Source organism: Rattus norvegicus, chromosome 2 (genome assembly GCF_036323735.1).
Source record: "Rattus norvegicus strain BN/NHsdMcwi chromosome 2, GRCr8, whole genome shotgun sequence".
Classification (NCBI taxonomy): domain Eukaryota; kingdom Metazoa; phylum Chordata; class Mammalia; order Rodentia; family Muridae; genus Rattus; species Rattus norvegicus.
The window spans coordinates 195,195,959-195,267,605 of record NC_086020.1 but is presented as its reverse complement, the minus strand read 5'-3'; the positions used below and the strand labels follow the sequence as shown (position 1 = coordinate 195,267,605).

Here is a 71,647-nt window from a genome sequence, read left to right as displayed (position 1 = left end):
CAATGTCTGACCCATCAAAATCGATTGATAAATTCCAGTAATTAGCTTGAGAGTTCCCTCCAGGGCAGAGTTTAAGTCTTAGAGGTGGTTTTTAAGGTTTCTACTTCTCTGGGGGTGGGGGGGACATGAAGTGTTTGGCCCTTGGTTTGGCCTCCAAAAGAGCTGGATGGATAAATGAGTCAGTAAATTTTGCTCCTAACATCCGCCATTTTGTTCCTCACATCTGAGTTGCTTTATTGCTAGTGTGGTAGGCCATTTCACCCTGGCGTGCCTGATAAGCTGGCACCACTAATATGGCCCTCCTTCTCACCACGACCAAGCTACCTCTGTAATCAGTTTGCAGTTATGGAAGTTCGTCATGCAATGATTAAGAGCAGACAGGCCGGAATACTTGATGGAGCCACACCCTTACCTCTGTTCTGCATCTTGACATCACAATACAGAGACAAGGGCTAGTGTCTGGAAAAAGTGTCCGAGGGAGACGCAGACAGACCTCAAGATTCAGGAAGCCCCAGCTGGAATCGATCCTCAACCTAACGTTTAAAATGATCCTGCAAAAATCTCAACTAGGTCATGTCACTTCTCTGCACAGATCCCGCCTCCACTGACTTCTCCTCTTGCTTGTAGCAAATCCCAAGATCCCACAGTAGCCCAGTAGGTCATGTCCTCCCTATCCCAATTCACCCATTACCTCAGGTCTTCTTGCATTGGCTATTCCAATCATCCTGTTAGAACTGGCCTTACACAACTCAAACGTTCCCGACGGGCTCCTGCTTGGAGTCTTTTCACTTAAGCTTCCCTCTGCCTGCTATGCTTTCCCCCCGAAATTCATCAATTCTCTCTTCAAAGATCTCATCAAAGATGCCTTTTCTGTCCTTTTGTCTAAAATCCCCTAAGAGTGAGGACTTGATTCTGCGTGTTCCTCCACCCCAGCAACTAGCCCAATGTGTGGCCAGCAGATTTAGTGAGTTCTTTTTTTTTTTTTTTTTTTTTGGTTCTTTTTTTTCCAGAGCTGGGGACCGAACCCAGGGCCTTGCGCTTCCTAGGTAAGCGCTCTACCACTGAGCTAAATCCCCAGCCCCGATTTAGTGAGTTCTTATTGACTGTCTAAGTGAATCAAACCCCACGGTTCATTTGTCTCCTGTTTGTTTCCCTTCCAAGGCAGTCCTTCCTAAGGGGAGACTTCTCCTGTAGTGAATTATGCCCAAAGATGGCCCCTTGTCCCGAAGCAGAATGAGGAACAAAGAAGCAAACCACTGGAGCTGAGAAGCATCTGACTAGAATTCTCTGCTGGAAAAATTGAGGTTCCCTGGCTTAGCACCGTGAATTGTGTTTGTGTTTCCAAGGCAAAGTATAATGTGTCAGTGTCCAAGAAGCCTAAATACCGGACACATGGCTTTGTTAAACAGGTATAAGGAAAGGGGACACAGAATTACAAAAAGAAAAGGAAGACGAAAGGAAAACCATGCTGTAGAGGGGTTTCCAACCTTTTGACATTAAAATATGACACTGTCACCATCAAACGTGTTGGGCCACATTCTTTTCTGTTTCAGATTTATTTATTTTATTACTTTATGTGCGTGAGTGTTTTGCTATGCACATGCCTGGTGTGCTCTCTCAGTTCAGAAGACAGCATGAGACCCCCTGAGACTGGAGTTACAGACTGCCGTAGGTCACCATGTGGATGCTGGAAATCAAACCCAGGTCCTCGGCAAGAGCAGTAAGTACTCTTCACCGCTGAGCCTTCTCTCCAGCATCAGTATTAATTCAGCGCACATTCCTGCTTAACAATTTATTTTTTCTGAAACAGGGTCTCACTATATAACTAACCCTGGCTTGCTATGTAGGTCAGGATGGCCTTGAACTCACTGAGATCCACCTACCTCTGTCTTCCACACACTAAGACTAAAAACATGTGTCACCATACCTGGCCACATTCTTGAGACTCACAAGGCCCAATGGCTAAAAGTTGGACATGCCTGAATCATTGATGAGGTTGTTCTTAGAATATACATTTTAAACAAGTTCCTCAGGCAATTAGTGTTGTTGTTTTGTTTTGTTTTAGTTTTGTTTTTTTTTGTTTTGTTTTCTTTTCTTTTCTTTTTTTCGGAGCTGGGGACCAAACCCAGGGCCTTGCGCTTGCTAGGCAAGCGCTCTACCACTGAGCCAAATCCCCAACCCTAGTTTTGTTTTAAAACATGGTTTTATTATGCAGCCCAGGTTGCCCTTGAACTCATAATTTCTCCAGTCTCTGCCTCCTGAGGGCTCAATTTACAGGCGTGCACTACACCCAATTTCAGGAATCTCTTACTGTGAACTAAAGAAAAGTCTTGAAAAGGATCTTAGAGTTTCAGTGAGCTGTAAGGCTACACATTAAAATGGAAAGACATGAGCTATCACAGCCTAACAGGCATGGGTTCAAATCCTGCTGTCACTATTTCTTATATGCATAGCATCTGCTGTTACTTATTCCAGAGAGCCTAGGATCCATTTCTAGCTAAAGCACAAAGCTACGCAGAGGCTGGATGAGTATCAACTGTACCCGGAACACAGTAAGTGCTTTATAATGGCAATTTGCTGTGATTATTGGTCTCCATGTGGAGTCCCTTCTCTCCTTCCAACTTTATGTGGGTTCTGGAGATCAAACTCAGGTTGCTTGTGTAGCAAATATCTTTACCTGCTGAGCCGTCTTGCCAGCTCACTGTTACTACTTTTTATAGCCTCTATATTTTCTGAGTGCTTAAAAATCTCTATAAAATGTTTTCTCCCTCCCCCCCACCTCTCTCTCTCTCTCTCTCTCTCTCTCTCTCTCTCTCTCTCACACACACACACACACACACACACACATTGGCATCACAGAAGTAAAAGCATATAGTCCAAAGAGCTTATTCTGTAAATAGAAAATCCACTCACTTCCCTCCCTAGAGTAGACCAGGGGACAGATTTTGCTCTTAACTACCATTGATTATTAATAATAAATCCATATATTTTTAAAGGCTTCCCTCTACCAGAGTTCTCACATACATTATTTGAGGACTAAAGCTTGAGAAGGTGCCAACGCAGACTCCTTGACCACTCACAGTGAGTGGTCTGTCTGTGAGAATATTATTGTGCCTGGATTCGGAGACAAAAGTGCACACACTCCATTAGGAAATGGTCCCATCATCAGGACCTTAGGACTGCAAGCTTGAGGACAGAGGAGAGAGAAGCAGAGGCCACAGGACCCTTTTGCTTCCTCCCCTTCCCTGAACCACCAGGGCTCTGAAATAACAGATGAAGAGCATGGAGGGGTGGCTAGAGTTGGTCTCACTCTACATTATAGCACAGTGTCCCAGCAACCCGGTCTGCTCATTGCCAGCCTTCCGCAACTCCACACTCCCACCTGCTGGAAGCTGCCTTGCACAGCTGGGCCATTCAGCACCTGCTCTGTTTGCTGCTTCCCAAGAGTCAACCGCTGCTTTGGGAGCCATAGCCCTGGCTGGAATTGAAGAAAGCGCTCGGTTACTTTCTTGGTCTTACTTGAATCTCAATCTATGCTGTTTTGTGAGTGCTGCACACTTGGAATTTTAGATTCTTCCAGCTTGTAATCAGGGGGCACAGCCCTGCCTTGCCTGGGTGAAATGGGACAGAAAAACAAACTGCCCACTCAGCCAGATGGAAAGAATTGAGACACCGCCCAGGGAACTGCTGCAAGCGTCATAACTAAGGGGATTTATCCCTTACTCTGCTTTGAGGCAGAGGCAGCCCCAGTAAACAGATGGAGAAGGGAAGGTCAGAAAAATCAAAGCCTTAGGAAAGAGACTTGATTCCTTCCATTCTTCGCAGACATGTTGACCTAGCTTCCGCTGCACACATATGTGGACAACCACAGACAAGAGCTCAACCTGTATACTTCTAGACCTTTGTGGAGTCACCCACTAGCATTCTCTTGTCCATCTTTTTATCCATTTGTCTTCTGGATATGTTATTCTATGCCCTTGCCAACCTCATTCCAGCAGGAAAGAAGATTTCTTCAGTCACAGTACCCTCCTTCCAGGTCCTCCCACTGAACTGAGTCCCGACCTCCCCACCCAAGGACGCCAGGTCCTCAAAGTGCTCTTCCGGAAGCTGTTCCTTCTCCCACGTGAATTCTGTTTTTCTTCCAGAGAGGGAATACCCAGGGTCAGCATCCTCCCACTCACCTCCCACCTCTACCAGATCCACATCGTCTCTCTTCTATGTCACTCAAAGCTGTCTGTGTGCTTAATGGTGCAAGATTCTCCTCTTCTGGTCAGTGCAACTGACCATAGTCCACATCAGCTGACAGCCTCCTCACTGACCACTGAGTGTCAACTGTCACAATTCTCCAGAGACAAAATGCGGAAGCCCACCCACCTGACACCCAGTCTTCTCTCAATATCACCTTTTCTTCCACTCCCCTCCACCTCCTAAAGGCCATCAATGGCTCACAGGTCTCACGTGTTAAGCACTAACATCTCAATTTAGGCAACAACTGGACCCATGCTCCTCTTCCTCCCACTTTCCCACCCCTGACCTCCCAGAGTTCCAACATTTTAATCTTTTCCCTGTCTCCCAGTTTATCCTCTCTTCTCAACTCCAAAGTCTATCTTCTTTTTTTTTAATTTATTTTATTTATTTGAGTACACTGTCACTGTCTTCAGACACATCAGATCCCATTGCAGATGGTTGTAAGTCACCATGTGGTTGCTGGGATTAGAACTCAGGACCTCTGGAAGAGCAGTCAGTGCTCTTAACTGCTAAGCCATCTCTCCAGTCCCCCAAGGTCTATCTTTCAAGCCCCATTGTAAAATCCAGTCATGGTACCCATGCCTTCAATCTCATTCTCAGGTGGCAGAGTCAGGCAGATTTCTGTAAGATCAAGGCCAGGCCTCACTACATAGTGAGACCCAGTCTCAAACAAGAAAATCTAAGCCTCTGAGCAGTATCTTGAATGATCCCTCATTTCCCCCAACCCCTCAGTTCCCTTCCCTTTGTCTTCCACTCACAAGCTCTAGAAAACCCAGTCCCCAGAGTCAGTGAGTTCTCCCACCATTTGCCCCGCACTGAAACCTGGACTTTAGATTCCTGGTAGGAAAAAACCTATATTCTTGTACTAATTGGTCCATGGTACATTTCCTAAAAGATCATTACAAACCCATCTGATTCTCCTGTCTCTCACCGGGCTGTCTGGCTCTTCATGAGCAAAATTAAAGTCAAGAGTAGCTAGAGAGATGGCTCAGTAGTTAAGAGCACTTGTTGTTACAGAAGACCCACATTCAATTCCCAACACACTCATGGCAGTTCACAACCATCCATAACTCCAGTTCCAGGATACACACAACACACGGACATGGATGCAAGCAAAGTACTAGGACAAGTGAGCCTCGAACTCAAGATTCCCCTGCCTCAGCATCAGTCCTTGAAGAGATGTCACCATGCTAAGATTGCTACCACAAAAATATTGCCTTGGGCATTGGGAATCAGTGTTCTGGGGTGTGGCAGAAACAGCCTTCAGGGAAGGACTAGATGCTCCTAGTCTCCATGTGTTGCTAGCCAGGGCATGCTGTGTCAGCTACAGGAATCTGACAAGAAGAGCACTGAAAAGCTTTTCCTGCCTGGGTTCCTTCAGTGCCCTCCACTGACAAAGCTTAACACTGAACCAGACAGCAAGGAAGATATCATTTCAGGATCCAGCTCTACCACGTGCATGCCCGTGGGGACACACACTGGGGGTTCTTCTTTATTGCCCACCACCTTTTGCTTTTCCCTTTTGATTCAAGATCTCTCACATAGCCTGGAGTTCACTGATTCAGCCAAGCCGGCTGGGCAACAAGCTTCAACAATCAGCCTGGTCAGGCTCTCCCCATCCCAGTCCACCTGCTACACACACACCCAGCACTTATACTCGTGTGCCATTATGGTTGAGTTTTTATGTGGGTTCTGGGGATCTGAACTCAGAACCTCATGCTTGTGCAGCACTTCACTGTCTGAACCGTCTTCTCAGCCCCTTTTCATCCTAAGCCAAGCTGCTAGGAAATGCCTGTCACTGTTTCCTCTCTTCCATTCCTGCCTTCCCGGTTAATGCTCCAGCACAGCGGACCACTGCTATCCACAGAAATCTCTAGAGTCAAGTCCTTCAGTGAAAAGCATAGCATATTATTTAACTTTGTAGTTTTTAGTTATTTCATGTGTATGGATGTTTTTCCTGCATGCATATCTGTGTGCCACATGTGTGCCTGGTAACAGAGGCCAGAAGAGGGTTTTAGACTCCCTAGAATTGAAGTTACAGATGGTTGTGAGCCATCTTGCAGGCCCCAGTACTAGGTACTCTAGAAGAGCAGGAAAGGGGATCTTCAAATATCGCTCCATCCACAATATACAGGCCAAGCCAGAATTCAGAGCTGGAAATAAAGAGATATCCAGGAACCTGGGGAAGCGCTCCATCAACGCTGGCCACATTCGCATGAAGGTGTGGCAGAGGGCTAGCTGGGCGTTCTTTCACCAAATCCAGACAGATATCAATGATAGCCAAGGAGCAGCTCCCTAGATGTTGAAGGGCCTGAGTTCTAGAGTCTCACGGCTAAGCTTCCAAATCCAGAGGCTTAAAGCCCTAAGCCTCAAGGAGGAGAGGTTTACAGCTCCCTGCTTTCTAAGCTGGTGGCTTACTGCTTCGGGTGCTCAAGGCGCAGGCTTATGGCTTAGAGTACCAACAGCAATCAGGAGAGCCCTGGGCTTTAGGTATGGGGACTCCCAGCTCTTTAGCGCTCGGCAGCTCTCTCAAACTCTCCTGGCATCTGGGGATGGCTCATAAGCCTAGACTCCTTCCCTCATCGGCTTCTCCATCATCTTTTACCTTCGCAGTATTTCCAAGGTCCTTCATAGTTTCGTGGTGTTCAGAGTCTGCGGCAGCTCAGGGTGTTAGGCATCCCAGCACTTCGCTCTCACCAGCTCTCTGGGACTCTTAGAGTCCTCTTTTGAGCTTTCGGTATCAAGCCCCCTTTAGCCCCTGGTAACTAGAGCTCTTTGGAGGCCTCCACTGCTGTAGCTAGGAAAGTCTGGCTTTTTTGTCTGCTCTTCATGCTCAGCCTGTTTTACCCATAGGTAGGCAAAAGACCATTCAGAAAAAGCCTTTTCTAAGACCTAATAATTCAGCATGATGCCAGGGGACAGGGGAGTCACTGAGGATGTCCCTGGCGTCAGAGGATGGTTAATGTCCAGGAGAGAAGCCTCCTAGACGAAGATAGAACGTGTAGAAGCTGCATGGGGGAGAGCATGGCACGCTTGTTCGCAGACTGTAATTTTGTCACTCACTGCCCAGCTTCTAATTCCACCAATCACAATCCTTACGAGTGGAGCAGTCATGAGCCTTGAGTGAGAACCAATCAGAAGCCTTACATTTCACCAATCCACGACTTTTGCTGAGACACTGAGGACTCCCCTCCTGTCCTGAGTTGAGAAGAGTTGCCAGGTGAATAGGGTCACCGGATTGTCCGGTTTGGAATGAGGTCTACTGATGTTGGTGTAAATTATCTGTAAGTGGTCCTGACTGGAGCAGGGTTCCCAAAGCAGAAGTTACCACTGCGGTGATCCTTTGCAACTAGAGTAGTATATTCAAAATAGCCAACTGGTTGCTACTCCTCGCTCATGGCAGGCAGGCTTAAGGGAAGAGTCTGTCGGTTGCCAAACAAAGGGTCAAAACAACTGCCCTCCATCAGGGGAAGGGGAAGCCCTTGGTCCTGCCAAGACTGAACCCCAGTGAACCAGATTGTTGGGGGGAGGGCGGCAACGGGAGGAGGATGGGGAGGGGAACACCTATAGAGAAGGGGAGGGGGAGGGGTTAGGGGGATGTTGGCCTGGAAACAGGGAAAGGTAATAACAATTGAAATGTAAATAAGAAATGCCCAATTTAATAAAGATGGAGGGGGGAAAAACTGCCCTCAAACAGTATTTCTCATTTTGAAGAAAAAAATAAAGATTAAAAAGTGCTTACTGTCCAAGACTGGAGAGACAGCTCAGCCATTAAGAGATCTTCTTGCAGAAGATTGGGTTCAATTCCCAGCACTCATATGCTGATTCACAGTCATCCCTAACTCCAGCTCCAGGGGATCAGGTGACTTCTGTGAATGCTAAGCACATACATACCTGGTACATGCTTGCATGCAGAAATAATACTTTCACAGAAAAATGGTAGATCTAATTTTTAAAAGTTTAAGTGCTTATTACACACACACACACACACACACACACACACACACACACACACACACACCATCTCTGTAAGTGTTGGAACTCTAAAGGAAAAAGCTTCTCCAACAGAAGGTTACAGCTCTGTTCCAGCGAAAGGGTTACAGATCCACAAAGTCACTCTATGCAGCAAATCTCACATGGGAGATTTATTGGGAGGGAAGAATCCAGGAGTGGCTGCCTCTGTTCCCAGTAGAGGGAGCAGGGAATGAACAGTAGGCGGGACTTAGATAGGATTTCTTAGAGGGTGGAGTTTTTCAGGGCAGAGATTTTCAGGGTGAGGAATGATAGGATTTCAAATCCTGAGCTTGGGGAGCTCAGAAATTGGTGGGTTTCTGTGGGAAGCTCAGGAATTGGCAGGTTTTTTCACCCCCTTTTTCCTGCATCAGGTCCATGGGTTGGGAAGCTGGAGAGGAAGTTCTGTCATTGCGGCAACTCCTGAGGGTACCTCAGTACCACGGGCTGAGGCTGAGGAGGTGCTGCCACTTTGACAGCTCCTAGGCAGTACCTCACAGCCTTCCCTGCAGCAAGCTACTCAGGGACAACCTCTAGGTCAACAGGTCTAATTACCTCCAGACTCATAGACCAGCGTCTCCTAGTAAGTGTATCTCTCACCTCTCAGCGAAGAGGCTTCTCTTTGCAACAGATGGAGACCATTATTTAGAAACACAACTGGTCAAAACACAGAGGATGACTGATCGTGGGGTGCCAAACCCCAGAGGCTACAGCTAATCACACCGTCCACACCAAAGGGCCAAGGAACACTAAGGAAAAAGAGGGCAAGATCGCAAGAGCTGGGGGAACTGTGAAATCTGCTGTGAAGTTGGGTCTCCTAGAAGTGATAGAGAGTCATCAACAATATAGCTACCTAAAAAAGGACAGTATCAACAGACAGAGAAGGGGAAATCTCACAAAGCCCCCTACCCAGAAGGAGAACCACTGGAAACTAAAGAATGCTGTGAGCAGGAAATGAGTTTCCCCAGATATGAGCTTCTTAATTGGCTATCCAATACCAAGTGGTCAATTTGCATACATATAAGCAATAAAAAATGGATGCATCAGAATATAGATATAGATGTATATGTTCATGAGATGCACATATATACATATATGTGTGTTTACATATATATATATATATAATCTGTGTGTGCGTGTAGCAATAGCAATTTAAGAAAAAGAGGCTGTAAATTTGAGAAGGGTTGAGGAAGAGTAGGAGGAAAGACATGGGAGGGGTGGAGGGAGAAAAGGGAAGAGGAAAGTGATATAATAATATTTTAATTGAAACAAAATTAAAGTGCTTACAATAAAGATCTATCATGACACTTTTAACGTGTATAGCTCCTAGCCAAATTCCTAAGGGAGGGTCTTTTGATTTGTCTCAAAAGGTCTCAAAGTTAGAATAAAATTATATTCGAAAGAAATAGAGGAAGAAGTCCTCAGGGTTAGCCTAGCAACCTACTGACCTCAGTGGAAAACCTCATAATCCACGAGTTATCGTTTTTCCTTAGCTGGACATCACCTTAGTGGTGGAGCAATAGTAGCCAAAGACCAGAAATTACTCCAGTTAAACTTAAACAAAGAAAACTCAAAAGATCAAGTAGTTTCCAGAAGCCTAATTATATCCCAGCTCAAAGACCATTTATAGAGCATTTATAGGAATACAAAATATCTGACACAAGACAAAAATACACAGTATTTGGATTTCAACCAAGATGTGTTTCCAAGGAGGATGGCCCCCTGGTAGGCTCATATCTTTGAATGTCTGTTTCCCAGTTGTTAGACTTGTCTGTTTCCCAGTTGTTAGACTCTTTAGAAAGGATTCAGAGGCTTGGAGTCGTTGGAGAAGGTGGGTCCCTGGAGATGGGTTCTAAAAGCCACAAAAGACCCAGTGTCTCTCTTTCTGCCCCCTGACTGAAGACCTGGATATAAGCTATCAGCTACTGCTCAGAGCTGTGCCTGCCTTGGTGCCACTGTGCCCCCTGCCGTAAAGATAACGGACTAGTTCCCTGAAACTACGAGGAAGCCCCTGGTTAAGTACTCTCTTTTATAAGCTGCCTTGGCCATGGTGTCTTTTCACAGCAATGGAACAGTAACTAAGACACAAGAATTCTAGTGCCCACAAATAAACAGGAAATATAAAATTAATTCATAATTAATGAGAGCTGGTCTAAAATGGATGTAAGGGGTACAAATATTAGACAAAGATTAAAATAGATACATAAACTACATCCCGTGTATTCAAGGAAACAGCAGAAACAACTGAACTTGCTAACAAAAATCAGAGAAAGTTGTTTTGTCTTTATGTGCCTCTATGTATGTATGTGTACCACATGCAAGTCTGGAGCCCACAGAGGTAAGAAGAGGGCATCAGGAGGTCCCCTAGAGCTGGAGTGACAATGTGAGCTGCCATGTGGGTACTGAGAGCCAAGCCTGGGTCCTCTGGAAAAACAGCTATTGTGTTTAACCACTGAATCTTCTCCTCTGACTCAATGATACATTTATTTTTAAGTGTCATGGAGGCTTCCATTGCACGGCACATAATGTTACCAAACTGCACTCCGGTTAGATGCTAGAGCACCCGCTCAGCACATCCAAGACTCTGGCTTCAATCCTGAGTTGAACTAACTTCTCTTTTCATCTTGTTCTCTTGTTTCTTTCTCCTCCCCACTACCACAATAACTTGTTTCCTGGAGAAAGGGTAAGAACGAAGTTGATACACATCTCTGAATGGCACATAAGTGGCTTTCTCCTTCCTCTCTCCCTCTGGCAACATGGCTACCACCATACCAGTTGGTATTTCAGGCAGATGTGTCCATCCGCAGCTGCGCTGTTAGCTGATGGTGCATCTCTCTGGGAAGCCAGGAAAAGGAAAACTGTGTTTAGAAGGTATATTTTCTCCCTCTCCAGGTAAACTGGAGAAATAATGGAATTCAGATTGGAATGACCATGTGATAAAACTTCTGCCCACCGGGTGCTTGTCCTGGCTCATAAAAACAACTATTTGAAAGTAATGAAAAACCACTCCCTGTTGGGGAAGCAAATGGAACCACATGGCTCTCAACAGTTTGAGGGAAAGCAACAAAGCCAGGAAGCCGACAGCAACTGCATAGCAAACAGGATCAGCACAGAATCCCTCCCGAATACTTTCCAGATGAGGCCCTGGGGAGGCCTGAACCTCTAGAAATTCAGCCATGCAACAGCACACCATATGCCTTCCATTGTCAAACGCACAGGCCAACTCTGCTTCTGTGGGATGTGGTAGGACTTCCTGGTTTCCCTCCTCCTCAGGCACTTAAGCACCTGTCTTCATTTCTGTTCCTGTTTTGCCCCGGTACTCCAATCCACTGGACTTCCCTGCCCAGTTCTTTCTTTCCTCCTCTGTTATCCCTAACGATAAATACACAGGCTTTTATGGTTGGAAGACTTTACTGCTCACCGCTCAAGGAAAATAGGGACTAAGGCCAACAAACATGAAGACTTATTTACCTAATGATCCTTTATATGTGTGTGACCGAATGTCCCTCTGTTCCAAGGGCAGCCCAGCCCACACCTGTTCTCTTGCCATGTTGTTAGCAGCGTGCTTTCATCCTCAGAAGTGTTCATGTCGGTCACAGGGTAGAAGAAGCCATTTTATTCATACAGCACTTACTTTATTCCAAGATTATAAGCACAACCCCACTTAATCCCCAAAGGTAATCCCCATGAGGTAAGAAATGTTTTTAAAATAACAAAACCAAGGGCTGGGGATGTCTTTGGTAGCTTGCCCAAGGCCACCCAGACAGTGAGTGTCTGAACCAGGATTTGAACCAAAGCGATGAACGTAGGGATATAGGAAAAGTACAGTGAGGATCTTGGTTTCTTTAAAACCACAGAAACATAAGAACAGCACAACTCGTGGCTTAAAACAGTAAGGGGGAAATGCAGTGAGAATTTTGGTTTCTTTAAAAACACAGAAATAGTGTAAGACTGTGTTTTCATTTTAATCCCAGGTGTGGGACATGGGGCTGCTTCAGGTTGTCCCTAGTGGCTGATTTACCTCGTGCTCTAGCAGGGATGTGGTTTTGCCAGCTGCAGAGAGTTTCTACAGCTGTGTGATGTTTGGAACTTTGGGGACTTTTCAGAGGACATATAAATGCTTGAACCCCTATAGAAGAGGCTGCTGATTGGTGGTTGGTGGTTCGATGGTGTTGGTTGCTATTTGTCAAGTAGTCAATGTGCAAAGAGACAAAAAGAAGAAATTAGCTATCTGAGGGCAAAAATCAAACTTGCCCCAAGGAATTCGACACCCTTAATCAGCAGGAAATAGTCTAAAACTATATCATCACTTCCTTCCCCCTCTATCCTTTTCTCTCTTCTATCTAATGTTAGGGGGTTTCAAGGGAAGAAGTAAAAGGTGGAAAAGGGTGGAAGAAAAAAGAGCCCACACAGTAGCCAAAAGTCTGGTTACAAAACAGTGTACAGTTTGTGGGCTGGAAAGACGGCTCCATGATTAAGAGAACTGGCAGATCTTCTAAAGGACCCAGGTTCCATTCCCAGCACCCAAGTGGCAGCTCACAACTATCGGTAACTCCAGTCTTGGGAATCTGGTGCCCTCTCGTGGCTGCCAGTGGTATCAGACCCACATATAGGGCACAGACATACATGCAGACTAAACACCCATATGCATAAAAATAAACACATAAAACTTAAAAATGAAAAAATGTACAGTTTGGTGAGGAGAAACATGTGAGCAAGTTTATAGTTACAGACAAAGCTTTTGTGTGGGAAAGTTTAGAGGACTCTCCATCTGTTCATCAGAACAAGAAAGGAAAGCCCCAACCCTTGTTTAAAAAAAAAAAATACAATTCACGCCAAAGGAGGAGCCCGGCATGACATTGCCAACGGAGGGATTCCCCACTTCAAAACCGACCACCTAAGGAAGTGTTTGCTCAGGGTTAGACACCGAAGCACTTACAAAGCACTATAACCATGGCACTATAGACTATCATAAGCTGGCAGCCAATCTCACTAGCGTTGTCCATGTGGTTTTGCGGGTGTGCAAAGTGCAATGTTTAGGGCATTGTGACAGCTTAAACCAGAATCTTGGAAAGTTGCTGAAGCCAGGCAGTGTGTGGCTGATCAGATTATCTGCAAGGATGCCCTGACAGACCTTTGCAGGGTGCTGTGACGGTGAAACAGAAGTTGCAGTGGAGACCCCAGAAGAGTGCAGATGCTCGGACCATGACCTGACTGCAAGGAAGCTTCAGACATGGAGTAACACAGGCCTAAGAGAGAGGTTTCAAGTACTATAGGTGGCAAAGCTGGAAGGATAAGATAATCAAGACCATGAGAGCCCAAATGATTCTGTCATGAGACCCAGACGCCAAATACAGAGCTGTAAGATTTAGTGTTTGCACTGTCTGATTTTGGTCTTGCTTTGGCCTGATAAATTCCTTACAGTGTCTCTGTTCTTTCCTTTTGGAATGAGAATATTTATTTCTGTGCTATCATTGGAGGTATGCAATTTGTTTTGGTTTGACTTGATTTAATGGGATCTTACTGTAGAGAGATTGCCTTAAATCCCTGAGTTGGAGGCTTTTTTGAAGTGGAAACTTCTAGTTCTTTTGGAAAGTTAGTTATGCCAAATGATGGTTTGCTGAGGTACACAGGTGAAAGGACGTCTTGCTAAAGCAAACACATGAAAGACTGTTTTCCTGACGCAGACACGGTGAAAGGATGTTTGGATATCCTTTCACATGAAGGAACCCGCGATGAAGGAGTAAAATATGACCTATGACCCCACAGACAGCGGGAGACAGGCACTGAGCACTGGTTGGGCTTGCTCCACCTCGTTATTCTTTGCTAAAGTCTCGAATGTATTGGTTCGCCTTACATAGCACTGTTGAGCTCAACTTGCGATAACTCCAGCATTGAGAGAAGCTCGCCCAAGAACTGCCCATCAGGTTCCTGTAGCAATTTGCAGCTTCTGCACCCTCACCTCAGGCTGGCGAGCCTGCCTGTTTCTTCAGGATTGAACTCCAGCCGCCTGGTGTCCACTCGCTGAAAGGATAGGACTGTGGCTGCTGGTCCATGCCTGGTGTCTGCCTGCCTAGAGGTCTGGTCTGCAGCTGCTAAGCTGTGTTTGGTGTTTGCTACAACACTGAACTGCTACCCAAGAAGATGGAGCTCACCCCCAAAGAACTATTGCTGAACAGGTCCACTTCCCCCGCATCCTAATAACTTTTCACTACCTCTTCTGGGTGATGGGCTAGAGGAGAAGTTGAACCTTTATTAAAAGTAGGTTGCAAATAATTTGTACCTATCCTTTTTGAACAATGTTATAACCGTGAAGATTTGGGGAGAGCCTTAGAAATGCACTAAATCCATTTGCACTGAGGTGAGTATGCCCCTCTGAGGATTACGGTGGAACGATACTGGTAAAAGTAATGTATTTGGGGTCGGGTTATAATGATTGATCTTTATTGGCATCTTATCTGGAGTTGAAATCACCTAGGAGACACATCTCCAGGTGTGAATTTTAAAGTGCTTTCCAAAGGTGTTAAAATGAAGAAGGGTCATCCTGAACATAGGGAGCACCATGCCATAAGCTAGGGGTCTGGACTGAATAAAAGGAGAAAAGGAGAAAGATGGCTGGTCTTAGTGAGGGTTCCTATTGCTGGGGAGAGACACCATGGCCACAACAACCCTTTAAAGGAAAGCATTTAATCTCACCTGGCTTATGGTTCAAAGGTTTAGTTCATTGTCGCCAATACGTCTTTAGCTTACTGCATGGTGGCAAGCAGGCAGACTTGGTGCTGGAGAGGAAGCTGAGGGTTGTACATCTTGATCTAAAGGCAGCAGAAAGTAACAGTGACACTTCTGAGACCTCAAATTTCACCACCACCACCCCCATAACACACTTCCTCCAACAAAGCCACACACCTACTCCAAGAAGTCCACTCGTAATAATAGTGCCAGGCCCTGTAAGCCTAGGGGGCCATTTTCTTTCAAACTGCCACACTGCTGAACACAGCACTCTGTTTCCTGATGATGTAACCACCGTGCTGGCTCCTGCCAACACACCTTCCCTCCCATGATGCACTGCACCCTCTAATTATGAGCCAAACAAACCCTCCCTCCCTTTAGCTGCTCTTGTCTGGTAGGAGGAAAGCAAGTGATATACATTCTCAACTTTAAAACCCTCTAGTCTTTTAAAACTTCTTTTCAGGTAATTGGGCCCTTTAGTAATGACAGCCACTCACAGAGGAAGGAGGCGGGGAGGTGGGAAGGGAGATCCAACAGCACAGTGTCTCCCATTCCCATTCCATTTTGGGCCCCCACATCCTTCATAGAAGTGAGATATGCACAAATCTTATTAATGGGTCTCTGGGCAACAAAGGACGAGGCCGAAGAGGCTAAATATCGAGACAGTGACCAGCAGCAAGGAGACTCTAGGCTGAGGCTGAGGCGAGATAAGGTCAGGTGGCAGCTGGGGAGCAGACTGTACCTCAGACTGACACGAAAGCAACATGCAAAACACTCAGATGTGTGTCAGACATGTGTGCTTTCCAAAACATTCATTCTTGCTCATTCTAGCGACTTAGACAGATGACAGATAGGTAGATGATAGGCAGGCAGTAGGTAGGTATATAGACACATAGACAATACATAGGTGGTTGTGATTATATTTTCCTTTGTCATATAGATAGCTATCTTTCTTTTCACTTGAGGTGCAGTCTGGACTACATCTCCTGGTAGAGCCTGTGACACAGACCAAAACGATGAAAGCCGCCCATCCTGGCCACAATCACCAGTAGAAGCATAAATGTATAAACGCTGGGCACAAGACATACCTATAATCTGAGCACTTCTGAAATAGAAGCAGGTGACTGTGAGTTAAAGACAAGCCTGGGCTACATAACAAGGTCCATGCTAGCCTGAGCTACACAGCAAGGTTCATGCTAGCCTGGGCTACATAACAAGGTTCATGCTAGCCTGGGCTACATAGTGAAACCCTAACTGAAACAGGCAAAAGAAAAAGAACGAACAGGGACTAAGTCCAGCCAAAGATACCTTTTGTCTTTTGAGATTTTTCTCAGCCTTAAAAATATTGTGTGATCCTTCCCATTGAACGTGGCAGGTCATGAAATGGGACCCACAGTGACTGTCACCTGTGGAGAAAGAAAGCGTGACAGAGAACAGAGCCCCACACACAGGAGACAGAGTCTCAAGCCTCACAAAGAGAAACTTGACCTTGGTAAATTTTTGGGAAGCTAGATCAAGCCACATCTGAAGTCAGATTTCACAGGCTTTTCCATTGCACGAGCCAACATAAATGTCTTTTCCTTTGGCCAGTTTGGCCGGAGCTTGCTGTCCCTTACATCTGGAGGAGGTCTGATCACGATACAAGATAATGACTTCAGTTATTTTATTTGGGAAGCATGAGTCCCGATTATGGTGTAAGATAGTGGTTTGAGTTATTTTATTTGGAACGCGTAAACTCAGGAAAACAGGACTTTTTGGGGTCAGCGAGTTACACAAGTCTAACTCAAGGTCCTGGGTATTCCAGGTCCCAAATTGCAATGGGGGTGGTTTTGCTGTAATAGGAATGGACATGAAATATTCACTTCAAAAGTGAAAAGAAAAACAGAGTGCACCGTGGCCAAAAGAAAGGGAGACACGTAACATCCGATCTCTTTCCAAAGAAACAGAAATCCTGGCCACTTTGTTCAGGACAGATGGGGTCCTCATAGGACCCAACAGGAGCAGTGAAGCAGGGACTGGGGGCATAGATGCTTCTAGCATGTGCTTGCTCCAAAGGGCACTTACCAGGGAATTGCCTAGAAATCACAGTCCAGCCAACAGCCACAACCGGACCATTCCTTTCCCTATAAGTATGTCTCCCTTTGTGAGCAACAAGGACCCATTCAGCCAACAGTGTGGTGCTTCAGCTGAAATAACAGATGTAGGAAATGCCTAATTGGCTTTCATCAAATCAAAACTATGGAGCAGCCTGGTCCAACCGAAGCGCACTCTCTGGTTAATTTTTTTTTTTTTTTTTTTTTTTTTTTTTTTGCTTAATGTCAGGCTGTGTGTGGAGAAGAGAGGAGTAAAGAGAAAAGGAGAGGAAGACCAACCTTTGGACCATCTTTAACCCCTTGGTAAGGCCATAGCCCAACAGGATAGAAAGGGATTTGGCCTAGGCATGGGAAGAGGAAGGACGGCGGAGGCAAAAAGGCAAGAGTGGGCTGAGAATACAGCATCATTGGTACGGTGCCTGTCTGGCAAGCATGAGGAACTATATTCAACCTGGTGGCTTCTAATTCCTCTGTTGAGGAGAGAGACCAAAGGTTCCCTAGGACCCACCACCCAGTCAGTCTAGCCTAACTGATCAGTTCCACCATCAGCAAAAGACCAGTCTCAAAGGAAGCAGACCATGTACCAGAGGATATCACCTGAGGTTACCCTTTCTCCTATACACTCACAAAACAAAGGAGATATTGATTAAAAAGAAAATTTAAGTCAGCCAGCTTAAATCCCAGTGCTCAGGAGGAAGAGGCAGGTGGATGTCTTTTGAGTTCAAGGCCAGATTGGTCTACATAGTGAGTTCCAGTACAGCCAGGGCTATGTAGAAAACCTCTTTCTCAAGAAACAAAACAAGACAAAATCATGGTCAACTAATACCATCTCCTACCCATCTAACTGGACAAAAATTAAATTTAGAAATAATAATTGGGGTGGTGCAAACCTTTAATCTCAGTACTCAGAAGACAGAGGCAGGCTGCTCTCTGTGAGTTTGAGGCTAGCCCGGTCTATAGTGCAAGTTCTTGGTCGGCCAGGGCTGTAGTGAGACTCTGTCAAAAGAAATGGGACAAAGAAATGGATGGCACTTTACTGTTCATTGCTCTGTGATGATGACGTTGTTTAACAATTTCAAAGATGACGGTGAAGAGAGGAATATGTGACTCACTCCAAGACACAAAGCATTATTCGAGAGCTCTGTGACTAATGAGTGTTTGGAGCATGAGAGGAGGAGTTAAAAATAATTCGAATTCTTGGGAACCTCACTGGATGGTTTCAGAACCCTGTAATTTATCAATTTCCAGGAATTTCCCCTCTAACATTTCTTTCAGGTCCTGTGAGGTTTGAATTCTGCACCCTGGCACATCAACCTCGGTGCAACATGTGGATTTCACATAGAATGAATCAAGGGAGATGATCAGAGCCCTCTGGGTGCTTTTTCTGACAGCAATATTGAGTGAACTCTCAGGGTCCCATAGACTTCCATCTGACTTTCTCATTGCCATCAAGAAAAACACATGACCCTAATTATCTGGTCCTCAGAAAAGACTTTAGTAAGTGATGCAAAAGTCCTCTAAGTTACATTGGCCTAGTCTAGGGACTCATTTCTGTCACCCACCAGCGCTGTAGTAAAAGATTGAGAGACCGGGCTCCAAGACTCTGGGCAAGCTACTTAGCTATTCTTTTCTGAAAGCACTGAAATCTGTTACCTTATCAGCAAAATGGACTTCAAAGATTTCTTGTGGAGATAACCAATACATTGTACCCAGTGGGAAGTCGACACTTAGTAACTGGTCCACAATGTTTTCATTGTTAGCACGTGACCTTGATCCAGGCAGCCTTTCTGAACTTGCTCCTTCTCTTGAAAAGCTAGAAGTAGTAATAATTACCTGTCCGATGGTTATGAGAATTATATATGTGAAGATTACAAAGTGTATATGCAAAGTGTCTGGCTCGGTGTCTCAAAGATAGTAAGCATTCAGTATTAGGTTTCTTTCTTCCTCCTCTGAGACCTACCTCCACTGCCATCCAGGATAATGATTTAGTGGCTCCATCATAACCACACTGGTTCCACGTTCAGCTAAAAACCAATCTGTTCCTGGAGGTGGCTTTTTGAGCTGCCTGCCAGTTTTTAGAATCCCCTACCTGATGGGCTTTCTGCCTACACCCTTAAAAGGAAAAGCTCCCAGTGCACCAACGAGACTGCCTGGAAAGAAGCAGACAATTGCAGGACTCACCAGTCAACACTAGAGGGCGCAATAAGCTCAGGAAAGCAGTGAGAGCCACACCCCAAAATATAGGAATTTGCCTGATTCCCGGCCGCTCAGGTCCAAGCAAGAAAGATTAAGAGTTGCTCAGAAAGGCCTTCGTGGGGGGTTGGGGGGGAGACAAAAGATGCGAGGGAAATGGAGTGAGCAGGGATGAAACACCTTCCCTTCAGCTTTGGCCTGGCCCCAGACTAGAGAGCTTCTGGCCTCTGGTCTTTGAGAGTGGGTAGGACACAGCACACTTCGCAGTTCCTCCAGCTATTTCATCTGGCTCACCCAGCATCGCCCAGTGTGCCCTGGGTCACAGCTAAAAGACTACTCCAGAATATAAGAATCCAGTGTGTTTAGTTGTTAGAGCAGGGACCCACAGGGAGAAAGAGCTTCAGAAAGGTCTCCGGGTGGTTTACAAAATCCCATGTGGAAATTGATGAGCTTCTTTAATGTATGCATCTTACTGATTCACAGCCTGGAGTTTGAGACAGAGGCGGTCGTTTTAGAAGTGAGGACACTGAGGGACCCACGCTTTGGGCAGTTGTCCTTTAACTTCTATTATCATTATTATTATTATTATTATTATTATTATTATTATTATTATTGCATTAGTGTTTTGCCTGCATGTACATGTATGATGGTGACAGATCCTCCCCTGGAACTGGAGCTACAGAGAGTCACTGTGCTTCATCATCACTCGCTGTTTGCTCTGCTCTTGTTTCTCTTGTTTTGTTTTTATGTGGTGCTTGGTATCTAACCAAGGGCCTTGTCCCTCCCCCTCCCCCATTTTAAAATTAAATCAAACTCACACAACTGCAAGAGAGCTACTCAGCCCCAAGCATTCCATACATCATTTTAAATTTTTTATTTTATTTTACTTTTTATGTCTATGAATAGTTTACCTTCGTGTATGTCTGTGCATTGCGTGCATGTCTGGTGTCCTGGGAGGCCAGAAGATGGTGGAACTGAAATTTTGAAACTGATGCTGTAAGTTAAAACGTGGGTGCTAGGATTGGGATCCTGGTCCTTTGGAGAAGTTGGTGTTCTTAGCTACTGAGCCGTTTCTCCAAATCCCATAAATCAAAAGAATTTTCATTATGTTTATTCATGTATTTATGTGTGTACATGTATTGCAGTGACTTGAGCATAGAAGTTTAAAAATGGGATGGAGAGATGGGTCAGTGGTTAAGAGCTGGCTGCTCTTCCAGAGGACCCAGGTACCCCAGGTTCAAATCCCAGCACCACAGGACAGTTCACAATTGTGTAACTCCGGTTCCAGGGAATCTGGTGCCCTCGCATATATGTAAATGTGGGCTCCAATGCACATAAAAGTTGTAAAAAGGGCTGGAGAGATGACTCAGTGATTAAGGGCACCGACTGCTCTTCCAGAGGTCCTGAGTTCAAATCCCAGCAACCACATGGTGGCTCACAAGCATCTGTAATGAAATCTAATGCCTTCTTCTGGTGTGCCTGAAGATAGCTACAGTGTACTTATATATAACGAATAAATAAAGCTTTAAAAAGAAGTTGTAAAAAGAAGTTAAAGGACAGTGTGTAGACATTCATTCTGCCTTTCTCCCACATGGGTTCCAAGAACAGAGCTGAAGTCATAAGGCGGCAGGTGCCTTAAACCAGCCATGCTGGCCCACAAACCAAAAAGATATTGCTGCACTCTCTATTGTCCCAGCCCACTGAGCATGGTGGAGGGGAGAGACAACATAGCAATTATGAGGGTGTACTCTGTACTTATCCAGTCTAACCTCCTTTACTCTACCATCGCCTCCCAAACACTTAGAATGTCTAGCTTCACAGCTCTCCATTTCAGAAAAACCTTGACCCAGTTCCTCAATTGTGGATCTCTTCGTGCTCAATTTCCAAATCTGGAAAAATGGGAATAATAATATTCTTCCTAGGGCACTGACACAGATGCTTTATGTAAATTAACTCTACAGTACTGGGATATAATTTAATATTTAGTTGGCATAATATATATTATAAGCCATTATATCATACATAAATATATATCAGAAGACATACTCTCACACGCGCATGCACACACACACACACACACACACACACACACAATGGCTTTACAATCACAGCCTGCAATGATATTCAGGAATCTTTCTATTTCTTTTGTGCCATTTACCACAGTGGAGTTAGAATTAAGTGGAGAAATTGTCGACTAGATTTGGACTAAGCTGATCCTCTTAAGAATTACTGTCTACCCAGACCCTCCGAATGTGGACTAGTTTGGAAATAGGGTCTTCGTGAATGTCATGAGTTAAGATCTTCAAATCAAGAAGTCAAGCACAGGGTCCACACTTATTAATCCAGCTACTTGTGATTTGCAGGCCAGCATGTCTACAGAGACTCCAACAGTCACAGGACTCTCTAAATCCCGTATATCTAGTGTCTTTATGAAAGAGGACATACAGAAACACCGAGACAAAAGGGAAGGCAGCTAGGTTGTTATAGAGGCAGACAGAAGTTGGGGTGATGACTGGAGCCACAAATCAGGAGACAGTCATGGAATGGGTGTCTCACAACCTGTCAACAGCTTGCAGACCTCTGGCCTCCAGACAGAGAGAGAACATGTTGTGTTGTTCTAAGCCGCCCACTTGGCAGTGATTTGTTAACAACAGTTTATGACAGAGCAGTGATCAGCCCCAGATTTTCTTCATTTCCAGTCTAACCTCTTTTACTCTATCATTGCCTTCCAAGCCAGCAACAAACACTTAGGACATCTACCTACAACATTTGCCAATTGAAGCGGGGGAAAAAAACTCAACCCAAGCTGTAATCTTTTAGTACTTAAATGACATAAAGTTGTTGCCGGACACATGAGAACCATTTAGTAAATATTAATGAACAAGTTGATAATATACCAAGTACCAAAACACAGCCTATGTGTTTGCCTGTTCAAGACATCATGAGCCTATTTCCACGCTCTATGTGCCAAGGACCCTAAACTTACAAGTTTTCTACATTAAATCACACAGTTCCAGAACTCACTGCCACTATTGAAGGCTGAAGGTTATGAAAGGCTCAGAAGCCCTGCCTGTTCACACTACCTCACGGGTGACAAGTTGAAAGCCATCTTAACATTCTCAGGACTCTGAGTCTTACAAGGCAAGGATGATTTCATCCTGTTGAGCCTTTCTACACTTGCTCAGGAACTGGCTTAAAGGAACCGAGAGTTGGGAACTGCTCAGTGCTGTAAAGGATGTGGGTCACATGGTACTGTTTCCATTAGGTCAGCTTTGGAGTAGAATGGGTGGTGGTAGATTAATAGCTACAAAGGGAGGGAGAGGAAGGCTGGGTGAGCTGATTCATTGGAGCAAACCTTGGAGTGAGTCAGAATCCAGCAGAAAAATAGCCTGTTGTCCCACATCTGCCTCATTGTCTGGCAATGAGACACTTCCTCCCTGCATGCCCACAGGCAAAGCAAAGGAAGGAGGAAATGGATTCTTTTCAACCCCCTTCCCCCCCCACCCCCCCCCCCGTGGTACTATCCCTGTACCTAATCCTGTGTCTTTCAATCATTTCGGACATTGTGTTCTATTCTGAGAGGTCTCCTGTAGCCCGTGGTGGTCTGCAACACTGTGTAGCCAAGAAAGATCTTGAATTCCTGGCTCTCCTCTGCCTCCACCTCCCAGATGATGGGATTTACAGGTGTGCACACCCTATCCAACCAGACTGTCTTTCTGAATACAGAGCGTGATATCTTTGCAAAATTCTTCTTGCTCTAGGTCACTGTTCCCAAAGCACCTGGGCTGTACTGGAGCATCTCCGCATGCTGTCTTCAAGCCAGCAATGGCTAGGGGAGAGTACCGAGTTATTGGCTTCGCTCTGCTGCTGCGTTAATCACTATCTTTCCTCTGAACAGGTCCCCCGTGGGAACGGGTGGCCGGCTAGCAGACTATGGCACAGATTGGAGTTAGTCTTGTAATCTTTCTTTTCCAGTTATTAATTCTATAACCTTCAGTTGGATCTCTTGGTTTCTTTGACTCGTCATAATCACTCACGGTGATGTCCACTATACAGGGTATGACAGCACTGACACGGATATTATATGGATGAACATAACACTGTGTTGACAGGAAATACTGTTTTACTTCCTCTAAACCATGATTACTCAGGCTGGGCATCTCTCTACCCAGACTGTAAACTGCACCTGTCTCGAGGACTGTGTTTGCCTAGGGCAGTGGTTCTCAACCTTCCTAGTGCTGCTGTCCTTTAATATAGTTTCTCACGTTGTGGTGCTCAACCATAATTTCGCTGCTACTCACAGCTGTAATTTTGCTGTTATAAATTGTAATGTAGGTATTTTTTTTTTTTTACAGATAAAGGTTATCCGAGGGGTTGTAACCCACAGGTTGAGAACCACAGGCAGAGAGAGTATTAAATTCCTAATATTCTCCTGCTGATAATTGTGAGGATTAGGAATAATGTATTCAGAGTAGCATGTTACTTGTGCACTTAAATACTTGTTTTCTTACATGTACTTGTTACAAATTCTTTAAAACAATGTGGTCAATCACTTGTGAGCTGAAGTGCAGGCTACGGTAGAGTGCGTTCTCTTCCCTCCAGGTTATCCGGTCTTGTTTTTATCACTAAGATCTGCATTCCTGTGTTCACAAGGACAGTCATTCCCCCTCATCCAACTGTTTTGTTTTGGCTTCGTTAAAAACGCATTCCCCACAGTATGACGGGGCCCAAACATATAAAAGAGGGCCCCACATTCATGAAAGGCAAGCACAGTGTGGGAAAACTGCGCGTAAGTTTGCAATTATTTGGCTTCGCCCTGAAAGGAAGGTCGGCAGGGGTTATGCCCTCCTCTACCGGGTGCTGTCCTGTCTGTTCAACCCCAGAGTCTCCCTTTGTGTACCCAGTGTGATGTGTTAAAGGAGATGGTCTTGTGCCCTTGCTTTCCAGCACCACACCCAAAAGTCAGTGCAGAGAGAGAGAGAGAGAGAGAGAAAGTGAGAGAAGCAAAGAAGACACGTTACTAGGTTTTCAATAACTAATTCTAAAACAAACGCTAAAACTCACTTCTTTTATTCACATTTTGGATAAACCCCAAATTAAGCCACCAAAAGGTGTTCTCAGGATCCTGAAAAGTTGCAGAGCCCAGGCGGAGAGCAGAGCGAACCCAGACTCCAGCCGACCAGAGGTGGTACTTCCTCCCGGAAGTGACGCCAGCTCAATCCCAGCCTGGCTCTCCCAAACAAAAGGGATCTTGCAGCCCCAGGAGGAGCCGGGATGACTTTGGAGAAGCCCAGCCTTCAGGCGGCGAGGATTGGTTGCAGAGCCGCAAGGGCAAGACTATAATTGGCTATGGTATCTGCCGGTCACTGCCGGCGGATGAGGGGGCGGGTCCTGGGAGGCTGGGGATGGGGAGCGGGCGGCGGAGGCGGCGGCGGGGAAGGATCCCGGAGCGCCGAGGCCAGGTACGGAGCGCGGGGTCCGGGCTCTGCGGTGCTGGGTGGCCGGGTCTCCGAGAGAGCCTCCCGGCCCGGAGCGTGTATGGCTTTCAGCAGCAGTCCCTGTCGGGGTAGGGATGGTCCCTTAGGGGGCGGGGCCGCCGCCTCCAGATCCCGGGATTCCCCGAGGAGGCGTCGCGGCATCCTCCAGGGTCCTCGCGACTGTTCATTGTCTCTCGCCAGCCTCCGCCCTTTAGCAGGGGTCTCCCCCTGACCTGTCTCACTCCATGTCGCCTTTTGCCCAGCCCTAGCCTCGGAGAGGGACTGGTGGGTGCAGTTTCTAAGCTGCAGCCCCCACCCCTATATTGGACCCCCGCAAGTCCAGGCATCCCTTCCCACACCTGCCCCTGCTGGCAAGTCTGGGTCCAGAACTAGGGTGCTGTATAAGATCTAAAAAAAAAAAAAACAGCGTTGTTCTTATGAGGGATGGGCGAGGAGGAGGGAAAAAAAAGACGAGACCCAGACAGACACCTCCAACAGTCAGAGCGGCCTTCTCCCCTCTTTAGCTCTTCCCATCCCCCAGCCTCTGATTGCTCCTACGGTCCCCCCAGATCCTGTGTTGTCTTGTTGAGTGTTGAGAGCTCCCCGGCTTAAATCATGTATTACCTTCTTCCCTTCGCCCTTTGTACCTTCCTCGCCCTTTATTTTTCTTGTGGGAGAAGCCAGCTTTTGGGGGATTTTTAGGTTTGAGTTGCCTTTCAGTTTTGCTTTCTACCCGGTTTCTTCCCTGAGAACTTAATAGGAAAGCATCCGCATATTTCATAGCAAGGTGGGTGTGTTAGCTTTCAGCAGAGTTAGCCTTGTGTGGGTAGGAATGCAGTGTGTATTGTTTGACAGTCAGTTATTAATACCATATTTTCAAATGAAACGGTGTGGAGAAGTCAGTAAATGCCTTTGCAGTAGGAATCCCCATCTCTCAGTTTGTAGTGGGCTGGTCCGTTGCTCCGGGAGACTGCAGTTAACCTTGAAGGTGTACGGCAGGTTGAAACAAAAGACAGGAAGTATTTGAACAAAATTCAGGTTCAGTTGGCTAGGTTTATAATTAATCTGGTCCTGTGGCCTCTGAGTACTATCTCACCCCTGTTTTATAATGAGATTTTATCTCAAAGAAAACGTATCTACATGTGATATGATTCTGTCTGGCGTGCCCGCATCATCAACCAAAATTTAAAGCATTAAAATAAAAGGTAGTTTTCAATTTCAGAACAAGAGCCTTGTTGACTGTCCCGATGTTAATGTCATCGAATCTCTAACCATCAGCTGTGGCTAGCAGTACCACCTATTAATTTTTCTATATTTTTGGCATTTTAAATTTTGATCCCGAGTTCATTTTACTGTTGGTTATTTATAGCCGACAGATGTGAGGTGCAGAGTTGCAGTCACAGAGGGCGATTGTAGTGGCTGTTGTCTGTAGCCTTCCTGAGTAGACTTCCTGAAGGTAATTAGTTTTGAATAGTCAGGTTCCAGAGCCACTCTAGGGCTCTGTGATTGTTTCCAGACACCTAGAGAAAGGAAGCACAAAGAAGAAACTGTATACAGGGTCTCTCCTGCAAACACAAAGTTTATTGCCATAGGAAGGAGAGATCCATTATCCCAGAAATAGCATCAGGGGTTTAAAAAAAAAAACTAGAAGTAGAATAGGAAACCCCCAAAAGATGTATCTTATTACATGAGTGGAGAACAGGAAATAAATCCAGGTAGGAGACGTCGGGAAACCTAAGGAGTAGTGATTTCCAGGGCCCTGACAAACAGAGGAAAAGCAGAATAAAGCCACTGATGTTTTGGCACAATAAACAAGAGCTGCTTAATATACCTTTGATCTGGAGGGCTGGTTTTGTTTTGTTTCATCAAGAGTGCTACTGTGTCTCCTTATGCTTCTGAAAACTGTGTAGCCCAGGATGGCTTCCCCTCCTGTTGGGATTACAGCGTGTACTATGATGTTCAACTCTGATAGAATTCTTTCCGATAACCTTTTCACTGTCATTTTTGGTCATGTTAAATGAAAAAAGCATTGTGTGCAGACAGTTTGTGTGTGTGGGTTTAGTGCATTTCATTAAATTATTCTTTGACTGCAAAAAGTTCTTGTAGCTTCCACGGTGCCTAATAGGAACACTGAATTTAGTTTAAAGCTCTCACATAAGAGTCAAACAAGACAGATAACAAACTGATAAAGTATGGCACATCTTGTTAAACCATCCGCCTTCTTGTCTTTGTGTAATTTGATTTTTCCTTATCTGACATGATAGGAAATTGCAATATCTGAAGTGGCTAAAATATTGACTTTCCTATGAGAAAATATCTCTGGATAGGTTTTATATATATATATATGTTTACTGTCATGAATTCTGAGCCAGATATATATGTATAAGAATCTGACCTAGTGGAGGTGGGGTGAGTTCTGGAGAACACTCTAGGAACTGTTGGTTAATTTTTATTGTAATTTCTGAGTATTTGATTTGACCCTAGTGTGCCGGCTAGTTTTATGTCAACTTCATACACGCTAGAGGCATCTGGGAAGAGGGAAACTTCAGTTGAGAAAATGTCCCTATCTGATTGGCCCATGGGCAAGCCAGTAGGGCGTGTTCTTGATTAGTGGTGGTTGTTGAGAGTGCCCAGCCCACTCTGGGCGGTGCTCCCCTTAGGCTTGGGCCTGAGTGCTATAAGAAAGCTGGCTGAGCAAGCCAGTAAGTGGTGTTCCTGATCCTCCATGGCTTCCGCCTCATTTTCTCAGTCCAGGTTCCTACCTTGAGTTCCTGCCTCAGTGCTGGAGTGACCTGAGAGTTGTAAGATGAAATAAACCCTTTCTTTCCTCCCCAAGTTGTTTTGGATTGTGGTGTTTTATTATATCAATAGAAACCCTAACTAAGACAACTGGTCTCCTTTAAGGTTTTTGGGAGGCTTTGTTTTGTGCTTTTCTCTTAACCCTGTGCTGGGTGGGGCTTGAAAGGCTTGAACGTCAAACCTTCCACCTGAGCCATACCCTCCAACCCCCAATTCTGTGCTTTGGTTTAGCCCTAGTGGTATTAACAGTGCACAGGACATCACAGGTCCCTACAGTAATCATTCAGACACTCGTAGGGAGCGCCATATCCTTGGTTTGTTATAGATCTGTTCAGAATCTGATCAGAATCACATGGATGAGGCTACCAGTTAGTTTTCTTAGAAGAATTCAACACTCGGTTGTTCTTTGGTGTTTCTTAGAGGCTGCCATTGCACTGTTTAGTGGTGTGAGGTGAAGAGAGGCTATTTCTAGTTCAAAGCCCCTCAGTCGTGAGCTAGAAACAGAAGACTTTTCTGGTTTTAAACATTGTTTGAACCTACTGTGTGCATATTTGTATAGTCTACTAAGCAAGGTGCGTCCTAGGAAACAGTCATCAACAGCCATTGACGTTGTTATTAGCACTTGGCATGTGGGTTATGGAAGTTCATGTGCTCACCCCTTTATGCTCTGTAGAGGTGAGGCAAGAGACTGTCCTTCCAGACCACCTTAGTCCAAATGAAAGAGAGAAAGAAGAAAAAAGTCAACTTTAGCAAAAGTGAAGTAGTGTTTGTTGGTTGGTTTTGTTTTAGATTTGTCTGTAAATAGCTATGGTTTGGGCTGGAGAGACACTCAGTGTTGCTCTTACAGAGGACCCAGCTTCAGTCCTAGGATCCACATGGAGGCTCGTAGCCATCCTTAACTGCAGTTCCAGAGGTTCCAACCTTCTGACTTCTACTAGCACTTAGGTACACTGTAGGCAAACCATTCATATACATAATAAAATAAGACAAATCTGGATAGCTGAGGTCCCTAAATGGAGGGAAACAGTTACACAGGTCATCATATAGCACATCTGAGTCAATGATTTTTTTTTTTGATAACATGTAGTTGTGCATTCAGATCTCGTTTGTGCGTGTGTGTGTTTGTGTGCGTGTGTGTGCGTGTGTGTGTGTGTGTGTGTGTGTGTGTGTGTAAAAAGGCAAGAGATTCAAATTACCAGTTGTTCCACTCCAAATGCTGCCATCCTGCAACTTAAAAATGGTTTTGTGTGTTCTGTGCTTGCTATATTATCTTCTATAAGACTTAAGACATTTTTGATGATAATTTTGATTTAAAGCATTTTTTTCTTACTTTTGAAGACTACCTTCCCTACTAGTGTAAAAGAAAGGAATAAGTTGAAGACCAATCAAGAATGGACGGGGAAGAAATAAGGATGGGGAATTGAGAATGGATGTGGAGGGCGGCAAGGGTTTGGGGACTGAAGACAAGGACTTCATGTCGTAGCTTTGGAGTAAAGAAGGCAAAGTCTATCCAAACTCAGTGTATCAAGTGCATCGATGCATTCTATCTCAACATGTCTTTGCTGCTAAAAGGATCCCGACTTTACAGCCACAAAGAAGACAACCCCTAAGTGTTCATACATTTAATAGGAAGGAGAAAGGAAAATTAGTGAACACAAAAACTTAGACTCCTGACTCTGAGCCTAGTGAGCATTTAAATGCGTGGGACCATGTGTGGAGTCTAGGAGACTGGGTAGGGGTGTCGAGGATATATTGCTCTAACAAGGCACAAGGGACTAGGGAGTTGGCTCCGTTAGTCGGTGCTGATTGCATAAGTGTGAAGACCAGAGTTTTGCTCTGCAGCACCCTCACAAACAGCCAGTGCAGCTGCAAGCCTGTGGGCTCAGCACTAGGGAACCAGAGACCAGAGGATCCCTGGGGCATGTGACCAGCTAGCCTTGCCAGCCATGAAGTTCCAGATTCCATGACAGACTGTCTCAAATATGAGGTGAAGGGTGATTTAGGAGATACCTGCTGCTGGCATTTGGCCTCCACATGCACACACGTTTGCACACATCCAAACATGTCTCTCATACACACAGAGACAGACACATGAGAAAAGGAAAAAGGTGATAGGGATTACAGACACTAAGGAAAGGAGGACATAGAAAATGATGGGGAAGTGGGAGGAGAGTGCAGGCTGTGAGGGACGATGTGCCTTTTTCTTTCCTTTTTCCTTTTTTTTTTTAAAAAAAAACTGAGCCTGGGTCTCACTAAATAATTGCCCAAGTTTGAACTCACTCTGTAGTCCAGACAACCCTTGAAATTGAGATCCTCCTGCCTCAGACTCCCAGGTAGCTGGGATCATGGGTCTGTGCTACCAGGCCAGGCTGTAGTCTGTTTTAAGTGGTCTAGTGTTAAAGGGTACAACTCCAGGCCTGTACATCAGCCTTACCCCACTTCTATAGATGGGAGACACCAAAGTAGTTTTTTCTAAGATCCCACGTCCTGAGCCCTTGGCTCTCAGCATGCTTGCTAGCTGACTCCCACAGGTTCCTCTTGGGGGTACTTAGTTCTTACTCAGCCTGTCTCCTCTCGAAGTCATCATTTCCCACTAAAGCCAGTTCCTGTTCTAACATCCTTGTTTCTATTGACCACATTGTCATTTGTCACTGAGTCTCCAAACCTCTGCTGAGTTTGGATTATTTCCCCTATTTACCCCCTAAATGGAATCAGTCTCCAAGTTACTGTAAGTAAATCCCTCCCACTTCCTCCTCCTCTTTCTGCCAGACAGAATAGCTGTTCACAGAATTCTGTATCTTGTGAAGCAGCTAAGCAGATGTGTAAATGGATAAATTGATAGACTAGAGTGGGATAGCGGCTCCTGAGTTCGGAGCTGTGTTCATTTCTGTTGCATGTCTGATGTCAGCATTAGCTGTGTATTTTTAGTAACCCTATTGCAAGTTAAAAGTTGTGGGGTTGGGGATTTAGCTCAGGGTAGAGCGCTTGCCTAGCATGCGCAAGGCCCTGGGTTTGGTCCCCAGCTCCAAAAAAAAAAAAAATAAAAAAGTTGTAACTTGATGAAAAGCTGTAAAAAAATTTTTCACTAGAAGCAGAGACATACTTTTGCCTTTCATTTTTGTTGCAAAAGGCACAAAGGGCTGATCCAGGCAGAAGAGTATCCTTATCCGTAAAGCGACTTTTTAGGGAACCGGAGATGCCATCTTGCCCTTGGATCAGGTCAACCCGCTGGGTTGGGATCAAGAGGGAGTAATTTGTTTGACTTGTAAGTCAGACATATGAGTGTAGACAGCGATGCTCCATGGGAAAGGAGCATAAACAACAAATGATGAAAATCCACCTTGGGTGGACTCAGATGGCTGCTCCTCGGGGATGCAAGTGAGAGCTGACGTCCACGGCAACCTGCTAGAATATGTCACGCCGTTTATAGGCGGGGATCTACAGCTCAGGTGTCAGTGTCCCAGGAGACTGGTTCCCCTGAGGGACCTGGAGCAGAGGACATTTCTGTTTGTTGGAAGTATGCAGCTGACAACAAACTGTTAAAGCTATACTTAAGTTAGAGCAGTGTTTCTCAGCCTGTGGGCTTAACCCTTTGGGGGTCAAACTACCCTTTCACAGGAACTGCCTAAGACCATTGAAAAACAGATATTTATATTCATACTTATATTCATATTTATATTCATAACTACCAAAATTATAGTTATGAAGTAGCAAAGAAATCATTTTATGGCTGGGGGTCACCACGACATGAAGAATTATGTTTAAAGGTCACAGCATTAGGAGCGTGGAGAACCACTGCCTTCGAGGCTTGTGTGCAGGTTTTTGCAGATCAGGAAAAAGGCTGTAGCATAGTTTAGACCCAGATCGTCCTGGCTCTTCGGTTAGTCCTCTAGACTGGGAGTTCATCTGTGCAGTCCCTATGGAGCCAGTGCCTTCATCCAGCGCAGCAGTCGAAGAGTTTTTCCATTCAGGCAGCCTCAAGAATTGTGACCCATGAAGCATTTTACTGGAAATAAAACCAGCCTACACATCCATTGTTCCCTTGCTCTGGTTTTGTTTCAGAAAAGCAGAGTTTTCTGGGACTCAGTGGGTAAGATTGAAAGATAGACAGCTATGTTAGGCTTAAATCTGATTTCATTTAAACTAACTATCAGGTACCAAATTAGCTCAAACTTCTGATAATCTGGTGTTTAAAGATATATGTCATCTCTTAACATTTCAATGAAAAATGTTTTTAAAAACTATTACTAATTTTCATTCATACCCATTCCAGAAGCTAAAACTATGTGGTTCTTCTGGTGTGGTCTTATGTCGATAAGAATAGTGAAAGGGTGTAGTCAGATATTCAGGTAGACAGACATGGTTGTCTTTCTGAAGCTAAGTCTTACTGGGTAGTCCTGGCTTGCCTTGAACCTGTGGTAATCTTCTGCCTCGGGCTCCTGAGTGCTGGGATTACAGATATACCCCACTGTGCCTGGTTAACAGAGCAGTTTTTTCAATAGTTCTGCCTGGAATTCTTATACAGAGGAAGAGATACTTGCTTGTTTATGGGCATAAGGCTGCTTCCAGTGTTCTTCAGTACACATGTAAATCTTGCTGACAACATATGAGAGAGAATGAGAGGGAGATGAATAGATACATACACAGAAGACCCCAAGGACCCCACCAAACCAAAGCTTGATCACGGTGTCTGAAACATCAAGTTAGACTAGATTTTAGAAATGAGAGGTGGAGCCAGCAGAATGGTTCAGTGGTTAGGGACATTTCCTGCCAAGTCTGATGGCCTGTATTCAGTCCTGGGTACCACATGATAAAAGGAGAGAACCAGCTCTGGCAAGTGGTCTTCTGAACTCTATACAAAAACCATGGCATGTGCACACATGCACACACACAGAAATGGGTGGGTAGGTGAATGGAAGGAAGGAAGGAATACAAATTTTAAGTGCTCGGTGCTTGACCTGGTTCTCGATAACTGTGCTCATGCAATCCTCATCTGTAAAAGAAGCCAAACTAGATTATTTCTGAGGTTGTTCCATCGCCTAAGGCTGGTAAAGTGAGGTCCATGAGCAGTAATTTCCAAGGAAGCCTCTGGAGTCAAATTTTCTAGGTTCAAATTCAGTTTCTTCCACATACTAGCTACAGGACTGTTTAAGCAAGTCGTTCAGCCACTGTGCCTCCGCTTTGCCGTTACGATTGTGATACCGTATGTCAAGCACTTAGAAATGCCTGGCATATATCCCTGTTTAGCTCAATAAATGCTTATCTTTTTCTCCTTCTTGTTTGAAATCTTAGAAAGTTATGCTGTAGAGGGCTGACGTGCTGGTGATGAATGTTTTTGTTTTCACAATAAGCTTTTTTACTGTGAGCCTACTGAGTCTGGGGTCCTTGAATCTGCCTTGAACTCAGTACCCCAGGGCTTCAGTGCTGACCTTGAAGAAGTATCTGCAGAGCTGGACCCTAGAGGTGCCCTCAGGACTAGGTAAATAGATGTATTGGTCGTCAGCACCATTGTTATTTTCCCTTTGTGCATGAGTCAGATGTCTTTCAGGATAATTCACAGGGTCCTGAAATGCCCAATCTCTAAACCGTTTTTCCAAACCATTCTTTTTATTGTAATGCTCTTTACTGCATGACTAGGGAAAAAGGTACAGCCATGGGAGGAAGGGTGCGTTAACCGTACGTCCTCCCATGCTAGGGGAAGCTCAGATCTAGTTCTTCAGGTGTACTCTAAGAGGAGAAAGTGGTGCTGGAGAGATGACTTAACATTTAGGAGCCCCTCATGGCAGCACACAATCTGATGCCCTCTTCTGGTGTGCAGACACACATGCAGACAAAGCACCTGTGTACATAAAATATATATAAATAACACCCCTCCCCCAATAAGAATAGAAAGCAGGGTCTAGTGACACAGTTGTAGCCCCAGCACTTGGGAGCAGAGCAGGAAGGTTGTAAGTTTGAAGTCAGCCTACTTTACATAGCAAACTCCAGGTCAACCAGGACACAGGAAACAAACAGAAGTAAGTAGCCACCACAGTTTAAATGGGTGGTTTAAATAAAAAGATTATTTTTTCACATATTGTTATCTTTGGCTCAAAGCTTAGAGCATTGTTCTGATCAGATTCTCACCTTGCACTTTCCCTGACTGGTCTCTATTCTTATTTTCTCTCATAAGAACACCAGTCTTATTACCAAGTTTTTATTAAGCTTTTTTACATGTATTTTGATCATATTGTTTCCCTTTCCTACCTTCTACCATCTAACTTCTTGTTCATTCTCTCTTCTCTCCAAAAAAATAAGAATCACCTTGAAAAACAAAACAAAAATAAACTCAATAAGAAAAAAACAAAAACAACATGGAGTCCATTTTATATTGGCCAACTTCTCTTGGGCACTGGGCCTACCCTGTGATCTAGCCACTGGGTTAGAGAAACCCGATTTTCCTTGTCCCACCTGATATCCATTGCTAATAGCTGAGAAAGTTAGGAGTGAGTCCTTGTCTTCACAAGTGAGTCTGACCTCTCAGTCCTGTGTCCACCCTCCTTTCTCCATGCTGGACTCTTGTCCTGTTGAACCGATGCAGGTTTTGAGGGCGCTCTCATAGTCCAGTAGATCTTGCACTCATCAGTGCTGGATCCAGATGACCCTGTTTGCTTGGAGTCACTCACTCGCCACCTCTGGCCTTCCTACTTCCTCTCTCACACTAGATCCTCGAGCCTTGAGGGGAGAAGTTTGATAGACATCTCATTTATGACTGAGTACTCCCAAGTCTCTCACTCTGCACGTTGTGTGATGATCTCATTTTAACTTAATTGCCTCTGAAAAGTGGGGCCTGGGAGTTAGTTCAGAGTTTGTTAGGCCTTGCCTAACAAGTTCAAGGCCCTGGGTTCAGTCACCAAAACTGCCAGGAAAGAAGATGGGTTAGGGCTCTGCGTGTGTCTTCAGAGTCAGTCACATTCTGAAATTCTAGGAATTAAGATTCTACATGAACTTGGGTAAGGGCTCAGCCATTAACATATATGATAGAAATGTAAATAGTTTTAGTATCTTCAGCTGGGAAAAGCTTGATTTAAAGTATTGCTAATTAAATTTATATTACTTAATATTATAAAATTCCATAAAATTAAATTGTGTTTTGTACCTTGACTTTAGGATTTTTTTTTTTTTTCCGGAGCTGAGGACCTTGCGCTTGCTAGGCAAGCACTCTACCACTGAGCTAAATCCTCAACCCCGACTTTAGGATTTTTTAAGAAATGTAGTAAAACGGGATTTCCCCCGAGTATTACCGTGCTGTGCAGCTGGCTTCTCCTGAACCCCCTTTGCCTTAGTCTCCCACCAGCACACTTGGCTAAAAACTGCATTTTAAAATCAGAAAATCATTTTGTTACAGCATGTTGGCATGGTTTTCTTCCCTGGCCTGATCCATGAGACCATTTGGAGCAACACTGTCGCTGTCTTACCACAGACAGACAAGCAGCCCTGCTGAGCCCAGAAGTACCAGGGGATGGAGGGTATTTAACCTTTTGAGATAGTCTAGTACTTTCCACCTCCTAAGAAGGAGCCCCGGATTCATTTGCAACAGTGCGTCTGTCTCCATATTTAGACTTAGTGACTTTAAGCACAGTGGTCCCTGTTTATTTTCTTAATATCTCACGTATACTGGTTTTCTTTCATTTGACTTGGTCTGGTTTTGTTTTTATTGTTGTTGTTTCTTAGTAAAGGCCTCATATAACCCAGACAGCCTTGAATCCACTAGGTATTTATGTCCAGGCTGGCTTTGAACTTCTAATCCTCCTGCCTCCCACCTCAAGCGTTAGGATAATCGATGTGTACCAACATGCCCGGGTGTATACTGGGTTTTTAAGATCATGTCAACAGATGGCAAAATACCTATTTTGTGTACTATCTCTGAGTTTTAAGTTACTGACCCATATTGGTTTTATCCAGATTTATGTCAGGCTACATGTTTGGAGCAAATTCAGTTTATTTTTCTGGTCATATTTAATTACTGATTCTAAGACCTCACTGAATGGCCTGTGAGACAGTTTTAGCCCAAGTATGAGCTACTTAAGTTCAGTATCTGAGTGTGTAATAAAATGATCTCATAGTCAAATGACTGAATTTTTAAAATTGAGTTGACTTTTTAAATGGGATTTTTGTTTTTGTTTTTGAGGCTACCCTGTTAGGAACTAACACTCATCTAAACTGTTGGGTTTTTTTTCTCCATGTTCCTTATTACTGACTACTTCACTTGCACCCAGATACTCACACCCAGATACTAGACTCAAACACTTTACCTGCTCTCCGTCCTGCCCCGCCCTGCCCCACCCCACCCTGTAGAAACTGTCTGGGGTGTTTTCTTTTCTGCCACCTTGTCTCTGGTAAAAACACAGCCGTGCCTGCTGTCCTGCAGGATTAGTTCAGTTCCAGGGCACAGGCTTTGTTGAGAAACAAGAAGCACAGTGAGGACCAGAGTGCAAGGAGCTTGGGTGTTAATTCAGAGATGGGAAGGCTGAGAACAAGTGAGTGGGTACAGCAACACATTTTCCAAGCTGAATCAGCCAGGTAGTTAGGGAGGTGCTGAGGCCTTGTGCACGAGGGGAGGGGTGTGGCCTATGTGTATGTCCCTGCTTCATACCCGTAACCTCTCCGATTGTTGCCACGTTTAGGCCAGGCATGGTAGATTACACCTGTAAGATCAGTACTTGAGGGATTGAAGCAGAGGGATAAATTAAAGGCCAGCCTGGACTACATAGCAAAATCTTTCTCAAAAAGAAAATAAAAAGAGGGCTTCTTGCATTCAGAAGGCAGAGGCAGGTGGATTTCTGAGTTCAAGACTATTCCAGGCCAGCCAAGACTGCATAGTAAAAGTGCCTCAAAAGATAGACAAAACGAGGTGGTGGGGTGAAGGGGGCAGGGAGACGTGTGGTTTTAGTGAAGACTCAGTCTCCTGCTGTCAGCTGGAGAAGTGGGGGAGGAGGCTGTGACTGACTAAATGGTGTGCTCGCTTGTCTGGAGTCACAGACCATGATGGGAAAAACTCCTCATGCTTAGCCTTTACATGGCCTCAGTGTTTCAGGGCCTTGGAATACATGTGATATTTTTGTTGTATGTGTTTATATGTATTTTTATTAAGAAAATTGATCAGGTGATAATAATGTGTACTTCAATCCCAGCACTTGGGAGGGAGAGGCAGCCAGATCTCTGTGAGTTCAATGCCAGCCAAGGCTACACAGAGGAAAAAAAGAAAAGGAAAGAAACCTCTAAAGTTTAAAGCACTGTCAGCTGGCGATGAGAACATACCCAGACAGCTTGTTCACACGTGGTTTTTCTTTCAGATTTATAGACTGTAACATTCCTTATACAGAAGTGTCTGAGTGTAAACTCTGTGGCCAACAGGGTCTTGGAGGGTTCTACTGGAAAGAGTAAGCTGGCATCTGGTCTTAAAGTCACTTAATGGATGCTGTCAGTGGCAAGTAACAGCTCACTCAGAAAACAGGAGTCTAGCCTGCAGTGTGGAGTGTCGTGCCCAAACCTGGCAGCGATGGCTCTGATATTGATTGTAGATTAAGAGCAGCCTTTTCCTGAAAACCTTGAGCTGTATAGTTCTGCCCGTGTGCTGACAGAAATTGCTGGAATTGCTTATTTAGTGGTTAGCCTGCATGCTGTTGGTCATTTACTCTTGACTGTGTGATGGACCCACACTTCCTCTCCTAAACTGGGAGATCCAGAGTTTAACTGTTGACTTGGTAAATAAATTGGAATAGAGTTAAAGCCCCACTTCCTTTTTTTCTTTTGTTTTTGCTATTTCATTCTTTGCAGTTTTCATACATGTATATTGTGTTCTGAGCAAGCCTTCCTCCCTACCCTTCGCCCCACTTTTTTCCCCATGCCTCCTTCTTTTCTCTGTCAATTTCACATCTTTCATGTTGTGTGTGGGGGGGGGTTGTTTTTTATTATTATTTTAGCTTAATACTATTGGAAAAATATAAGCAAAAGTATTTGTTTATAAGCCAACATTTACCATGTAGACATGGGAAAAATAGAAGCTGGCAGTGCTTGGTCATCCTTACAAACAGTAGAGATGGGCACGTGTTGGTTTGTCTCTGAGGTTACCGGGAAGTAAGAGCAGACATTTCCTTACCCAGATGTGGCAGGTGGAACGTTCTAGTTCTGGTGTTTTGAGGTGCATCGTGGTGTTGTGGCGTTGTACATGAGTCATGTTGTCTATTGTAGACAGGCTTTTGGCAGTTCAGGGAGAATAGTCCTTGAAGTGGCACTGGACATCAGAAATGATTTCCATATCTTGGAGGCTAAGGCAGGAGGATCATTTGAGTTTAAGGACATGCTGTGCTCTGTCTTAAAAAAAAAATGAAAAAGTTTCTCAGTAGCTACCACCCTCCCTAATTACCCCTGCAAAAGAGGAGTCAGAGCCCGGTGTTTCTTGTACATATTCAGCTTCAGCCCGAGGCCAGGTGATCTTCCTGTTGTCATTAGCAACCTGCCATCGGGCTTTACCAGCTGTGGACCTAGTTGACACCAATGAGGCTCGCCCATTCTTCATTGTATGGTCACATGGACAATGAATGTCTTCTTGTTTTGCAGTGTTGAACACTTTTCCACCATGCCAACAACATTTTAAATATCTGTCAACTGAAGGAAAGCTCTAAGACTTTGTACCTGAGGACTAAAGTGCAGCCACCAATTATCAGGTCAGTGTCATCTCTACTCTCCCACGGGAACACCACTGCCAAGCTAAATCATAATGCAATTTGGATATGTCTGTAATTCAGACAAGATTTATTGTAAGTATTACAATGGGAATTGAGTATATTCAGTATAGGTTAGCAAAGAATTGCTAAGTTTTAATATCTATGAAGAAAGATTACTAGAATATGTTGGCCTTGAGTTACACAGCTGAGGCTTTCCTCCTCTTGTATACTGTTTGTATAGCATTATAAACAGTAAGAGAAATGAATTGATATTATTAATAAAATGTCCCAGGTATTAAAGTTTGTGTGTAGAAGTGATTGTGTGTGTGGTGTGTGTGTGTGTGTGTGTGTGTGTGTGTGTGTGTACACAGAGGCCAAAGACTGCCTTTCTTTCTCTATTGTTCTTCACTGTATTTCCTGAGACACGGTGTCTCACTGAACCTGGTGCTCACTAGTTGGCTAGCTTAGCTGTAGAGGGCTTAGTGGGCTCTAGAGATCTGTCTGCCTTTCTCGCCCTCTCCAGTCCTGACTGGGGTTACAAGTTCTTGCTGCCATACCCCACCCTTTTATGTGGGTGCTGAGGATCTGAAGTTGGGTTCTTATGCTTATACAACAAGCAGTTTACCCAGTGAGCTATCTTTCCAGCCCAAGAGCATTATTCTTCATAGCGTTAATAAAAGAATGGATTTTTTTTCTTGTGTAGGCTAGAGTGACTCTGAAGATGATAGGAACTTTATCCTTTGATGGAGATGTAACAGGTCAGAGACTTGATTTGGGTATAATCAAATTTGTAGAGTAAGGGTAAACCCCAGGCCCTGCCAGGCTGGCACTGACTTCACCTCCAGGCTTTATGCTTATTTAGAGCAGAGCTAGGAGGGACTTTGGAGAGCACCTAATTTGTTTTCTTTTACCTGTCATGAAACAAAGGGCCAAAGCAGCTAAGTATGTGTTCCTCAAGACCATCTAACTGCTCCTGTCTAATGGAGGACCAGCATTCTGCACTCCTCAGTAACACTCTGTTTTACTGAGATGGTACCGCTGCTTTTAGTCATACTTTTGAACCTCTAAACAAAAATGTTTGAAGACTCTAAACATGTTGGAGAAAAGAAAGGGAGTGAACAGCTGTTTTTAGCATGTGTCTGCCCTCTCGCCTTGGTGCTTATGTGTCCAGTTGCTTTTCTCGGCTCTATTGGTATTTGGGGAGTGCCTTTCCCATCTGCCCGTTATTGCTTAGCATCATGGGAGGAGCAAGGAAGAGCATAGTAGGACATCCTCTCTACCTCTGGTCTTGGTGGGGAATGAAAAAGTTAGAAACCAGCATGACTCACCAGGTGTTTGATCCCCATGCTTCCCTCCTGGTGCTGTGGCCTTTGGGTGTGGTCCTAGCTACAGAGGGGCAGTTTTCCTAACTCCTTCCTTGGAGTCACTATAGAAAATGAATGGAACTTATTAATTACTAAAGCAGGGAGCTGGAAGATAGATATCTCAGTGGTTAAGAATGCCTATTCCACAGCCTGATGTGATGGCTCATGCCTTTAATCCCAACACTCAAGAGGCAGAGGCAGGTGGATCTCTGTGAGTTGGAGGCCAGCCTCGTCTATAGAACTAATTCCAGGACAGAGAAACCCTGTCTTGAACCCACCCCCTTGCCCCGCCACCCAAAAAAGAAAAAGAGAGTGAGCACTAGTTGCTTTTATGGAACCTGAGTTTGGTTCTCTGCGTCCATGTAGGGTGGCTCACAACTCCAGCTTCAGGGGATCTAACACTCTCTTCTGGCCTCTATAGGCACCTGTATTCACGTGCACATACACGCTCACAGATGTACACACACACACACACACACACACATAAATAAATAAATAAATGATAGACTCTTAACATATATAATGACTGAATCAGGACCAGTGAGATGGCTCATTGGATAAAATCACTCGTCTAAGCCTGATCACCTAAGTTCAATCCCTGGGACCTAATAAAGGAGAGAAGTGACTCCTGCAGGTTGTCATCTGCTCTCCACAGTACACCATGACACACATTCCTCATACCCACCCCTGCACAGAGCAACAAGTAGATAAGAAAAACAAATTTTAAAGTCATCGAGCCAGGCGAGTCACTGAGCTTCTACTTGGGATTTCAGCACAAGAGAGGCTAAGGCAGGAAGAGTGCTGTAAGCTCATGGCTAGTCTAGTCTGGACCACAGAGTAAGACCCTATCTCAGAAATAAACAAAACAAACAAGGAAGGAGGTTAGGCCTTAACAGCACTGGACATCTAAGTAAAGATTTCTAAAGCCCTGTCTTCCTGAAACGCCTCTGTAAGAGGAAGTCTCCCAGTCACTCAGATAGGAAGAGTCCAGCCTCGCTGTGGCTGCCAAGGCTGTGTTCTTTGTTGTTCCTGATAGGCTCTGAGGTGGGAGTGGCAGGCAGCTTTATTGAGTTTGTGGGGGGTTCTAGTTGGGATTGTTTTCTTTCCTTTTCTTACTTTCACAGTAGTTTGTGGCACATCTTTAATACGACTGTGAGACCCACCAGAGGCGGGAATCCACTCTGGGGGAAGTTCAGTTAGAGCCAAAGTTACATACAGTAAGGACATTTTACTGTGGTAAAAGATTTCCAGGTTCCACACTAGAACATGCTCTGGTGACACAATGACGTGTACATCTGTGTGTGTTCTCCTTTGTGCTTCAGTACAGTAGCCCTGGAGGAGTTGGTGGCCTCTTCAAGTGAAGGAGAGTACGTGAACTCATCATGTTGCCTTCATTTTGAAGAAAAACTGTGACAGTTGCAGTTTGAGAAGGAAAAATGGAAGGAAAATAGTATTTGTATCCCGTACCCCCTTGGAGGCGATAAACTCTAGAACCGTGCTCTCTGCCGGAGAGGCTTCTTAGGCACGCCTGCCTGTGTTCTGAGGCAGGAGACTGAGTAGGAGCCACGCTGTTTAACAGATCCTTGTAGAAATGTGAACTTGTTAGATCGGCTGAAAACAGCTCTTAGACCTGGTAAACACCAAGCAAAGCAGCCAAATACAAAATCAGTATAGAAATCAGTCCCTTTCCTGTGTGCCAGCATCAGACACTGTGAAAAGAGACTCAGGAGAGCAGCCCTGTTCACAGCAGCTTCAAAAATAAGTAAGAATTAAAATGCCAAGGAGTGAGACCAACCAGGAAGTAAAAGCTTTCTACAGTGAGAACTTTAGAGCCCTGAAGAATAATTGGGGGAGTCTCTGGAAGATGGAAAGATCTGTGTTCATGGGTCAGCAGAATTGATAGAACAAAAATAACACTCATCAAAAGTAATCTACAGAATCAGTGCAATCCACATCAAAACTCCAGTAACATTCCTCATTATATAAATTGGAAAAGCAACCCAAAAACAAAGAATTACAGAAGACCTAGACCAAGCAACCCTGAGTGAAGAGTAATGCTGGGAGTTACAATACCTCCAGTTAAACTGTACTGTGTACCCATACTGCAGGTCTGAAGTTACACTGTAGAGACACAGTAACAAAAGAAGCATGCTACTAGCTCCAAATGTGGCTCAGTGAAACAGGATAGAGCGCCTGGATATAATTCCACACAGCTCTGGCCCTTAATGCCAAAGACATACATTGGAGAAAAGGCATATTCCTCAGCAAATGGTGCTAAGCAGACTGGATAGTCTGTACAGAAATCAGTTGAGTGTGGTGGATTGAAGACCTCAATGTAAGACCTGAAACCATTGTGGGTGGGGGTGCATTTCAAGATATGGATGTTTCTGAAAAGGACTCTAGTTAGCTCAGGAAATAACTGGCAACTGGGATGGCATGAAATTCGAAAGTTTGTGCAACAAAGGAAACAATCAAGGAAAGAGAAAGCCAGGGAGCCAGATGAAAACTTTACCAGTTATCCATGACTGGAGAATGAGGCTTTAATATAAGAGCCTGGGGGCTGGGGATTTAGCTCAGTGGTAGAGCGCTTACCTAGGAAGCGCAGGGCCCTGGGTTCAGTCCCCAGCTCCGAAAAAAAGAACCAAAAAAAAAAAAATATATATATATATATAAGAGCCTGGGCTGCCAGGATGGCTCAGAGGGTAAAAGGAGAGCTTCCTCTCAAACCTGGCACCCTGAGCTGGATTAATGGAGTTCAAAGGGTGGAATGAGAACCAACCCCACAGGTGGTTCTCTGACCTCCATACGTATGCCATGGCACATAGGTGTGCACATAGGTACAACACACACAGATAAACATATGTAAAGTAAGTAAAAATGACCAAAAAGTAAAACAACCTTGTCAGTAAATGAAGAAATGCAGATGGCCAGTAAATGTGAAAAAAAAAAAAAGTTGACATTCTTAGCTGACAGATAAATGCACTGAGATTTCATTGCCCCTGCCAGTAATAGGGCCAAGTGTGATGACAGTGCATACCTGTGGTTCCAGAACTTCAGGGGCAGAAGCAGGAAGATTGTGCAAATTCAAGGGCAGCCATACCTGTATGGAAACAGGGAAGGAAGAGGGTGGGCAGGGGAAAGGAGACAAGCCTAAGAAAGATAGCCTAAGAGTTAGACTCTGCAGGTGGTCCAGGGCACTGAGATATACTCTGCAGGTATGGAAGTCAATATTACAGTTTCTCAGAAAACTAAAATTAACCCATGTTCCACCACTCCTGGGTAAGCACCCAGAGGACTCCTGTTCATAATAGCCAGATAATAATGAGCTGAGATCCTTCTGCTAACATCTGAGGGGTAAAGAAAATGTGTATTTTGCAAAATGGCATTTTATCCATCCTTAAAGAAGAATAAATCTATTCCACTTGCAGAATAAATGAATGCAACTAGAGATCACCATATCAAGCACAATAAACAAAAATTACAGTACTTTTCTCACTTTTAGATTTTTCCATAGATACCTCAGACCACACACATGTGACATGGGAGTAGAAGCTAGATTGGAGAGGAAGGGGACAAGTGTTGGGGGAGAAAGGAGAATGGCTGAAGAGGTGAATGTGGTCCAAGTATGTGATGTAATTGAATGACGATGTCTTTAAGAAAGCCATCGCTACGTACAAGTAGTACCTGCTGTGACCCTGGCCTTGGGAAGTAAAGGCCAAGGCTCATTAGAGGCTTAAAGCCAGCCTGATCTACACAGGAGGCTAAACTACTTAGACCATATCTCAGGAAAACAAAATAATGGTCATAAGTTAAGTTTGATGAAGTAGCCAGGCTAATTGAACTATTTAAACAATGTAGTTTAGCATTGCCTAGAAGCATATGAATAACTGGGCATGACTCACCCCTGGCACTCTGGAGCCTGAGGTAGCAGGGTTGAGAATTCAAGGTAAACAAAACTACTTAGTGAGTTTTAGGCCAGCCCACACCATACAGCAGACTACAGGGCTGAAGAGATGGGTTGGTGGTTAAGAGCATTTGATGCTCTTGCAGGGTACCCAAACTCAGATCTATGCACCTACATCTAATGGTTCACAGCTGCTCTAACTCCAGCCCAGAGGGATCCAGTACCCTCTTCAGTACCCTCTTCAGGCCTCCGTGGGCCCTGTGCTCATGCACAAACCTGCACATAGAAACGTTTTTTAAAAACCTTTTTAAAAGATGAAGATAGATGTTTGTTTGCATATGCTTGTGTTTAAGTCTGTTACTGAAGCATGTGTAAACACTGTGATCCCTACTTTCTGTCAGAAACAATTTAGTTTCTGCTACCCTCTGAGCTGCTCCTACACTTTGAGCAAGCATTTCCTTTGCTTGAACTTTATTCAACCAAAAGAAGAGCGATGCTAGAATGTTCTGTGTGCAGTTATCAAGTGTGGTTACCTAAAACTGGGCGATCTTTAGGGGATCCAGTAATTCTTTAGTGAAATGACACCCAGTGGAAAACAATTCTACCTCATTTTCTAGCAGAGAAAATTAGTTCCTGAACCTTTCTGAGACCCAGGTTGCAAACCAGCCTGGAAAAGGTAATGAATAATTGATCTTGGTGATGGAATCAATAATTTACAGTGGATTTTATTTTTTTCTTCCTGCTCAGTTTATGATTAACATCAGGAAACTTTGGTGTTGTTTTGAATTGCAGGTCTAAAGGGTGTCATACAGTACATTTTGCTCTTGTATCTTGTCTTTTTCCTTCACTCTGATCAAGTTCCTCTTCTGTAGACTGATTTTTGCCTTTGTTTCAGGATGAATCTGGAAAAACTCAGCAAGCCTGAACTGCTGACACTGTTCAGTATTCTTGAAGGAGAACTCGAAGCAAGGGACCTTGTTATAGAAGCTTTAAAGGTATTGAGGGAGGAGAGGGAGGGAAGCAAGGATTGACTGACTCTTACCCTGTGTTTTGAGTTATTTTCTGTGGTATTGGTATAATTGTATGGAGAATCTCAGGCTTAATGTGGTGGTGCACACCCTTACTTCTGGTGCTTGGGAGGCAGAGGCAGGCAGATTTATTGTGCTGACTAGAAAGGCCGACTTTATCAGATTTGTCTCAGGACTCCTTCCATTTCTTGTCCTCATCTGATAGGAATAGAAGTTTCAGGAAAGGGTTAAGCTCTGTCTAAACCCTCCTGGTATCTGCTGTTGCCCGGTCTTCCTCCCCCTCATCATCTGCCTTCATCCTCCCACCCCACCCCACCTCCCACCCCCAGAACTGATGGGGAGGTGACACCTATAACGGAGAGAATCAGAGCATGCCCTGAGTTCTGCTCTGACAGTTTCCCTAGCCTGAGAGGTCACAGAACGGCACCTGCTGCATGTGTCACTCCGCCATTCACTCTCCCGTAAGCCTGATGGAGATTCCTGGTAAATATTTGTTGTAGTAATTTTTGTTGTTGAAGGTTAACTCAGGGCTGTGGTCACACTGAATGCATGTTCAGTCACTAAGCCACATCCCTAGCATCAAATATTTGTCGAACAAATAAAATGACTGCTGATGATGAATTGGCCTAAGACTGCCACAGTGCTTGAAGGAAGTGTTTGGAGTTGGTAAAGACTGCTCTCCACTCTGCCACAGGCAGCCGTGGCTGCTTGTTGATGTGTTTCAGCCTCCAGCCGGTTTGGTTCTGCCACACACACGCATCTTTAAACATCTGCTGGAACCGACTTGTTCACAGCTGTGGTTAGAGTCAACCCAGGCATCAGCAAGGTTCTTTGCTGTTGTGCCTTTGGATTTATCTGTATTTGTGTGCGTGAGTGTCTTACCTTCATGTTTATATGTGTGCTGTGGGTATACTTGGTGCCTGTGAAGCCAGAGGAGGAAACCAGGTTCTCTGAAACTAGACTTACAGACTGCTTTTTCTTCCCCAGACAAGGTTTTTCTGTATAGCCATGGATGTCTTGGAACTCACTCTGTAGACCAGGCTAGCCCCTAACTCACAGAAATCTGCCTGCCTCTGCCTTCTGAGCACTGAGATTAAAGGTGTGGGTCACTCCCGCCCTGCTGACCACCTTCCTGTTACTATGAAGCCATCTCTCCAGCCTCTGATGTTAAAAAGAAATCTCATTTAATTTGTGGGGTAGCGTTTGTTTGTTCGGTTGGTTGGTTCTGTAGCAATACCAAGATCTTACTGCCTTACAGCACTTTTTCTTAACAACAAATACCTGTTGGAATTTTTGTACTGACCATGATATTCTTTGTTACTAGTTCATATTTCATACTTTAGTTGAAAGGCTTTGGTCTTGGGGGGGGGGTGTTTTTTCTTCTTAAGATATGGTTTGTTTTTTTTTTTTTTAATTATGTACTTGTGTGCATGAGCACATAAAAATGAGTGAAGGATCTCTGGGAAGCCAGAAGCATTGGATCCCTCTCAGCTGCAATACAACTGTTGTGAGCTATCTGAAGTGGATGCTGGGAACCAGATTCGGGGCCTCTGCAAGATCAGTATGCCCACTTAACCACCGACCATCTCTTTATCTCTCTAGGCCATTCCTTCCCACCCTTGCTTTTTGACACAGGGTTCCACTGGCCATCCTGGACCTTAGACCTCCAAGGGATGTATCTGCCTCTGTCCCCCAAGTACTGAGCGTATAGTTGTGTTCCAGAAAGGAAAATCTCTTTTTCTACTTCCACTTAAGTTTTTGTTCTCTGAACAAAACCATATGGCTACCTGTTGCTTCTCGGTGAATATCAGGTCACATTGGCAGGTTTTGTTTCTTTAGGGAGAGATTATAAATGTCCTACAGTTTGTAAAGTGGATCTGACTGTAGAGCTGGGATTGTAAAAGAGCTTTATTCATTCTCTGAAATTGTTGCCACATGTCCCATTGCACCGCCCCTCCTGTAGTCACCAGGTAGGGTGCTTCTCCTACTCATGGAAGCCGCCTTGTCCTGCTCTGTTGCAGCCAAAGCATGTTTGCAATGAGGCTGTGAAAGGCAGTGTTTCTATAATGTAATATCCAGTCTTCCCGTATGTGAACCTTAGTTGTTAAAGAGAACATGTATACTGTATTTTGTCCTAATTGAACCTTATATGTGTGAATTTTTGGTATTATAAGCGTGTGCCAAGGAAAAACAGTCTTCATGAAAGTCAAAAGTAAACTTACTTTCCTGATCAAGGGGACTATAAAAATCCCTCGATGGAAAATCATGTTGCTCAGAAGCCCAGGGTGGAACTACACAGTCCAGCAGGAAAGCCCCAGTTAAGTAATCCATGCAGACTGAAAATGGCTTGCTGAGTGCTCTGAGCCTGCTGCAGAGGACGACAAGAGACTGAAAGCAGTAGCCATTTCCTCTGGAAACAGAACTGACTGTTAACCAACTTCAGAGCACATGCTTTGCTTTTCTCTTATGCTGGGCATAGTCTACATTTCACCCACATGTCTTCCTCTGATACAGAACCACTTAGCTGTATCAACATAGAATCTGTCTCAAAACGAGATGGAAGATAGTCAAGGAAGACATCTGCTGCCATCATTAGCACACATGTGCACCCGACCACACAAGCACATATGTACACAAACACAAATGTTAGGGCTCTTGGCTGGATGAGATACTAGACAGGGTTTTTACAGCGTTACCAACTATTATAATCTTTACTGCCATTACAAAGTTCATTGTTTAGGACAGAATCATGTTCATAAAACAGACAGTGCTGGTGCGACACTGTCCTCTGCAAGGAAGATACAACTTTTACTTCTGAGTGCCATTCTCTGTTGTCACCAGCAGTGCTGGTTTGGAATTGCTCCATCCCTACCCTGATGATCAAATATATGACTTTTGAAACAGCTGGCACACATTAAGGTTGACTTTGTGGCGTAGAACAGATGGTCTGTTATACCTCCCCGACCCAAACCCCTCCATAGTTCTTGTTTTTGAGACAGTCTTACCATTCAACCCAAGCTGGCCTTGAGCTCAAGACCCATTTGTCTCTGCCAGAGTGCTGGGGTCACAAGTGTGCTCTGGGCTGTTTTGATGTATGTATCCTATGGGGACCATTTCCACAGTCACAAGGGCCATCACCCCTAAGATCTTCTTTGTGCCCTTTTAATCCACTCTGCCTTCTCCCCCACCCCCACTCCCCACCCTGTGTTCCTAAACCCTGGTCTGCTTTCTGTCCCAGACATGTTATATTATGACTTTATGGAATTATACAAAACATACTTAGTTCTGGGAAGGTGGACTTCTTCAGCTCTACATGACTGGGTTTTTTGTTTGAGAGCTTTATATATACAAATGACATGTTTTGATCAAATCTACCTGATTCCCTCCCCTCTAGTCTCCTCCTTATCTGCCCCCTACCACTTTTTCCTCTCAACTTGATGTGCTTTGTGTTAAACCCACTGAGTCCACATAGTGCTGACTGTATGTGCATGGCCACAAGACCATCCACTGGAGCCTAGGCCGCATCCCTGAAGAAAACAGACATCCTACCATACCTGTTCTCAGCCATCAGTTGCCAGGAACCTCTCAGTTGGGGTGGGACTTGATGAGCCTTTCACCCATCCACACTTGGATTTTGGCTGGCTTAACCTTGTGTGGGTCTTAAGCATGCAGCCTCTGGCACTGTGAGGTCATGTGTGTAACATGTGTCCTGTCATGTCTGCACACATCCCCTACTTCTGGCTCTTATAAAGACTTTCCAGCACCTCCTTTTCAATGTCTCTGAGCCTTGGGGGAAGGGAATGTTACAGATGTTCCGTTTAGCTGAGCACTTTACAGTCTCTGCATGTTGACTAGAGGAGGTCTCTCTATTGATTGCTGTCTACTACAAAAAGAAGCTTCTCTGGTGATGGCTGCAAGATGCACCAATCCATGGGTATAAAGATAAGAAGTTGGGGCCGGGGAAATGGCTCATCGGTTAAGAGCACTGGCTGCTCTTCCACAGGTCCTGAGTTTAATTCTCAGCAACCACGTGGTGGCTCACAACCATCTGTAATGAGATCTGATGCCCTCTTCTAGCATGCAGGTGTACATGCAGATAGAGCACTCATACATTAAAATAAATAAATCTTTAAAAAGATAAGGAAGAGCAGGCTATTACTATGTATGATTGTTTCATATATATTATTATTATATATAATATATATATAATTACATAGGTATTGATAGTTGATTTCTTTTAAGACTGAATGGTATTCCAGTACCTTTATACATTCATCACAGTTTATTCATAAATAGTATCTGTACTATTTCTAGCTCTGTGTTATGATAAATAAAACCACTGTGAACATTTACCTGTACAAGGCTTTGTGTGGATGTGTGTTTTGAGTTCTTTAGGATGAAGACTTAGGAATGGAATGACCACTAAATAATAGGTATGTATTTATGTGTGTGTGTGTGTGTGTGTGTGTGTGTGTGTGTGTGTGTGTGTGTGTGTGTGCTGTGTGTATGAGAGAGAGAACATTGTGTTAGGATTGCAGCAGCTGCCATGCCAACCAAGATCATATTTAATTTTTAAGAAACTGTCAAAGTAGTTTTCCAGTGTGATGAAATGAACCATTTCATATGTCCCACCATGAGTTAAGCTTCACCAGCATTTAGTATAGCTCCTTTTTGATTTTAACTATTCTAACAGGTGTGCCATAATTCACTTGAATTTCATTGCTGTTATTGTATGAGACCCAAGACTGGCTGCAGGTTGTAGCCCCAACACCATTCTTCTCATTCCTTCCTTCCTTCCTTCCTTCCTTCCTTCCTTCCTTCCTTCCTTCCTCTGTCTGATTGGTTTGGGGGCTTTGTTTTGTTTGATTTATTGTTGTTGTTTGAGACAGGATCTCACTGTGTAGTCCTGCCAGGCTGAGAGATCTGCCTGCCTCTGCCTCCTGGGTGCTGGGTGCTGGGTGCTGGGGTTAAAGGCGTGCACCACCACCACTCAGCTTCTCATTTTAATTTTTCATTTCTTATTGACTAATGACATTAAGTATTTAAGTGTCATCAGTATTTAGTTTCTTAGATTTTTGAGACACTCACTATATAGCCCAATTTTGTCTGACATTTACCCTACTCCTTACCTCAGCCTCCTGAGTAACGCTGCACTACTGCACATACGACTGTTCCTAGTAGCACAGCGGAGCAACGATGTGTTAGGAAACCTAGCGTCTTACAGGAGGGTCTGCTCAAGAAAATTACTGCTGGCATTCGGCCTTTTGCTATGTATTGTAGTGCTAAGTGTTGGGCCCCCAAGACCTGGTCGCCCCCAGAATGAGTGTCCTTACATAGACCAAGTGACCCTGTGTTCCTTGCCCCTAAGTTATTTTCGATTGGTGAATAAAGATGCCAGCAGAGCAGCGGGTACTCTGAACCCCTGAGCCATCTGTCTCTCTAGCCCGAGAGAAATGTATAGCTTTTCCTTTAAAGAAAATGTACTTATTACTGTGTGAGAGTGACCATGGCACTTTGTATGTGTGGAGGGCAGGACAACTTTGTGAGTTGGTTTATTCCTTCTGCCTGGACATGGGTTCTGAGAACTGAACTCAGGCCAGCAGACTTTCGTCATTGGACAGCAAGCACAGAAGAGACATAAGCAGGGTTTAGGTTCTAGAACCTGGGGGGTTGGAGAACCACTAGGGAGAGAAGAGAGGAGGCGGAAGAGAGAGCCACTCTGGGTTAGGTGAGTCATGAAAACATGGCCCTGAGGGCTGGCCAATTTAAGAGCCCAGATGAAACACAGTAAGTACTCACTCAGGTTATTGATAGGAAGGTAAATTCTAACAGCATAGAGGGTAGATATTTGCCCGGCTCTAGTGCTTCTTAAGCTGTATTGTAAATAATAAAAGTTGTGTGTTTTATCTGGAAACTGAATGATTAAAGGGGGGTAGAAACCCTGGATTGGGATTAAAATTTTCTACAATTACAATGGAATCAGAGTGGAGTACCTCCAAATTCGTCAGGAATGGTCTTTGTGTGCCCTGGGGGATAATGTCCACAGTGTGGTTTGTGGGAACAAAGCCATAACATGGAAAAATACTAAGTTGTAGCCTAGTAGGTGAAAACTCCCAAAGCCTCTCCATTCTCCCCATCAGCTTGTTCCCTGAAGATGGGGGTTGGTGGGAGCTTGTGGGAGGGACGTACGGATGGGATGCCCAGGTGGGGAAGAGCCACAAGTAGGGGAAAGGCCATATGTATGGGGGAGTGTTCACAAACCGGATGTTTAGAATGAAAAGCTTGTATCTTAAGTGATAAAACACCTGAATTTCATTCCTGAAAATCCGGAACCTCATATATATATCGGCTAGCTCATAAAGTATGTGGTGTCAGCTGTTCACCAGACAGCTTTCTGTGCCCTTCCATTCTTGCTGTGGATTGTGTAAGGGGTAATTACAGGTGCCAGTGAATTCCTCATTTGACTGACAGCTTCTTGTGAACTCTGGGATCTGTGTGGTGGTGTTGGGGGGGGGGGGATCGGGGCGTTATGTCTTGGAGGAAGGGAGGGGGTTCTACTTGTGAAGTGGCAGTCCCTTCCAGAACAGGTAGTTGGGACAGAGCTGCAGCTTATAGCCTGCTCTGTACTTTTGTAGTCACTCAGCCTGAAACCAAGACAGATAGAAAAAGGAAGCAGCCTATTCCTGTTATTTTGACTTCCTGTCGTTGTGTCTCCTGGCATGTGCTGGCCTCGTGATTTAGGTTCAGTCAGAGGTTATTTCTAGCTGCTCCTATGGAAAGAAGCAAGGGAAACTATGAAAGTTTTAGTTTAGTGTAAAGTAAAATCCGTGGTCTGTCAGGTAGTGTATTCAGCCAGTTGTAGAAATAATGAGGACTAGAGGAAGCAATTTTGTCAGCTTGCTGACAGTCCGTGTGGAAAAGAAACACTTACAGAATGTATTGGGAGTTTTATTAAATGGAAAAAACAGGGCTGCCACGGCTGACAGCTCTCAGCAGGTAAAAGCGCTGGCTGCCCAGTGACGAAAGTCTGCTGGCCTGAGTGCAGTCCTCAGAACCCATGTCCAGGCAGAAGGAATAAGCCAGCTTACAAAGTTGTCCTGCCCTCCACACACACAGAGTGGCATGGTCACTCTCACACAGTAATAAGTAAATGTTCTTGAAAGGTTCTCCCGGGGGTTGGAAGGCTCAGAGGTTCAGAATTTCTGCTGCATTCCAGTGGACCTGAGGTCAGTTCCCAACACCCACATCAGGTAGCTTCCCTGTAACTCCAGCTCCAGAGATTGAGCATCCTCTTCTAGACACTCAGGCACCCATGTATGAGTGGTGTATACTCATGCAGACACACATGTACACATACATAGAAATAAGGGCTTCCTGCCCCGCCGCCATCAGAGAGTAGCAGCCCTGCGCTACCCCATGGCCGTGGGCCTCAACAAAGGCCACAAAGTGATGAAAAACGTCTGCAAGCCAAGACACAGCCGGTACATCTCACTGTGGAATGTTCCCGGATGTAGGGTTTTCACTGCATGCCAAGCTGACCTTGAAGCCACCATGCAGCCCATATCCAGGCTGACCTCGAGCTTGTAGCAGCCTCCCTGCCTCAGCCTCTCCAGTGAAGCCATTGGGTTTTATACATGTGCACCTAAATATATGTCATTGCTTAGAAGTGGCCCAGGAACAGCATTCAGGAGACTTTCTGAGAGGAAAGATAGATGAAACGGCCCGGACATCTCAGACTCAGAAATAGTTGGGTTGCAGTCAAGAAGGACTTCAGTTAACTAAACAGTGAGATGTGGTGAGTGCTGGAGTGCATAGTTTGATAGGGCTGTGGCTTGAGCTCGGGGTCACGTGCATACCGGGCACGCCTTCCCTTCCTGGCTTCCTTGCGTACTCGTCAGTTCCAGGCCGTCTCTTGGTCCTCCGATTTCTTCCCTTACATTACTTCTTGCCCCTGGTGTAAGGCCTGTTTGGACCAGTCTCTTCTTTCTGTTCTTTTAAATGAGGCTCTTCACGTTATGAGCTGCCTGCCATCCTCCGTCTCCTTGGTACACTTGGTATTTATTTCAGTGTTGTTTGTCTTCTGCCTCCTCTGCCTGTGTCTCCTGTTTACTTTTTACCTCTGTCACTCAACTTAAATTCTTCCTGCTGAAAGCACATGTAACTTCTAATGCCAACCACCCCTATGCTGAGAGCGGACCCAGAACCTAGCCAGCACGTAAGGCAAACTTTCCACCTCTGAGCCTCCAGCCCCTGATGATCCCTTCTAATTAAGTTATGTAAGCATCTGACTTTCCGTGGTGCAGGAGGGGGTGGGGCAGTCCTTGAGACAGGGCGTTGCCAGGCATCAAACAGACTTCATATCTCAGGCCATTATATATATATATATATATATATATAATGCGTATAAGTTTTTCACCTGCATATGTGTCTGTATACCACTTGCATGCATTCCTAGTGCCCATGTAGATTAACAGACAGCATTGGATTCCCTTGGAACTGAAGTAATAGGCAGCCGTGAACCACCATGTGGTCGCTGAGAATTGAGCCTGGGTCCTTGAGAAGAGCAGCTAGTGCTCTTAATGACTGAGCCATTTTTCCAGCCCCTCATCTTGTTTTTTAAACTTTCTTTCTTTGGTGTCATTGGCATTCTTGTCTTAATATTCTCATCATTTTTTTTCTTCCACATGCCTCTTAACATGCCCTCCGTGGCTGTATGTGTTAATTCTGATAAGCATTGGACATTACAAGGATCTTTCTATTTTGTATGTAAATCTGTGGTCCCTACCTCCGTGAAGTGTCAATTCCGTGAGGAGCCAGTGCTTACTCTCCTCTAACTCTGGAAGCCCAGTGTCCAGAGCCGCTGTAGTACTCACAGCTCTGTGTCACTGGAAGGATGAGTTGAGACCCTTTAAGCCTTACATGACTATTTCAGTTCTCAGAACTAGACAGCATGTATGGGTGCTTTTTAGAAGGGAGGCGTAACTGTAGCGTCCACTGTTGATACTTCCCATCGGGCCACGTCATTTGCATCTCTGGGAACAGCTTGTTCTTCAGACAGGAAGTCATGGCTTGGCGTCTGCTTTCCTATCTGCGTAAAGGATGCAAATGACTGCTCTTCACCCCTCTGCCACTGGCTGTGTTCGTGTGATGAAACAAATGTTCTCACTTTAATTTTTTTAAAATAAAAATTATTTTTATGTTATGTATATGGGTGTTTTCCCTACATGTATGTCTGTGCACCACACGCATGCAGTAGCAGTAGAGACCTGAAGAAGGTGTCAGATCCTCTGGAACTGGCCTTACAAGCAGTTGTAAGCTGTCATGTGGGTGCTGGGAGTAGAATTCAGGTCCTCTGGAAGAGCAGTCGGTGCCCTTAATGGCTGAGCCTTCTCTCCAGCCCCACCCCATTTTAACATTTTGTCTTAATATCCTTTCTTGTCAAGGTGAGATGTAGTCACCTGCACTGCCCCACCCATGGATAATAATGGGAGCTCTGCCTTCCTGATCCCACCCTCACCCCCAAACCCAGGACCTTAAAAATGCTAGCTAGGCAAGACTCTCTCCCACTGAGGTTACTCTAGCCGTACAGTGTTAAATAGCACAGTGTTCTTTGTCCCTACCTTCTGGGTACTTAAAGAAAATATATTTCCTACACTGTCCAGCTGAGGGCTTTAGGAGCATCTGTCTGATTTACAGATACTGACTTTCAGAATGCATTTACTTATCCTAGTTCTGTGGAGTTTGTATTTATTGCAACTTGTTTTTCTTCCTCCTTTCTTTTTTCTCTCTCTTTCTTTCTGTTGGGTCAGGGGTAGTTTGAGACAGGCTCTCACTTTGTAGCTCTCTGTCCTGGAGCCCTCTTTGTAGACTAGGCTATCCTTAAGCTCACAGAGATCCTTCCGCCTCTGCCTCCCCAGTACTGGGATCAACGGTTTGCATCACCACTCCCAACTGAGGATTTGTTTTTCAGGGTTTGGGAGTTTTTGTATCTTGTAGAAAATGTTCATCATCATCTTTTTTTCCTCTAATTTCCAAATTTACACTACTTTAAATGTTTTTCTTTTTAAATTTATGTGTACATACACACACACAGATAAATCTAAAACAGAAAGTTAGTACAAACAAACTTCAGGCCAGGGTGTAGCATGCTAACCTTCCAGAGGACTCAGGGTCAATTCCCGACACCACATCAGGCAGCTCACGCCTACCTGTGACTCCAGTTCCAAGGTTTCGTATGAAGCCTCCCAGGACTTGCACTCGTGAGTACATACAAAGACACACATACATAATACAAATAAAGTAACCTTTGTAAAGTCCTTAGCTTTAGATGGGGCTCACATGCACTATTGCTCAGTGGTGGGGTACACTTGGCACCCCAGGCAGCAGTAGACCTGGAAAAGGAGCTCTTTAAATGTGGCTAAGGAGAGCCCTCTTCTAGGGTGACTCTGAGGAGGGACAATGGAAGCTGTGCAACTGCAAAATGGGTCCTGACTGTAACTTACTTGTTTGTTTGCTTCTTTGTTTGTTTTGAGGCAGGGTCTCAATATGTATCATTATCTGGCTTGGAACTCATTAAAACCACCTGCCTCTGGCTCTCCGGTGCTGGATTAGGTATGTGCCAGCACACCTGGCTGTAGCTGTGATTTCTGAACCGACTCCTAAATCATACACAAGTGCTCACACAGCTTAGCTGGTACCAGCCTGTACAGGTCAGAGGACAACTTTTGGGAGTCAGTTCTTTTTTTCTGGTGTGTAGGTCCCAGGGGTCAAATCCAGGTTGTCACTGTCCGTTTTGGCTGCAAATACCCATACTCACCGAGCCCTGTGCTTTTTCAGTACACTGGGATTAAAAGCCTAAAGTTCATTTCTAGTAGATTTTCAGGTTCATAGCCTGTGTGTTAGTCCCATTGTATAGCACTCCAGGAGTTTGGGGTCACATGCTTCCCCACAATCACCACTACCTTACCTGTTTCCTGTGTTTCATTAAGTCACTGATTGTACCATTTATCTGCCAGAACCCACCCACTTCCAGGGTTGGCCTTTTCCTTCCTATTCCCTGGCAGTTTAAAGTCTGTCTTAGAAAATCCCAATCAAATAAACTCACTTGGTGTCCTCTAAACATGAGAGATGCTGTTTAGAAACCATTAAGCAAGCAGAGGCTGTGCCTGCCCTTGCTCATGTTAAGTTTGTCCCAAAAGTGTAGTAGATTTTCTTCTCCTTGAAGACGGAGAGCTATGTCTCACATGTTCAAGTCTGCCTTCCTCTGTCACCATCAACATCACAGCATATGCACTGCCAAGCAAAAATAAAGTACTAAATAAATGTATGCAAAGTTTCGTACTCCTGGATATTTTGGTTATTTGGGGGTTTTGTTTGTTTCTTTTGTATATTGATATTTGATGTACAGCCAAATCTCTTCTAGTTTGTTGACTTTTGTAACATTTGTAAGTTTAAAATAAGATAGTAATACTGATACCTTTTTGTATTAGAATTTATATATTCCTTTTACCTTAAGTGGAAAAGCAGAGTCAGCAGTCAGTCTTTCTCCTGTTCCAGTGTCGTTTATAGTTGAGGCAATCCAAAGCAGACTTTGCTTTGTGACATAGGGGACACAACACACATGGGGTCACCTAGGAGGAACAAGCTTGAAATAACCTCTGCTTGCACCGAAAGAACTATTACCTACTGAGCTGTCTCTTCAGCCCTGAACTGAATCCTAATGTGTACTTCTTGACCATTTGGATTTTCTCTTTCGGTTTACGGTCAGTGTCTGGCTTTTGGTTTGGTTTGGTTTGGTTTGGTTTTTGCTTTTTTGGTTTGGTTGGTTGACTGGTTGGTTTGGTTTGGTTTTTCAAGACACTTTCTCTGTGTGGCCCTGGCTGTCATGGAACTCTCTCTGTTCACTCTACTGGCCCCAAACTCAAAGATCTACCTGCCTTCTGCCTCCCATGTGCTGGGATTAAATGCGTTCACAACCACCACCCAGCCTCAGCATCTGTTTTTACACTTTCTTTGTGACCTAAGGGATGTGTGGTCACCTGGCAGGAAGGTAAAGAACTGGAGTTATAGCCTCGCTGCTTACCGAGGAGGTCCTGGGTTCTAGGACCCATTCTGATGAGAGGTGGGAGTCAGGGGAAAGCCCTTGGCATGGTCAGTGGGAATGTATAGAAAGTCTCTAACTCCCTCATTTTGTTGTGAACCTAAAACTACTGGGAAAGGAAAGGTGAAGGGTTTTTGTTTTTGTTTTTTTGGTTTTTATGTACATTGAAATCCTTAATTTATGTTCAGGACTATTTGCTCTTTATCTGTGCTTTCTTTCCTGTTGAATTCCCATACACATTTTCTTCCCCACATCAAAAAGTAAGCAAGTGGGTCCAGGCCAGAAAGTACCGTAGTCCCATAGCCTCCTTCCTGGAGGGAAGGGATCTGACAGAAGGACAGACATACTCCACATTCCTTTGGTTTCTTCAGAAGCTGTCACAGACTTTGGAATTAGGGTGTTGATACCACTCCTTGCAGCTACACTTACAGCTACTTGGATTAAATCCACTCTCAGTCCTGAATAGAATTTAGGACGCTGTGGTCAAATAATAATAAATAATTGTCTAATCTTATGTCAATAATTGCCTTCATAAATATATGTGCCTGAAGACTACTTTGAAGGGAGTGTTTGAAGTTCATCCTACTTCAAAGGCAGTTGAAATACTTTTTTTATTTGGGGGGACACATGCCACCGCGCTCTTGTAGAAGTTAGAGGACAACTTACAGGATCGGTTCTCCCACAGTTCAGGTCTCAAAGATCAAACTGAGGGCATTAAGCTTGGCAGCAGTACCTTTTCCAGCTAAGCCATCTTGTGTGCCAAGTTACTGATTTGTTTTTGCATTGCTTTAAGACAGGCTCTTGTGTAGCCCAGGCTGGCCCCAAACTTAATATTTAGCTAGAAATGACCTTGAACTTCTGATCCACCACCTTCACCTCACAAGTACCAAAACAGCAAACTTGCATCACCACACCCAGTCTTGTGCTATGCTGTGGATGAAACACGGGGCTCCATGCATGCTAGGCAAGCAACCAACTGAACTGTCCTAGACTAATTCTTTACCTTTAGATTCAGACCACTTCTCATCCAAAGAGTAAAGTGACTGGTGTCCTGCCCGAGAGTGGGATATGCACACTCGTGTGTCATTACACATGTTACACCAGGAAGGCAGAAAAGGGAACGGCTTTATTTCTTTGGGGTGGGGGGGGTGACTCCTTGAAACAAAATCTTCTGTGTGGCTCATGTGACTCGGGCTGGCTGGGAACCCTCAGTTCTCCTGCCGCAGTCGGAGTGTCTGGCTCTCTTTTTGAAGACAGTGATAACACAGCTGGGGCTTTGGAGACTAGGCATGGCGTCTCCAAGGCTGGTCTGTGACGTTATTTTAAGCTTTCTTTACTGGTGGGTTTCCTCCAGCCTGCGAAGTGGAAATGAAGGAGTAATAGGTGACTGCTGCTCTAGCTGTTGATCGTACCTCTGTCGTCAGTCTGTCTAGCAAGCCAGAATTTTCCTTTTCTCTGAAATGAAAGACCGTCTTTTCTGACAATGTAGGAATTTCTGTTCAGCTGAAGTTTATATTGTCATTGAAGCAAAAATTCGGAAATAGGAAATTGATTGGTTTTAAGTTTATTACCAAGTTTCTCCAAAGCTCAAACCCAAGATAATACCTGGCCCCTCAAGTACATTTTTAATAGCTACAAGTATCTAAAATATTAACGATATTTTACCCTGTAATGTAATGTGGTGGCAGCATATCTCAGTCCTTGACTGTGGCCAGCCTCAGTGAGCTCCCTCCTGATACTCATACCCTGTGTGGTCCCATTTGGAATGTTCCAAGGTTGGGCTGCACTCCTGAGATGATGGTCTTGTTACATGGACACTGTTCATACACTGTGGGAAACCAACACTTAAGCCATGGTGACTAGCGATCGCAATCCAGAACTACCCAGCTAACCCCTGGTCCTAGGTTCCTGGCCATCAGGTAACACGTGAGGTAAAGTGAGTTTCATTTAGGCTGAAGTCGTTGCTCGTTAGGCACCAGCCGCAGCCAGCACACACCCCATGAAAGTGATTTTCATTACATTTTAGAATTTTAGTTTTGCTTAGTACTGTTATTTACAGTTAGGCATGTAACCCTTAAGTTGGTTGAAAAATGAATGTCTCTCGTTTTCCTGGTGTTAGATATCATAAATGCAACCTTGGAGCTGACCTTTTCTGTGTTTGACCCTGTGGTGGAATTGCTGTGTGACCAGAGCCTTTTTGTCTGTCCACAACGACTTTAGATTTGTAGGTGTAGCTGTGTGTTGGTGTGGGTTGTGCTGGTGTGGGTTGTAATTAACCATGCAGATGACTATGGAGTCACTCTGAAGTATCAGAAGGCAGACAGCCTAACAATGTTCTCAGGCTTGAGTGGCCTCAGCAGAGAAGCTACTAGTGCTTATGACTCTGATGCCTACTGGTCACACGGGATTATCACCATGTAGGTTTTTAAAGTTGAGTTCTAGGATTAGTTAACTCTACATTCAAACCTGACAAGCAGCTTCTTGGCAGAACTAGCATCGGGTCACCAATTGTTCCATGACCAGAGTCAATGTCCCAGCTTCTGCTCACCCATCCCAACTCTCCACAGTGTTTTGAAAAGAAAATGTCATTAACATAACATTTAAAAAGACTCCAGCTTACTCTCTTTCTTTCGGGCTACAAAACCAATCTCAGTGACAGTAACATTCACTTACTTCGCTAATGATGCAGACTTGCTTTTATAAGAAGGGCAGGAGCTATCGGAGACTCCAGGAAAGAGGCCAAGTACAGTGGCTCCTGCCTGTCAGTCCCGCCAGAGTCCAAGGCCAGCCTCCTCCCCAGCCACGGGCCTCCTCCATACTCCAGCCCACACAGGGATTTTTAAAGAGAAAGAAGAGCACTTCCACTTGAATGTCTGCATCTACTGCAAATATCCTCACACTTCTCCAATCATCCATGACAGGATGGCTGCAGGTCAAACCAGAAGTCCAACAGAAACCATGTTTGTTTTGAGGCAGGGTCTCACTGGATAGCCCAGATTGACCTCAGTTTAGGATCTCCTCATCTCAGCCTCTCATGCAAAGTTGTGGGTTTGTGCCACCATGGCCAGCATTGGGGGTTTCTTCATAGTTTGTTGTCACTTTTGTTTGTTAGTTGTTTTGAGACAGGGTCTCAGAATGTTGCTCAGGCTTGCCTCAGGCTCACAGAGGTCCACCTGCCTCTGCCTCCTGAGTGCTGGGGCATAAAAGCATAGGTTCCCATGCCCAGCCTGTGTAGAAACTGCTAATGCCATTGTTTACATACATGAGGTACTTGTTGCTCATACCATGTAATTCCTAAAGCTTCCCTGGACAGAGGTAAGATAAGGAAACTTTGGAGTATCTTTCCAAACATTTATTGATCCTTAGATACCTGGGGGAACAGAAAGGACTTAAGGAACGTGATCGGAGATTGTGAAGGGGGTAGAATTTGGAGGAGGTAGAAGGGGTTTTATCTGCGGCTGTCGTTATATGTACCTACCCGCTCTTGACCCATCAGCAGTACACCAAGTTCTCTCCGTACAGATCACCTGAGCTGTCCTCTGTCCACACTGGCATCTTCGCATGCCTGCTGGCACCTCGTTTGTCTCTAAGTATATAAACCGATAAAGTCATCGGCTTAACACTTTAGGAATGCAAATGCCATACAGAAGAAAGATAAGATAAACCTGAAGGTAACACAGACAAGTGGAGGCAGTGGATTTGCTGCTTTAAGACTTGGGACTTTCAGGGCCATGCTAACTGGGTTTAAGTACCTCTTCTGACAGTCAGCTAAACGAGTAACTAGCCTCTTTCTGATGGTTTTCTCACTGCATGGTGGAGATAACTAGTGCTACCTTATAAGGCTATGAAATCACCCAAGTTGATATGGCCATACCTGCTCTGCACAGTGTCTAATACTGGGTCAGTGTTTGTATTGCTGCGCGGCGCCACCTCCTGATGTCTCCTGATTTGTAGTCAGGTTTACACTAATGCTACCACCTTTGGTATTGCAGCACATTCCTCTCTTTAATGGTTTTGGTTTCTTGTTTGTTTTTTCTTATCCTCAGGCCCAACACAGAGATACTTTCATTGAAGAACGCTATGGAAAATACAATATCAGTGATCCTCTAATGGCTCTTCAGAGAGATTTTGAAACACTGAAAGAGAAAAATGACAGTGAGAAGCAGCCAGTGTGCACAAACCCCCTCTCTATCCTCAAGGCAGTGATGAAGCAGTGCAAGAACATGCAGGAGCGCATGCTGTCCCAGCTGGCTGCTGCCGAGAGCCGGCACCGCAAGGTAGGCTTGCCCATAGGCAGACATGTGCTTCAGAAGTCCTCAGAGGACTCAGGCCAGCCACCAGTGTTCATGGGCATTGGAGGGGCTGGGGAGCTTGTGAGTATCATAAAGACTCTTCGGTTACACAGGAGTCAGGGCACAAAGAGAAACAGATCATTGCACAGGTCCAGACATTACTAAAGATGACATTCATTCGAGATGTGTCTCTCCAGAATACTTGGTGCTTTTTCTTTTTCCAAGTCTTGGTCTTCCAGACTCTAGCAGCAAGCTGGTGTTTAACCAAGCTTGTAGCTGAACATAGCATTCTCTGCTTATTTAAGTGATAAATAAAAAGATTAACAGGTATTTGGGGAAGAGAGAGAGTATAAACCCAGCTGGTACTAACCTTGCAAGCATGGAGATTGTTTCCATTCATTCTGACTTCTCACTTCATCACAAGGTGTAAGGCTGCAAACGGCTTCTGGGATGGCTTGCCTTTAAGTTTTTTCTATACTGGATTGGGAGTGTGGGCCAGGCACTCTGGTACTGATAGCTCCAAGGTAGGAGGGCCAACCTGTGCTCCCTGCAGTCTCATGTTTGAGAATTCCAGCGTGTGCATTCATTCTCTGGCTTGTTCTTTGCCTGCAAGTGAGGTTTGGCAAGAATCTGCATTTTAAAAAGCTATCCATTTAAATTTAGACCTACAAGATAGGCAAACACAATGGCTTGTAGGAGACATTTTAGTCAGGAAAATGACATCAGCAAACTTAGTAGACATTAGTTTGTTCTCATGGTTATCTCCACGGGCGCTCTCTGCTAACGCCACATCTGTTGCCCCTGAGCTGCGTCTTCTTGCCTGTTAGCCCTTGTCTCTTCACTGAGTCCAGAGGATAAGTCCTTAACCACCATAGGTCACACTCCATCCACAAGGCCCCGGAAATACCTAAAACATCAGAACTGTATGCATTTTTATGGAAAGTGGGTATTTTTTATACTTTTAGTCAAATTCCAAAAGTTGCCTATGGCCTAAAAGAGCCTAACCTAAATGTGTCATATGTGGCAGTGTGTCTAACCCAGAATATGTCATCTAGAACATCTGTGCAGTGTGTCTAACCCAGTGTGTCATCTAGAGCATCTGTGGCAGTGTGTCTAACCCAGTGTGTCTTCTAGAACATCCTTGGCAGTGTGTCTAAACCAGTGTGTCATCTAGAGCATCTGTGCAGTGTATCTAACCCAGTGTGTCATCTAGAGCATCTGTGGCAGCGTGTCTAACCCAGTGTGTCATCTAGAACATCTGTGGCAGTGTGTCTAACCCTGTGTGTCTTCTAGAACATCTGTGCAGCGTGTCTAACCCAGTGTGTCTTCTAGAACATCCTTGGCAGTGTGTCTAACCCAGTGTGTCATCTAGAGCATCTGTCCAGTGTGTCTAACCCAGTGTGTCATCTAGAACATCTGTCCAGTGTGTCTAACCCAGTGTGTCATCTAGAGCATTAATAGCAGTGTGGTGAAACACGGCCTAAGTTGTGGCAGTAACTAAGAAAATTTTCACCAGATCCTTTATGGTGGCAGTCTTATTTGCAGTTCATACAGAAGAATTGACCTGTACTGAATGGTGTAGGTGTCATGTCCTAGGTGTCATGGAAGGTGTATTATAGTTTGCTGATCTAGGTAATTAGAGAGAGGAGAAAGTTAAAAATAATTGAAAATTCCTTAATACACTCTGTCTCAATTTGTTTTAAGTAGCATTAAATTTTGAGACTAAGTAGTTTACCTGATTTGGTCTGTTGATTGGTTTCTGTGGCAGTCTCTTGCAGCCCAGGGTGACCTTAGGCTCGTGCTGTATCACCATTGATGACCTTTTGTACTTGGGAAGGTAGGCTTTACCATGCCAAAAAAAAGTACCTATCTGCTCTTGGGTGTTTACCCAAGCTGGGCACTAAATTTGCCTGTAATGAGTTAGTACTTAGAGGTCCGTAAGTAGAGTAAGCTTATCGTCCAAGTTTGCCAAAGACTCCTTGTATCTACCCTTTGTTGTGCTGTGGCTAATAACTAACCCCTGGTCCTCTCAGAAAGATCAGGATCTCAACAGCAGATGATCTGGTCATGCTGCTTGCAGTGGAAGGAGAGTTCCTCAGGTACATACATCTTTTTCCCTTTTCTCAATGCCCCCAGTACTCAAAGGTAGCTTTACCTTTGTTATTTGAAACATGGATTTGTGTGACACACACATACACACCACCACCACCATCACCACCCTCCTCAGCCTTTAAGTCATTGGATAGCTGAAGATGACCTTTTGACTTTATCTCTCAAGCACTGGGATTGCAGATACTGTTTCCCCTGCCAAGTTTAAGGAAGAGTCTTTATCTAATCTTTTGAAAATCCAGACTCTGAACCAGATTTCCTGAAGCACCTGCTATTTCCAGGTTCCAGCTCTTTGGGAGCCTTCGGGGTGAGATGCCTCACTCCCGTACTGAAGCGCTCGCTGCCTCTCCCCAAGCTTGCTTGCCATTTCAGAATGTTCTTAAAACTTCCCGTCTGGAGCCGGGAGAGACGGCTAAGCAGTGAAGGGCACTGATTGCTCTTCCGAAGGACCCAGTTCAGCTCTAACACACGCACGTCAGGCGGCTCACAACCACCTGTAACTCTAGCTCCGTAGAATCCAGTGCTTCTGGCCTCCGTGAGCAACTACGCTCATGTGGCACTCACACACACTCAGGCATAAATAAGCACAATAAATCCTTTAAAAAACATTCTTAAGTCTCTCATCTCTGAGACTCTGTAGTCTTTTTATTCCTTTCTGTAATCTTAAAGTGCTCTCAAACTAGACAATACATTTAACCAAAGGCTTTCTATTTAATTTAAAAACTAGATTTTTTTTTAGCGCAACAGGAAGTATACTAATACATCTTAATTTTAGTTTATATATACATGTATATGTATATAGAAACTTTTTTTTTATGCTAGATCTCCCTGTGTCTGTAGAGTTTTGACTGGCTTCAAACTCATTGTGTAGACAAGGCTAACCTCACAGTCATGGAAATCCACCTGCCTCTGCCTTCTGAGTACTGAGATGACAGGCATGTGTCACCATGTTTGTTCTTTTGTTTTCATTTTAAACTTTAAAATGTGGTTTCGTGTTATAGAAAATTTCTTTCTTCATTCCTAAAATTGTTCTGAGACATCATGAGAGTTGCCCTTCAAGGTAACTGACAGCCCTGGAGGTCCAGGCTGGCCACCTCTGAAACAGGCGCTCCCGAATGATGCCTTCGCATGTTGGGTGCTGTGTGGTTTGGGCCCAACACATGGGAAATGTCCATTTCTGCTAGTATTTTCATAGAACTGGTTTAGATCCTTCAGCACCAGGATAGATGAAATAGGATAAATGTGCAGGTCGTTAAGTTCTTGTGAATAGTCACCAGGTAGGATCCTGATAGCTGAGCTTTCTGCACATAGAGCGAAGTCAGAGTCTTTCTCAGCTAATCTGGCTGTGCAAACGTGTGTTATTAGTTAAGCAAGGCACTGGGTGTTCTGTTTGACTTGATCTTTAGTTTCGAGCTTGAGCTTTGGTCCCTTCCATGACAGCATTGAGAGGAACACCTCAGCCTGGTGTGGTACCACCCACCCCCACAGTGCTCACACCAGTAGATGGTCCCTAGTCCTACCAAACTACATATAATTTCCCGGAATTCTGTTGGTTCTCAAACCTTCCCAACCCCCACAGCTCATTAGTTTCTCTCATGTCTCTGTTTGCATTCTTCAGCACATGCTTCAACAAAGTAAATGCTGTTTTCTAGCACGTAGCTCACTTGTCTCTCACCCTGCTAGATAGCACGCGCCTCCACAGCCTGGCTGATTTCCTTTGTTTGCTTATTTAACTGGAACCCTTAGATGTTGAGTGGTCTAAGTGTTGAGTTGATATTTGGAAGTTAATGCTTGAAAATCCTTTACAGGTGATCCTGGATCTTGAAGAAGAAAGACAGAGGCATGCACAAGATACCGCGGAAGGAGATGATGTCACCTACATGCTGGAGAAGGAGAGGGAGAGACTGACGCAACAGGTAATCAGGAAGAGGGATCATGATGACTCTGCCTAGAGTGACACTTAGGTTTACTTCAGTGTGCAGAATTACATTATAAGTCTTTTTAAAAAAAAGACAAAATGTTCCAGGTTTATCACATCTATTTCCAAAATGCCTTTCTTTTTTTTTTTTTTTTTAAACATGGATAACTTGGGGTTGGAGACATGGCCCTTAAGAGCAAGCACTGCTCTTGCAGAGGACCCATGTTTGGTTCCTGACATCCATATCAGGTGTCTCATACCTGCCTGTAACTCCAACTCCAGGGCATCTGCTGCCCTCCTCTTGTCTACAGTAACACATCGCCTATGTCTCTCACACACACACACACACACACACACACACACACACACTTACTCAAACTCACACACACACACTCACACAGACACACACTCACACACATACACACTCACATACATACACACATACTCACACACACACTTACTCAAACACACACACACACAGATACACACATACACACTCACACACACTCACATACATACACACTCACATACTCACACACTCAAACACACTCACACACAATCACACACATACACTCACATACATACATACTCACATACACACACACTTACTCAAACACACACACAATCACACACATACACACACTCACACACACACTTACACACAGACATACACACACACTCACATACACACACACACAAGCATACATAATTTTAAAAATTAAACAAACATAGATCACCTGTGGAACTGTCATTCCTGTGCATCCTTTAGAGGTCTCTGAGTTTCAGGCTTTTCGTTGTTGCACAACCTACAGTGACAGCATGGCCTGTCACAAACCAGTATGCCTGAAGCAGAGTGTTGAGGTTTGGTCTTGCATGTATTTTAATGCTCATATTGGGTCCCTAAGATCTGGTTGTCCCAGAGATGAGACAATCTACATGTAGACCCCAGTGACACTGTGTAATCTTGCCCCCAGGTTATATTTGATTGGTGAATAACGATGCTGACAGACAATAGCTGGGCAGACGAGACATAGGCAGGGTTTACAGTTCCCAGGCTTGGGGGTCAGAGGAGAACCACGAGAAAAAGAAGACAGGAGAGGGATAGAGGAGAAGCCACCATGGCTTAGGTGAGCCATGAAAACGTGGCCCTGAGGACTGGCCAATTGGAGTTAAGAACAGCACAGATGCAACACAGTAAGTAAATAAGTCTGAGTTACCAATAGGAAGTAAATAAGTCGGAGTTACCAATAGGAAAGTAGACTCTAAAAGCACAGAGGGTAGATGTCTGTCCAGCTCTGGTGTTGACTAAGGCTTATCGTAAATACAAAGGGTGTGTGTGTTTTATCCAGAAACTGAATGATAAAGGTGGGGTAGAAACCCCAGATTGGGATTAAATCATTTCCTCAACACAAAGATCACAGGACATGAACCAACTGTTTGTTTATTCTTGTACTATGTGGTGGTGATGGTACTGAACTGGTTTCCCCAGCTATGAGTATGTCTTGAATTGGGAATTCCTGATTAGAAGGGTTCGATCACCCTGTTCCCTCTCATCCAGAGTCTGTATGATAATGTTAGACAGTAAAACAGATCCAAGGATGGTGGTTCTGCCAGATGGAAGGAGGATTTCAATTTGAAAGTGAGTCTTAGACAACAGAAGCAGCAGTTTCATTGCAGCTGTCTGTATTTCTTACTTTCTTTTTAAGGTCAGACAAAATGATTGCTGCAACTTTAAGTTTGATTTCCAACAGCGTCCATGCCCAGATCCAGCTTACATGGTATTCTGTTATTTGTTTTGGCTGAGTCTATGGCCTCTCCGCATACCTAAAACACAACGGTGCGTCATATTCCCGCTGTGCACCCTGAGGCAGTTAGGAACTCAAATGCCTCCCAAGTCATCAAGAAAAGATTAAATCATAGTGTGTGGGGGTTCTGTGTGGGCTGTTCTCATACTTCAAAAATACTAATTAACCTAAGCACCATGGCGTACAAACTAATACCGGAGAGCAGCCAGTGAGCGCGCTCTGCGCCATCGTAATTTTCAGTGCATCCTGTTGTTTTCCTACTCTAATCAAGATGTGTGATGGCATTTTTTTTTCCTAGTTGGAATTTGAAAAGTCCCAAGTGAAGAAGTTTGAAAAAGAACAGAAGAAGCTATCTAGTCAGCTGGAGGAGGAGCGTTCCCGCCACAAGCAGCTGTCTTCCATGCTGGTGCTTGAGTGCAAGAAGGCCACCAGCAAGGCAGCCGAGGAGGGGCAGAAGGCTGGAGAGCTGAGTCTGAAGCTGGAGAAGGAGAAGAGCCGGGCGAGTAAACTAGAGGAAGAGTTGGCAGCCGAGCGGAAGCGGGGCCTGCAGACAGAGGCCCAGGTGGAGAAGCAGTTGTCTGAGTTTGATATCGAACGGGAGCAGCTGAGAGCCAAACTGAACCGAGAGGAGAACCGGACCCGAGCCCTGAAGGAAGAGATGGAGAGCTTGAAGAAGCTTGTGAAAGACCTAGAGGCAGCCCAGCAGCACAGCAACAGCAGTGAGCAGGGCCGGGAGCCAGTGACCACATCCAGAGGCACAGCCACAGAGCCTCCCATGCGAGTGTCTGTGTTTTGCCAAACAGAGAGCATTCAGACAGAAAGAAGCCACAGCAGCATCATGACCAAGCTGACAGACACTGGGCTTCCAGGTCCCAGCAGTGCTCCTTACCCATATGCAAAAGCTAATGGCCACTGTGACCCCGAGACACAGACTACCAGGGAGCTGACCTCAGACAGCAGCACAGAAAACCAAGGGCCTCCACGGGAGAAATCGGCAGTACCGGCCCAGGAGAAACCGATGGAGAATGGTGGGTGTCCTGTAGGAACTGAGATTCCAGTCACAATGCCCAGTCATCTCCCTTCCAGTGGCAGCTCACTGTCTCCCAGCAGCACTGCCTCGTCCTCTCTGACATCATCTCCTTGCTCTTCACCAGTTCTAACCAAGCGTCTCTTGGGGTCATCAGTCAGCAGCCCAGGCTACCAGTCTTCCTACCAAGTAGGGGTCAACCAGCGTTTCCATGCAGCTCGGCACAGATTTCAGTCCCAGGCAGATCAGGATCAGCAAGCCAGTGGTCTCCAGAGCCCTCCATCCAGGGACCTGTCCCCTACCCTATTAGACAACTCTGCTGCCAAGCAGCTGGCCCGAAACACTGTCACTCAGGTGCTCTCCAGGTTCACTAACCAAGGGCCAATTAAGCCAGTCTCTCCCAACAGTTCTCCTTTTGGGACAGACTACCGAAATCTGGTCAGCACTGCCAATCCTAGAGGCGACACCAGCCATTCACCTACTCCAGGGAAGGTGTCCAGCCCTCTGAGCCCCCTTTCTCCGGGAATCAAGTCCCCAACCATCCCCAGAGCTGAGAGAGGAAACCCTCCACCAATCCCACCCAAAAAACCTGGCCTCACTCCTTCACAGTCTGTCGCCACTCCAGGGACCAAGACTCATTCCCAGGCATCCTCCTTGACCACCACAGAAGACCTTGCCAGCAGCTGCTCTCCCAGTGCCGTGGTGGCCAATGGCAAAGATGTTGAGATGCTTGTGCCCACCAGCAGCTAGTCCCCAGGAGTGAGTCTCGACACTTGACATTCCACCAGACTCGTCCAAGGCCGCAGAGTGAAGCCCTGGAGTCAGATCTGTTATTTATTTGATAGTAGCTACGGCCGTATGTGTAGTACATTCAGTGTATTTACTTTTTGTACTTTTTTAAGTAGAAACTGAGTACTTTGGGTTTCACCTCTTTGTACTAAGCTAGAGGGGGACTCAGACACCGTGCATCTCAAGTCAACAGTCACCAGCATGCTGCGATGGGAAAGCTGACTGAGGCAGGCTGTGCTCTGCTGTCAGTTTGGGAGCTAGAACTACTCAGCACTCATTTCAAAGTATGCAGAAGTGGTTTGTGCAGATTTTTATTCCAGATGAACATGTTTTAAAAGTGCCTGAAATCCACTGCCACATGAATGTGATTCTTCGGCAGAAACAAAAGACATAGCATTTCTTGCAGAAAATAAGATCCTCTGTGAATATGAATGTCAAAAACCAACACTGCTTTTAATCCTCTCTGACTGTTTAATGCCAGCTTTGTGTTCTGAAACGAGGTTTGCATAAGTACAGTGGAATCCTTCTGAAGGGCGTGAACTCCGTCAGGCTGAGCTCTGTAAAGCCCTTGAGAAACCCTCCAGAGCACTTAGCAGTTGGGGTGCTGATTTTCTCATGAAAAATCAAGTCATTCTCAGTTTCCTGCATCAGGTTTTGAACAGTGAAATCACATCTCCATTCAAAACCATCCTCAAGCATCGCCACGGGACCTTCTGGTTCTGTTGCTTTTACTTGACTAGGAAGTGACACGATGAACTCTTCATTCTGTGATCAGAAAGCAATAACTTAAAAGTCACTCTTTGTAATATTGTAAGTCAGAATTATAGAGTTTACCAAATTGTTACATTTATTCTCATGCTGCCAGCACTTCTATCTATGGAACCAAATTAACTTTTGCCCAAATGGAAGTGTACCTGTATGTGTATGATACATGCCCCTTACATGTTCACCATTCTCACACTTAAGCACATAACTGTTAGTGTGATTGTAGCTTTGGAGTTTGCAGTACAAGTAGAATCAGAATTGCATGTTAAGATTACCTACCAAAGCAGTTAGAGCCAGCCAGTCAACAGGAATCCATTAGACAGGGAAGTTTTCAATCCCAAATGAAGCTCACATCGTCAGCATGGTAGGAAAGCACCACAAAAGTAGTCCTAGTGCCACAGAACTCAGCTGGCCAAGTGAGTGAGTGAGACAGCACAGTCCCTCACGTGCTGTCCACTCAGAGTAGAAGGGGCAGTGGCAAGCCACAGTGTCCTAGTCGTGTGTAATAGGGCCAACCCTTTGAGCCCCAGCTGCCACCATGCAAAAATTGCAGATCACAGTTACCAGTTCTCTAAACTTTTATGGAATTTAAATCCCCACAAGAAGATTCTCATTCAAAAATTTGTTTTTTTTTAAGTACCAGGAACTGACTAAATGTTTTCAAATGCTGCTAATTAGACAAACATGGCTACAGCTGATTTTAGCTTGCAAGCTACCACACTGCAGCCTCTCCCTTCCTAGAACTTATGCTGTTTCCCTCGTAGCGAGTTTGTATAGACAGAAGCCTCCCGGCCTCTCCACTGTGTCAGCCACATCTGACCAAGTCCACAGAACAGAACAGTCTTGCTCTTGGCAAGCAGAACTCCCGACTGATCAGCTCAGGACACTGGTTACAGTTTTGTATCCAGAGTGGGAGAGAGGCAGGCTTTGGTGTCTACATACATTGTTCTGGCCAACATCTACCCAGAAGCCCCTGGCCTTCTGTAACCTTTTATTGGGAAGGAGAATGGGTGATCATGTGAGAAGACCTGATCATGTGTTTGAAAAACCAAAGGATTCAGTGGACCCATCCAGGTTAGATAACTCACAAGGAATTAGACATTGATTTTCTTCTTGAACCACAGAGCTGAAGACAAAATGTCTCCCTAATAATTTAGTTGTTAATAACCTTTAATTATATTTTTATTAGCCCATTGAGTCAGTGGGCAAGTCAACAGAAGAGTACACTGTTGTCTCTACAGCTCACAGTCTAAATGATTAAGGTCAGTGCATGCACATGAAAGTGTGGCTGATGTCCTAGGAAGTGTGACTACAGAAATGACAGAGACGTGGGGAACTAGAGCAGTCCTGCATTGAATTTATTCCTATTGCGAGCCAAACGGACCAGTGATGATCAAAAACCGAACCTTCCAGTCAGGAGCGACTGCAGTACCTGAGTGTTCTTACCTCTCTTGCTTTAAGTGGTAATCTTAAAAGTTGCATTGTGCTCTTCCTCTGTTTGGAGATAGATATATATAGAGAGAGAAAGAGAGAAATACTATAAGGAAGTTTATTTCTTAGGGGGTGCACTGAACAATATTTCTTTTACAGCGTAATACAGGGGTGGGGATATGCAAAAGGAATGTGTATTTTTGCTAGTTCCTATCTTCTGAGATAATAAGCACAATCCTGAAATGGATCCAATAATTCAGCTAGATGTTATAGATTAGTATTTCAGTTTGCAGTAGATTGTGTGTGCACTAAGTAAAAGTTCCATGATTCACAATTTGGGTGTTAACCATGTCAGAGAAGCTGTTACTGGTCAGCAGAATCTATGATGCGCTAGGTGTGGCACAAACATTAACTAGCCATTAACATTTGTAAGGCCAAGTGTACCATGCAGAAGTCTTCATTTTTATAGCAGACTGCATTAAAACAAGTTAAATCACTGTCTGGGCAAAGTCTTGTCTACAAAACAAAGAACACCATAAAGCTCGGGTTTATTTTATTACAAAGGGGAGTGTGTGATACAAGCAACACTTGAAACACTCAGACTCAATGGCGGCATCCAGGTTAGAAGTCCCCAAAAATTAAGACGTTGGCTTTCTTGTGAAACATAGAGCTGGGGGTAGGGTTCCAATAGTCTAGTCTTAAGTAACTTGTCATGTACTTTTACTCACTGGGACTCTAATACATGTATGCAGATATAGGGACATCCACTGGAGCATGTCTTCCTGCCAGAAAACTGTCACTTCCTCTCTAGTAGCCATCGGCTGCCATTAACACTCAGCTAGGGTAGGAGCTTGGG

The 71,647-nt window shown here is 44.7% G+C and overlaps 1 protein-coding gene and 1 long non-coding RNA gene across 5 annotated transcripts; one reads left to right on the top strand and one right to left on the bottom strand.

Annotated features, from left to right (window-relative positions):
• Positions 1 to 22,813: 22,813 nt before the first annotated feature.
• Cttnbp2nl (CTTNBP2 N-terminal like) lies at positions 22,814 to 71,288 on the top strand. 4 transcript variants are annotated; one of them, XM_063281915.1, is made up of 6 exons: positions 22,814 to 22,958; positions 38,153 to 38,259; positions 44,423 to 44,522; positions 60,702 to 60,932; positions 64,865 to 64,972; positions 67,078 to 71,288. In XM_063281915.1, exons 3-6 carry the CDS (start codon positions 44,424 to 44,426, stop codon positions 68,554 to 68,556), a joined length of 1,917 nt encoding a protein of 638 aa, XP_063137985.1. In that variant the 5' UTR covers positions 22,814 to 22,958; positions 38,153 to 38,259; position 44,423; the 3' UTR covers positions 68,557 to 71,288. The 4 variants fall into 4 exon arrangements, with proteins under 4 accessions (XP_063137985.1, XP_063137983.1, NP_001101182.2 ...); XM_063281913.1 differs by lacking the exon at positions 22,814 to 22,958 and adding an exon at positions 23,583 to 24,626; NM_001107712.2 differs by lacking the exon at positions 22,814 to 22,958 and adding an exon at positions 24,703 to 24,736.
• On the bottom strand, positions 57,764 to 59,741 carry LOC134485665 (uncharacterized). The gene is made up of 2 exons (XR_010063910.1): positions 59,329 to 59,741; positions 57,764 to 58,010 (listed from the first exon to the last, which is right to left on the bottom strand). It is a non-coding gene; the product is annotated as an uncharacterized LOC134485665 (long non-coding RNA).
• Positions 71,289 to 71,647: the final 359 nt, after the last annotated feature.

Excerpts from the sequence above, each read along its gene's own strand:
- Cttnbp2nl (XM_063281915.1), top strand. The coding sequence starts at position 44,424 with ATGAATCTGGAAAAACTCAGCAAGCCTGAACTGCTGACACTGTTCAGT. Across the intron at positions 44,523-60,701 it reads TTGTTATAGAAGCTTTAAAG|GCCCAACACAGAGATACTTT; the intron begins GTATTGAGGGAG and ends TCTTATCCTCAG. Across the intron at positions 64,973-67,077 it reads GGGAGAGACTGACGCAACAG|TTGGAATTTGAAAAGTCCCA; the intron begins GTAATCAGGAAG and ends TTTTTTTCCTAG.